This window comes from Leucoraja erinacea, chromosome 1 (genome assembly GCF_028641065.1).
Source record: "Leucoraja erinacea ecotype New England chromosome 1, Leri_hhj_1, whole genome shotgun sequence".
Taxonomy (NCBI): Eukaryota; Metazoa; Chordata; class Chondrichthyes; order Rajiformes; family Rajidae; genus Leucoraja; species Leucoraja erinaceus.
The window spans coordinates 9652988-9725076 of record NC_073377.1 but is presented as its reverse complement, the minus strand read 5'-3'; the positions used below and the strand labels follow the sequence as shown (position 1 = coordinate 9725076).

The 72089-nt window shown below is 45.4% G+C and overlaps 1 protein-coding gene across 1 annotated transcript; it reads left to right on the top strand.

Moving 5' to 3' along the window:
• Positions 1–27065: 27065 nt before the first annotated feature.
• atoh8 (atonal bHLH transcription factor 8) lies at positions 27066–61769 on the top strand. The gene is made up of 3 exons (XM_055650750.1): positions 27066–27992; positions 30614–30805; positions 61002–61769. Exons 1-3 carry the CDS (start codon positions 27348–27350, stop codon positions 61005–61007), a joined length of 843 nt encoding a protein of 280 aa, XP_055506725.1. The 5' UTR covers positions 27066–27347; the 3' UTR covers positions 61008–61769.
• Positions 61770–72089: the final 10320 nt, after the last annotated feature.

Below are 72089 nucleotides of genomic sequence, written 5' to 3'. Positions count from 1 at the left end.
GAGAGTATTCTGAGGGATAGGATATACAGGCATTTGGATGGGCAAGGGTTGATTAGGGACAGTCAGCATGGTTTTGTACCTGGGAGGTCGTGTTTCACAAATCTAATTGATTTTTTTGAAGACGTGACCAAAAAGGTTGATGAGGGCAGAACTGTAGATGTTGTGTACATGGACTTCAGTAAGATGTTCAACAAGGTTCCGCTGGTAGGCTGCTCTGGAAGGTTAGATCGCAAAGGATCCAAGGAGAGATAGCTGAATGGATAGCAAATTGGCTCCATGGAAGGAAGCAGAGGATGATGGTGGAAGGTTGCTTCTCAGACTGGAGACCTGTGACTAGTGGTGTGCCTCAGGGTTCGGTGCTGGGCCCGTTACTGTTTGTCATCTACATCAATGATTTGGATGAGAACATACAGGGCAAGATTAGCAAGTTTGCTGATGATACAAAAGTGAGTGGTTTTGCAGATAGTGAAGATGGTTGTGAAAGATTGCAGCAGGATCTGGATCAATTGGCCAGGTGGGCAGAGGATTGGTTGATGGAATTTAATACAAAGAAATGTGAGGTTTTGCATTTTGGGAAGTCAAACCAGGGCAGGACCTACACAGTAAATGGTAGGCCACTGGATAGTGTTGTAGAGCAGAGGGATCTAGGAGTACAGGTGCATGGTTCCTTGAAGGTCGCGTCGCAGGTAGATAAGGTGGTCAAAAAGGCTTCTGGCACTTTGGCCTTCATCAGTCAGAGTGTTAAGTAGAGAAGTTGGGATGTCATGTTGCAGTTGCATGAGACGTTAGTGAGACCGTATTTAGAATATTGTGTTCAGTTCTGGGCACCATGTTATAGGAAAGATATTGTCAAGCTGGAAAGGGTTCAGAAAAGATTTACGAGGATGTTGCCAGGACTAGAGGGTGTGAGCTGTAGGGAGAGGTTGAGTATGCTGGGTCTCTACCCGATATATTCCATGGAGCGCAGAAGGATGAGGGAAGTTCTTATAGAGGTGTATAAAATCAAGAGAGGAATAGATCGGGTAGATGCACAGTCTCTTGCCCAGAGTAGGGGAATCAACGACCAGAGGACATAGGTTCAAGGTGAAGGGGAAAAGATTTAATAGGAATCCGAGGGGTAATTTTTTCACACAAAGGATGGTGGGTGGATGAACCAGAGGAGGTAGTTGAGGCTGGAACTATCCCATCGTTTATAAAACAGTTAGACAGATACAAGGATAGGACAGGTTTGGAGGGATATGGACCAAGCGCAGGCAAGTGGGACTAGTGTAGCTGGGACATTGTTGGCCGGTGTGGGCTGAAGGGCCTGTTTCCACACTGTATGACCCTATCAGCGTATAAGTCGCCTATTTCAAGAGTAAGAAGAGCAAAAAGTGAACAGGGACTGCAAGTCTTTTCAGAACGGCGTTGTCTGGATTCTGGGCCTTAAAATCCAACTACTCATTTCTTGGATTTAGAGCGTGTACAGTAATTTCTTCAGGAATTGACAAATAGAATAAAAAAATAAAAATAAACCATTTCTCATCTCATTTGAGAAACGACTTTTGGATGAGTCAGAGTACAGAGTGGCATCATGCAATCTAACGAAAAGAGAGAAGTCAAGTGTTTTACTGTCATATGTTCCAAAACAGAACAATGAAATTCATCCGTGCAGCCGCACCACACGTGTGTGAACATGGTCCTCAGTAGATAACATAATAAACAACAAGAAGTTCAATAGAAAGGAGAAAGAAGAATTAGATGAATCAAGAAAAGTTAGGAAAGATGGAAAAAGAGAAAGAATGTGGATTTTTAGAAAAACCATTCAAACTGGGCAACTAAACCATCCTACCAACAACTGGAGAATAGTCCTGAGCTACCATCGACCTCATTGGAGATGCTCGGACTATCTTTAATTGAACTTTACTTGACTTTTTGCACTAAACGTTATATACATTATTCCCTTTACCATGTATTTCTGCACCGTTGACGGCTCGATTGTAATCATGGATTATCTTTCCACTGACTGGTTAGGGCACAACGTACATGTGACAATAAACTAAACTCCAAACTCTCAGAGATGCTGCCATGTAGCTTTGTCGTTTTTGCTCGTTAACACGAGTGTTTGGCTAATTCGATGCACAGAGTCTCTTGCCCAGAGTGGGGGAATCGAGGACCAGAGGACACAGGTTCAAGGTGAAGGGGAAAAGATTTAATCGGAATCTGAGGGGTAACATTTTTACACAAAGGGTGGTGGGTGTATGGAACAAGCTGCCAGAGGAGGTCGTTGTGGCTGGGGCTATCCCAACATTTAAGACAAGTATATGGATAGGACAGGTTTGGATATGGACCAAGCGCAGGCAGGTGGGACTAGTGTAGCTGGGACATGTTAGCCAGTGTGGGCAAGTTGGGCCGAAGGGCCTGTTTCAACACTGTATCACTCTATGAGTGTATGAATTCAAACTTCCCACCCTAATTGCCAGAAGAGACAGGGAAGTGGGTGATAGGTTGGAAGGAATATAATGCTGTATTCAGATGGAAAGAGGCAGGAAAATGAAGCTCCTTGTGTAGCTTCATCGTTAGATCAGAAGAGATCTCAAGGCGATGGAATTTCATCAGATCAGGGAGCTTGATTTAAGACTGGAAAAGAGTTGCTGGGCTGCATAACATTGCTCTGTGATGTAGGATTCCATCCTAATGCAGCAGGATTAACTCAGCCCCACTATATACATGCAGTCTAATTATATTTCCTTTTGAATTTATTATAAATTCATACGCTATAGGAGCAGAATTAGGCCACTCGGCCCATCGAGTCTACTCTGACAGATCGGCTGATCTCTCTTTCCCTCTCAAACCCATTCTCCTGCCTTCTCCCCATAGCCCCTGACACCTGAACTAATCAAGAATCTGTCAATCTCCGTCTTAAAAATATCGACTTGACCTCCACAGCCTTCTGTGACAATGAATTCCACAGATTCACCACCCTCTGACAAAATAAATTCCTCCTCATCTCCTTTGTAAAGGTACATCCTTTTATTCTGAGGCTAAGGCCTCTGGTCCTAGACTCTCCCACTAGTGAAAAATCATTCAAGGCATGCAGCGAATTGGTCAATGTGATCCTATCCCTTTCACCCCACCAGCAAGTTGGGTAAAAATCACTCCCATGATATCGTCTGCTCTTCAAAATCAACCAAATTCATACTTGCACTGCTTTAATTTCTTCTAAGATATTACTCTGCAAATAATGTGGTTACAATAAACAAACTTAAACAGATGCAAAAACAGGAAACTACCAGGGGTTTTACATCTGTACATTATTTCCTGATTGCTTTTAGTCATAAAATAACATTGTCTCACTACTTATAAATAGTGTACAACTGTAAATGAGGCTTGGGATCACTGTTGATGCACTTCAAAGGGTCTCTCACTAGTTGGGGCCTGAGTCCCCATGGTGAAGGATCACTCAAACATACTTCACTAAATAATCTGCACAAAGAAATGTCAATTATTTGCCGAAAGTGATGAGATTTAGACAATAGGCAATAGATAATAGACAATAGGTGCAGGAGTAGGCCATTCGGCCCTTCGAGCCAGCACCGCCATTCAATATGATCATTCAGATTCAGATTCAGATTCAAATTTATTGTCATTGTGCAGTGTACAGTACAGAGACAACGATGATCATGGCTGATCATCCTCAATCAGTACCCCGTTCCTGCCTTCTCCCCATATTCCCTGACTCCGCTATTTTTAAGAGCCTTATCTAGCTCTCTCTTGAAAGCATCCAGAGAACCTGCCTCCACCACCCTCTGAGGCAGAGAATTCCACACTCACCACTCTCTGTGAGAAAAAGTGTTTCCTCGTCTCCGTTCTATATGGCTTACTCCTTATTCTTAAACTGTGGCTCCTGGTTCTGGACTCCCCCAACATCGGGAACATGTTTCCTGCCTCTAGCGTGTCCAAACCCTTAACAATCCTGTGCTTGTGCAATATTTACTTGTTCTTTCATTTCTTAAGCGTTCATCTAGTGAGAAAGAATTTGCCTGTTTTAGATTTCAAATTCAATAAATTGGCCGTGATTGTAATGTTAGTCTATCACCCAATAAATAGAAGTAAAAGTGGAAATGAAAAACCCAAGGTCTTTACTGATCTTCAATGGGACTTCTTCCTTATACTAATTTAAAGCAGCACAGTGGTCCAGCAGGTAGAGCTGCTGTTTCACAGCGCCAGAGACCCGGAATTGTTCCTGGCCTCAGATGCTGGCTGTGTGTAGTTTGTATGTTCTTCCTGTGAATGTGTGGATTTCCTCTGGGTGCTCTGGTTTTCTCCCACATTCCAAAGACGTGCGCGTTTGTAGGTTCAATGCCCTCTGTAAAACTAGTGGTTAGGGAACAGATGTGAAAGTGGGATAACATACAAACAGTGTGGATGGGTGATCGATGGTCAGCATGGACGTTGATGGCCAAAGGATCTGTTTCCATACTGTGTCCTTCAATCAAACAATCAAACTCATTTGATGACTCGTACATCACAGAATCAGGTCGTTTGGCCCAACTTGCTCATGCCGACAAAGACTTGTCCCATCTTTTGCCACTCACACTCTATGATTCCATGACTCTAAATAGCCCACTGAAACCATAGGCGCCAGGTTTTGCCACCAGTTTCAAAGTCCAAGTTGTCCTGTATGCAGGACCTCCAGCTGTGTAATCTATATCCAGTATCTGTCCAGTGGGAGGTCGAGGGGAAGGTGTCTGATAAAGAGTAATCCAACCAAGACCTCAACGGGTGAACAGGCAGAGGACGATGGCTGACCTTAGTGGAGCGTCACGACGGCTGGGAAGGCAGATGAAGGCTGCAGCAGAAAAGGGTCTCTGGTCGTCTTGGGCTCCATGCCACTGGATCCTGACCCAGATCTGTCAAGGACCGTGGGGTGGCTGTCTGTGCACCAGTCTCCCCACGTTAAACATAGTCACGCACCTGGCGTCCTCTATATAGCACCCTTTTTTTGTTTATTTTTCAAAAAATGTATTAAATTATTAAAAAATAATCTTTACACTGCAATAAAACAAACCAGAACCCACCACCATAATACAATACAAACATATATCCTTAATAGACTACTATACAACTATGTTACAATCCTTATTGAGGATGCATTCAACACCCTGCGGAGCCCAGCGGTCCCGGAACTCCCCCCATATAGCACCCTGGAGGGGTGAAGAAAAACACCAAATGCAATCCTCCACTGCCTTGTGGCTATTACCTTATTCAGGAAAGGTGAAGACTGGATCAGGTGGAATACGCGGAGGAGACCACCATTTGGCGGTCCAACGGGTAAGAAGCTGGACCCAGCAAAGCGATGTGAGGCGCAATTAGTGCACAATGTTCACGTAGAACGCTGGTGGCCATCCACAGCATCCTGACCTATCGCCAGCCGTCTCCGACTATGTCTAGTCACTGGATCCAGATAGGCCGGGACGAAAGAGTGAGGTTGGCGATTTGCGCAACTCTCCCTCACTTTAATCCAAGCCAAGCACAAGACATGACTTCAGGACCCATACCGCCCAACTGGGCAAAGCAAGATCACCACAGGAGCGCGTGCAGCCGAGAAGAAACTCAGAGGAAATGCGCCATGCGCCACGCGCAAAGCTCGAGCCACTTCTACTGCAACACCCACTAAACTGTGTCCCATATGCGGGCGAACCTTCCTGGCCCGGATTGGTCTCACCAGTCACCTCCAGACCCACAAACAAAAACACTGAAGTCATGGTCTTCTTCGACTGCGAAGGACGAACAACAACATCGGTCCAAATGACTCCTAAAAGTCATAATTGCATCTGCTCTATAACTTCATCCTGCTGCTCATTCCAAGTACGGACTTTCCTCTGAGTGAGAGTTGCCACTGAGGTCTCTCTTATACATCTCCCCTCTCACCTGAAGCTTATGCCCTTTTCACTTTACCCATGTCCCTCATGATCTTGTAGCCCTCAATAAGGTCACCCCTCAGCCTCCCACCCTCTAAAGGATATATTCTCTGCATATCCAATCTCAACCTATAACTCAAACCAAAGAGCCCATCCTGGTAACATCCGGGTGAATCCTTCCTGCACCCTTTCCAACTTTTTTTTCCCAAGTCTACCTTGTCAGTTATACCTAGTCAGTGGACATGTGAATTCATTCACTGGATGTGGACATCTCTGACAGAGCCACCATTTATTGCCCATTGCCAATATTCATAGACTCATAGAGTCATAAAAACAGAAACAGGCCCTTTGGCCCATTGTGCCGATGCAGACAAAGACTAGTCCCATTTAGTGCCTTCTGCACTAGTACCATCTGCCCACATTTGGCCCATATCCCACTAAACCTTTCCTATCCATGAACCTGTCCAAATGACTTTCTTGCTGGACATATACTCCCACTCCCTTTCTTGCTGGACATATACAGGAAGAGATGTATCAACAGAGCCATCTCCATCATCAAAGACCCCTACCACCCATCGCATCACATATTCTCCATCCTGCCATCTGGGAAGAGGTACAGGAGCATTAGCTGCAAAACCAGCAGGATGCTCCTCAGCTTCTTCCCGCAGGCTATAAGACTGATAAACGGACTTAGCCCCCTGCCAAAGTATCGCGCACCAACCACCAACCTGGACACGCTGCAGCAGCTGTCGATCGGAACGCCTGTTGATGTTTAGTAGAGAGTAGAGTGTTTAATTTAATTTGTTCATGATATATGTATTTTTATTTCTATTTACTTGTTGTTATTTGTACTGCACACTGAATGGACACTGGTTGAGCAACGTTTTTTTGTTTCCTCTGGGTATGTGAGTACTCAGAAAATAACAATAAAGATATACTGATACTGATACTGATACTGAAATGGCCTCCTCTGGTAGCATGTTCCCTATATCCACCTCTGACCTAAAACCGATGTGCCCTGGTTCTTGATATCCCAACTCTAAAATACTGTGAATTCACCCTCATCCCCTCATGATCTTATACACCTCGAAAAGATCACCCCTCAGCAGCCTGTGCTCTGAGGAATAAAATCCTCCAACCTCTCCATATCGCTCAGTCCCACGTCCCAGCAATATCCTCGTAATTCTTCACTGCACTCTTTCCAGAATAATTCCTTTATAAAGGTCCCGACCACGGGGGGAAATGGAGGAGGACTGGCCGAATGTTTGGTGGAAGGCACACATTTTTGTGCTTTCCACCACAGTGATGAATGCTGTGGTGGATGTTTGTGTTAAATTTTTAGTGTGTATTTGGTGTTTATTATTGTACCGCTGCTGGCAAATTCATTTCATTTGCATTTTATGTGCAATGTGACGAATAAAACTGATTGTATTGTGTTGATTTAGGGACTAATAAACTAATACCACCGTTTTTTAGTTTTTAAACAGTCCCATGCGCCCACCAAACCCCCAAATACCAGCAATGCCTGTACATTAACACTATCCTACACTAGGGACACATTTTTTTAAACATTTATACCAAACCAATTAACCTATGACCCTGTACGTCTTTGGAGTGCGGGAGGAAACCAACGTTTTCGGAGAAAAACCACGCAGGTCATGGGGAGAATGTACAAACTCCGTACAGACAGCATCTGTTGCCAGGATCGAACCTGGGTCTCTGGCGCTGTAAGCACCGTAAGGCAGCAACTCTACCGCTGCGCCACCGTGCTGACTACGGGGGAAAATGGAGGAGGGCTGGCCAAATTTTTGTGCCTTCCACCACAGTGATGAATGCTATGGTGGATGTTTGTGTTCAATTCCTATTGTGTTTTTGTGTGTTCTTTATCAGACTCAATGGGGTTTTGAGTCTCTCCCTCTTTGGGTCTCTGGCGCTGTAAGCACCGTAAGGCAGCAACCGCTGCGCCCACCTTCATGACAACTAAATGGCTTCCCAAGAATCAACCTGATCCAAAACGTTGCCTGTCACCAGCACTTTGTGGGGTTTTATTTGGTAAACAGGAAAGGAAACAGGTCGGCCTTTAATAATGTTTCATGCTCATTGAAACAAAGAAACATAGAAAATAGGTGCAGAAGTAGGCCATTCGGCCCTTCGAGCCTGCACCGCCATTCAATATGATCATGGCTGATCATCCAACTCAGTATCCTGTACCTGCCTTCTCTCCATACCCCCTGATCCCTTTAGCCACAAGGACCACATCTAACTCCCTCTTAAATATAGCCAATGAACGGGCCTCAACTACCTTCTGTTTTGTAAAAAAATAAGTGTTGGAGTAACTCAGCAGGTCAGGCAGCTTCTGTGGAGAACATGGATAGATGACAATTTAGGGTGGGGAGCCTTCTTCAGACTGGAAGACCAGGGGAGAAACAGGGAAAAGAGGGAGAGACTCAAAACACCATTGAATCTGAAGAAGGGTTGCAAACTGAAACGCCACCTATCCATGTTCTCCAGGCCAGACCCGCTAAGTTACTCCAGCACTTTGTGTCTTTTTTTGTAAACCAGCATCTGCAGTTCCTTGTTTCCCCTTGACATTGGGCAATCTTGCTTTCTGTGTAGGAAAGAACTGCAGATGCTGGTTTAAATCGAAGTTAGACACAAATTGCTGGAGTAACAGCGGGACAGGCAGCATCTCTGGGGAGAAGGAATGGGTGACGTTTCCGCTCGAGACCCTTCTACAATATTGCTTTCTGTTTGTTTTGTTATTTCACCAGCTGTAAGTGTGGCCTAAACTCTGCTCTTGGGCTCTCGGTAACGAGCTTCCGTAAATCTCAATGCAGTTCAAAATTGCTTTAAAAAGTGTTCACTGTATATTGCCTGGCATACAGCAAGGATATGTCGTTTTACAAGCAGACATGTCAATTCCACCCATGGGTAATATTCATAAATTTTAATTGGTGTTTGTGCAAGACTGCTGAGAGCAAACAGAAAGCTCTCTCTCGAGTCCCGGGAGAGTCATTGAACAGTTTGAATGAGTGGAGCAGAGTACTGTAATAAAGTGATTTTCTAATGTAATTGTGAGGTGAATCAATGTTAATGTGAACATGTAAATCCATGTACTCAAATTACAACATGAACCAAAAGTCATTTAGCAAGGGTAATTTTGCATGAAAAGCAAATTAGCAGTTAATGAACTCTTTATCTCTCTCACTCTCACTCTCTCTATATATATATCTCTCTTTTTCTCACTCTGTCTGTGTGTCTCTCTCTCTCTTTCGTGCCGTCTCCCTTTCTCTTTCCCTCTCCCTCTCCCCCTCTTTTCTTGTCCTTCCCTCTCCCTTTCCCTTTCCCTTTCCTTCTCCCTCTCCCCCTCCCTCTCTCTGTCTCTCTCTGTCTCTCCTTCTGTTTCCATGTAAAATGTAAATAATAGCGACCCGTAAGTCAGTAACAAACTACCATAAACTACAAGGTCAAACCATGTGTAATAACATAGTTTTCTTTATTGCAGAATGATTGTGAATTTCCAATTTCCTATGTCAAGTCATTAACTAGTTTTTTTTGTGTTCCTTGTTGCTGCTTCTCGTGCAGGGCTAATATTGTTTGTTCTGTTGGTCATATCAATCAATCAATCGATCAACCTTTATTGTCATCTTGCAAAGCAACAGTTGTACAGTGCAAAATGAGAAGACGTTTCCCAGGGAATCCCAGAGCATCGCACATAAAACTTAAACATTTCACACATAAATAAAAACAATAAAAGCAACCCAGTCCCTGATAAAAACAATACAAATAGTTAAAAAGTGCAGGTAAAAAACAGCAACATTCAAATACAAGTAAAAACAGCCATAATTTGTCCAGGGCAGCTGATTTAAGTGGCCAGTGCCAGAGTTGGTATTAAATTGTCAATGCAAAAAAGCAGCAGAATCAGGTGGGGTGACTGTTTAGCAGCCTCACAGCCTGTGGCAGGAAGCTGTTTAGCAGTCTGGTAGTCCGGGCTTTGATGCTACGGTATCTCTTGCCTGATGGCAGGAGATCCAGATGTGTGTGGAGGGGGTGCAGTCTGTCCTTAGCTATGCTCAGTGCTTTTTTCAGGCAGCGGCTCTGGAACAGTTCTTGTACTGAGGGTAGGGAGACGCCAATGATCCTCTCTGCACCCCTCACTACCCTCTGCAGAGCCTTCCTGTCTGAGCAGTTACAGTTGGAGTACCACATGTTAATGCAGTACGTGAGTACAGACTCCACCGTGCCCCTATTTACTGTGTATATCAATTGGACTTTATTATCCCTTTGTCAGTTAAAACAATGAAATGGGTAAGACCCAGGTGTGAGGAAGGGTCTTGTATATGGCACATGTAGACCTGCTGTGGATCTGGAGGCTGTTATAGATAGCGAGAAGCAGACCAGCATCCAAACAGTGCATCAGCCAAATGACGAGGGTTCAGGCATGTGAAACTGAAAGGAAATCTCAAAAAAATATTAGTCCCCCAACATGCTTTCCCTAGATAATATTCATAATTACCTTTATTAATGGCAAACCTTGCATAACTTCACAATAAGTACCATAAGGGATTATAGACTAAGGTTTTAGAGGGAAGCCGAACTTGGAAATATATAATGTGTAGGAAGGAACTGCAGATGCTGGTTTACACCAAAGATAGACACAAAATGCTGGAGTAACTCAGGAGGACAGGCAGCGTATCTGGAGGGAAGGAATGGGAAACGTTTCGGGTTGAGAGCCTTCTTCAGACTGAGAGTCAGGAGAGAGGAAAACTAGAGATATGGAAGGATAAGGTGTGAAAACAACAGATCAAAGCAGACGATGATCAAGGAAATGTAGAATGGTTCATCGGTGGCGGTGTGGAAGGTGACAAGGAGGGATACAAACAGTAAAATTAATCAGGAGGACAGTGAAACTAGTCAGGGAATTAGGTTGTGGGAGGGACAGAGAGAGAGGGAAAGCAAGGGTTACTTGAAGTTTGAGATATGGTTGAGATATGGTTATATGGTTATATGTTATATGGTTATATGGTTATATCAAAATTCATAAGACGGGGGTGTAAGCTACCCAAGCAAAATATAAGGTGTTGTTCCTCCAATTTGCAAGTTGGCCTCACACTGACATTGGAGGAGGCCCAGGACAGAAAGATCAGTATGGGAATGGAAGGGGGAGTTAAAGTGTCTGGCAATCAGTAAATATATAATTTGGTTGAACAAAGATGTTTGATGTTTGGTTATCACTTAGGTTTCTTCACCAATGAGAGCGACAGATATATATTTTGGCTGTTGAAAATTGACCTGACTATTTGGAAGTGGCACAGCGGTGGAGTTGCTTCCTCACAGCGCCAGAGATCCAGGTTCGATCCTGACTAAGGGTGCTGTCTGTACTGAGTTTGTACATTATCGCGGTGACTGTGTGGGTTTTCTCACGGAGCTCCGGTTTCCTCCCACTCTTCAAAGATCTACAGGTTAGTAGGTTAATTGGCGTTTGTAAATTGTCCCTAGTGTGTGTAGGATAGTGCTAGTGTACGGGATAACAGGTCGGCGTGGACTCAGTGTGCAGTATGGTCTGCTCTCACGCTGGATCTCGAAACTAAACCATCTAAGAAACTATTAATAATCAATTATAACTATTAATTATAGAACTAATTCAAAGGCGGCCAAGGTGGCGCAGCGGTAGAGTTACTGCCTTGCAGCGCTTGCAACGCCAGAGACCCGGGTTCGATCCCGACTACGGGTGTTGTCTGTAAGGAGTTTGTACATTCTCCCCTTGACCGCGTGGGTTTTCTTCAAGATCTTAGGTTTTCCCCCCACACTCCAAAGACGTACAGATATGTAGGTCAATTGGCTTGGTGTATGTATAAATTGTCCCTAATAGAAACATAGAAACATAGAAATTAGGTGGAGGAGTAGGCCATTCGGCCCTTCGAGCCTGCACCGCCATTCAATATGATCATGGCTGATCATCCAACTCAGTATCCCGTACCTGCCTTCTCTCCATACCCCCTGATCCCCTTAGCCACAAGGGCCACATCTAACTCCCTCTTAAATATAGCCAATGAACTGGCCTCAACTACCCTCTGTGGCAGAGAGTTCCAGAGATTCACCACTCTCTGCGTGAAAAAAGTTCTTCTCATCTCGCTTTTAAAGGATTTCCCCCTTATCCTTAAGCTGTGACCCCTTGTCCTGGACTTCCCCAACATCGGAACAATCTTCCTGCATCTAGCCTGTCCAACCCCTTAAGAATTTTGTAAGTTTCTATAAGATCCCCTCTCAATCTTCTAAATTCTAGAGAGTATAAACCAAGTCTATCCAGTCTTTCTTCATAAGACAGTCCTGACATCCCAGGAATCAGTCTGGTGAACCTTCTCTGCACTCCCTCGATGGCAATAATGTCCTTCCTCAGATTTGGTGACCAAAACTGTACGCAATACTCCAGGTGTGGTCTCACCAAGACCCTGTACAACTGCAGTAGAACCTCTCTGCTCCTATACTCAAATCCTTTTGCAATGAAAGCTAACATACCATTCGCTTTCTTTACTGCCTGCTGCACCTGCATGCCTACCTTCAATGACTGGTGTACCATGACACCCAGGTCTCGCTGCATCTCCCCCTTTCCCAATCGGCCACCATTTAGATAATAGTCTGCTTTCCTGTTTTTTCTCTTGCCACCAAAATGGATAACCTCACATTTATCCACATTATACTGCATGTTAGTGTGCGGGGATTGCTGGTCAGTGTGGACCCGGTGGGTCAAAGGGCCTGTTTCCACGCTGTATCTCTAAAAAATAATGTTTTTTAATAAAAAAGATGCTACATTCATCATGAGCCAATAGCCTCTTCTGTTTTGTCAGATTCTTTCATTGCTTCATGGAGCTGCATACAAATCATGCTAATGCATCCTGACAGGGAGCTGAAGGTGCAGGACTCTGACAGCAGTAACACCTAGGTTCAGGAACAGCTTTTTCCCAATAACCATCAGGCTATAGAACGCAGGTTGAAGAAGGGTCTCTGCATGAAACGTCACCCATTCCTTCTCACCAGAGATGCTGCCTGTCCCACTGAGTTACTCCAGCTTTTTGTGTCTATAGAACGTTATGAACTCCAACTAACTCTGAACTATGAATTGTTCAAGAAGGAACTGCGGATGCTGGAAAATCGAAGGTAGGAGAAACTCGCGGGTGCAGTAGCATCGATGGAGCGAAGGGAATAGGCACCGTCTGAAGAAGGTTTTCGGCTGAAACGTTGCCTATTTCCTTCGCTCCATAGATGCTGCTGCACCCGCTGAGTTTCTCCAGCGTTTTTGTGTACCTTCTGAACTATGAATGCCTGGGTTGCACAAAGTACCTTGGGCTTTGTTTTGTTTTTTTCGCTCTATATTGGGAGTTTTATTCATTGAACTTGCCTTTTTGTTACTTTACATTATTATATAGTACCGTGTTTACAAACCTGTTTAGATGCTGCTGTTAGTAAGAATTACATTGTGCAGTTTCAAGACATACTGTATGACGATAAAACACTCTTGCTTCAATAGATAATAGACATTAGACAATAGGTGCAGGAGTAGGCCATTCGGCCTTTCGAGCCACCACCGTCATTCACTGTGATCATTCCCATTCAGTACCCCGTTCCTGCCTTTTCACCATATCCCCTGACTCTTATCAAGAGACCAGAAGGAGAAGCCGCACAGATTTACTGCAGTTGGTACTTTTGCAAGCAGGATGCTTCAGCTCAGAGAAACAATCGGAACTGGTGAAGTAAGGGCAAAGGACTATGGACAACCTGATCATCTCCACAAAAAGAAGCAATGATGTCTCTTTCTCTGCTAAATGTTCATTCCTTATCTAATGTCCCTGAAGTCTCGAATGATGGAGTTTAATTCAGGTAAATGTGAGGTGTTGCATTTAAGACAAACCAATGCAAGACATACAGTAATGGTAGGACCCTTTAGAACAGATAGCTTCATTATGAAAGTTAAATGAAAGTGGCGACACAGGTAGATGGGTTGGTAAAGAAAGCATTTGACACAAGGTAGACACAAAATGCTGGAATAACTCAGTGGGACAGGCAGCATCTCTGGAGAGAAGGAATGGGTGACGTTTCAGGTCGAGACCCTTCTTCAGACTGATGTCAGGGGAGTGGGCGGGACAGAGATAGAATGTAGTCAGAGATAGTAAGACTGGTGGGAGAACTGAGAAGGGGGAGGGGATGGAGAGAGAGGGGAAGCAAGGGCTACTTGAAGTTAGAGAAGTCAATGTTCATACCGCTGGGGTGTACGCTACCCAAGTGAAATACGAGATGCTATTTTTCCAATTTTAGTTGTGGCTCACTCTGACAAAGGAGGAGGCCTAGGACAGAAAGGTCAGATTGGGAATGGCAGGAGGAGTTAAAGCCCTGGGCAACCGGATCAGGTGGGTTTAGGCAGACTGAGCGGGGGTGTTCAGCGAAACGATCGCCGAGCCAGCGCTTGGTCTCGCCAATATACAGGAACTGACACCTGGAACAGAGGATATAGTACATGAGGTTGGAGGAGGTTCAAGTGAACCTCTGCCTCACCTGAAAAGATTGTCGGGGTCCTTGCATGGAGTTGAGGGGGGAGGTAAAGGGATATGAGAAAGTACCTAGAGAGGAGGTGGTTTGGGTGGGAAGAGACGAGTTGACCAGGGAGTTGCAGAGGGAACGGTCTCTGCGGAAATCAGAAAGGGGTGGAGATGGGAAGATGTGGCCAATAGTGGGATCCCATTGGAGGTGGGGAAAATGTTGGAGGATTATATGCCGTATGCGACAGCTGATAGGGTGGAAGGTGAGGACAAAGGGGACTCTGTCCTAGTTACGAATGGGGGGAGGGGGAGCAAGAGCACAGCTGCGGGATATCGAGGAGACCCTAGCGAGAGCATCAACTATAGGGTGATTTCACGAAAGGTCACTGGATCATAGATCCTCACCCACATGGACGCAAAATTTAACTGGGGTACAAACGTCACTTCCGGTACATGTTATTGATGCTGGAAACGCGCACTTTCACACCTGTTAAAAACCGCGCAAACGGCCCGTTTGTGAGCTGTAAATAACTGTGCCAGTCGGGGTGATCGTGAGGCACAGTTATCTTACTTTAGAGTCCAGAAGATAAAGAAAAACGAAGGTAAAGACAAGAGGGAGCTGAAGGGGCAACAACAGCGGAAGTGGTTAGCAAACATTGGCCGTGGAGATATAAAGATAGAAAATATCAGGAATTAACGCGTTTGCTCACTGCATTTCATCAAAAGTAAAGCATTATGTTTTATCTTTATTCATTTGTTATATAAAAAGTTTTAAAAGTGAAAAATCCATCATTAAAATTGCAAAATCTTCCATGGTTCTCAGGTGGGTTTTAACATGCAAAAAGAAAATGCTTCTGAAGCTACATTTACCATTTAAATAATCGTAAACCATAAATGCATTTTGAAATGAATTTTACTCAGATGCAAGCTAAGGAATGGGATAATTGTCAGCTGTTAATTGGACAAAATCAGGACATTTTATTATTATTATCCAATTAACAGCTGACAATTAGTTTCTAAGTTTATGAAAGAGAAAGAAAGAGATTAATAAAGATATATAATAATTTTTATCTAGGGGTTCCCTGAGACATGAACATTATTTCAAAGGGTTCTGCAAGGGTAAAAAGGTTGAGAAACGCTGGTTTAGAGGGTTTCAGTTTATGGAGAGACTGAATAGGCTAGGGCTTTTATGCCCTGATGACCTCAAATCATGGCATGGAAAAGATGAATAATCAAAGTCTATTCCAACGGGGTGGGAAGACTTGTGGGCTGCTAGATGTAAGCAAACAGGCTGACCCTAGTGAGGCAACGTGGCCAGCCTGGAGGAGTTGGGCTGAAGGGCCTGTTTCCATGACTAGGACTAACAAAGTTTACCTGGATGGTGCCTGGAATGGAGCATATTAGCCATAAAAAGATGTAAGAGAAACATGGATAGACATAAAATGCTGGGGTAGATCAGCAGGACAGACAGCATCTCTGGAGAGGAGGAATGGGTGACGTTTCGGGTCAAGACCAAATTTTATGTAACTGAAACATGACCTCCCAGCTTCTATACTCAATACTCTGATTGGATTTACTCAATATACTCAATACTCTGATTGCTATATTTAAGAGGGAGTTAGATGTGGCCCTTGTGGCTAAGGGGATCAGAGGGTATGGAGAGAAGGCAGGTACGGGATACTGAGTTAGATGATCAGCCATGATCATATTGAATGGCGGTGCAGGCTCGAAGGGCCGAATGGCCTACTCCTGCACCTATTTTCTATGTTTCTATGTTTCTATGATTGATGCGAGATAGGCTAGCACTTGAGGAACTCTCCCCTGACATTAGTCTGAAGAAGGGTCTCGACCCGAAACGTCACCCATTCCTTCTCCCCAGAGATGCTGCTTGTCCTGCTGAGTTCCTCCAGTCCAGCATTTTGTGTCTACGGTTTAAACCAGCATCTGCAGTTCCTTCATACTAATTTAGAGAAACATGTATTGTTTTCTCTGGAGGTTAGAACATAGAACATAAAACATAGAACAGTAAAGCACAAGAACAGGTCCCTCAGCCCACAAAGTACTGTGCCGAACATCTCTTATCTATCTGTGTGTATCCATATCCCTCCATTCCCTGCATGTCTAAATGCCTATCTAAAAGCCTCTTAAATGCCACTATGATATCTGCCTCACCCACCAACCCTGGCAGCGGGGTTCCAGGCACTCACCACCTTCTGTGTGAAAAAAACGTTCCCCACGCATCTCTTTTACATTTTACCCAACCCCCACCCCGATCACATTGCAGCTATGCCCTCACCGTAACGCTAGATTGAGGGGAGACTTGATAGAAATGTATAAAATGACGAGAGGTAGATTGTGCGATACTTATTCCCATTGTAGAAATGTCAAATACCAAAGTGCAAAGGTGAGCTGGGGGGGGAGGGGGATTTAGAGGAGATTTGTGAGACGGGTTTATTTTACTCGGAGAGGGCGTCACAGTGGTGTAGCGATAGAGTTGCGGCCTTACAACGCTTGCAGCGCCGGAGACCTAGGCTTGATTGTGACTGCGGGTGCTGTATGTATGGAGTTTGTATGACTGTGTGGGTTTTTCGCCGAGATCTTCAGTTCCCTCCCAACACTCCAAAGACGTACACGTTTGTCGGTTAATTGGTTCGGTACAAGTGTAAATTGTCCCTAGTGTGTGTAGGGTGGTATTAATGTGCGGGGATCGCTGGTTGGCGCGGACTCGCTGGGACGAAGAGCCTGGATCCCTAAACTAAAACTAAGCTTTTAAAAAAGTGGTAAGTGCCTGGAACGTGCTGCTGGGGGGAGTGGGAGAAGCAAATGCAGTCATGGAGTTATACAATGCTGAAACAGGCCCTTTGGCCTAATCCATCCATGCCAACCAAATTGTCTACTAGAGCAGTCCAGTTTGTCTGCATTTGGCCCATATCAGTCCAAAGCCTTCCTGTCAAATGTTTTGTAAAATGATCTAATTGTACTGCCGCTATATCCCCTCTGGCAGTTCTACATATCCACCACCCTCTGTGTGAAAGATTGTCCCTCAGATCAACTTTCAATCTTTACCCTCTGAACTTACATTTATGCCTTCTTGTTTTCGACTCCCTTATCCTTGAAAAAAAGGCTGTGGCCATATCAATGCCCCTCGAGATTTTATATACCTCTATAAGGTCATCTCTCAGCTTACTCTGCTCCAGGGGGAATAAAACAAATCTCCCAACTTTCCTCATAACTCAAGCCTTCAAGTCCCAATAGCACCCTGAACCTCTACCAGCTTAATGACACCTATATTACTAAAAGTAAGATCTTGACCGCTTTTGACTCACTGCGATGTGATATCCGAGAGAACACCGCCACTTACGGCCGTCATTTTTGGCCACCTCGCTCAGAGCCCCCCTCCGCCGGACTGGACAGGAGGATTTTTCCCATCGATGAAAAATCAGAGCGATATTAATGTTTTTTAAAGATTCGCCATTCTCCCCGCTGCCCCCGCTGGTGGCAGGGGGGAGGGAGTATAAAACCCGGAAGTGTTGTGGCTCACTCAGTCTCTGCCAGACGGAGCAAGCGAGAAGGTCACGGCTCTCTGAACTGCGAAGAACACTGAACGCACGTCTACTCCACAGTGAGTCCCTGGGATGTGGTTTTCAGAAAATGTGTTTGTTGTTTGCAAAGTGTTTAACCAATTAGGTTGGCTTTTTAAAGGGCTTTCAGCAAATGTGCTTTGTTGGCTTGCAAAGTGTTTTTGTCCAATTGGCTTGGCTTTTAAAGGGTATGCTTGCAACAGTTTTGGATAAAGCGTGAATAAACATTTTATTAGATCAGGACTGTGTTTAATTTCAAAATTGGCGCTCATTCTGTGATTTTTGCTTAGTTGCAAGATATCGCCGATGACATCATTTCCGGTTAGCGACATGCTGGCGCTGAGCGCGTCATTTCCGGTTCGTGGCAAGAAGCGTGATGGTGACATCAAGATGCCACCGAGTGCAGGCGCCGTTGAATAATTAAAGAGAGCTGACTGCTCTGGCTATGGTGAGTGTGTTTGTTGGATGTTAATTAAAGCACGTTTTTGCTTCAGCAGCAGCAGCCTCTACAGGAGGCTTTAAACAATCGTTTTTCACACTGTATATTCAACACGTTCTGAAGTTACTTGGCATTTTAGTATTGGGTATTGGGTGTGTGTGTGTTTGTGTGTGTGTGTGTGTGTTGAGCTGCCAGCCCAATAATCCATTCGGCCCACGATGTCTATACTAGCCCTCTGGAAACCAGTATCTTCGGCCCACAACACCCATACTAGCGCAACAAAACCCCCCTCACGGGCCAGCAATATTGGAGAAGTGGAATATTGCATTGGGTGACCAGCCCTCCCGTGTTATGCTGGGACCCAACGGGTCTCACTTAGTCTAGTCTCTCCTACAGCTCGGGCCCAGAAATGCACTCAATATTCATGTTTTGCGTCATTGGCATCTTGTACAGTCTTAACAACAGGTCCCAACTTTTTTACTCATTGCCCTTAATGATGAAGGGAAGCATACCCAACACCTTCTTCACCATCCGATCTACCTGTCTCACCACTTTCAGCAAGCTATGTGCTTGTGTTGAAGAGAATAGGAATAGCTGATGTTTCGGGTCGAGATCCTTCATCAGACTGCGAAAGACATTACTGCGAAATCTCCTCAAGGTGTGCTTTCCCAGCATTTTGTGTCTCTTCGATGTAAACCAGCATCTGCAGTTCCTTCTTAACCTTTTTGTCTGTTCCATTGTGAAATCTCCTCAAGGTATGATTCCCGGTCTGATGAAGGGTCTCGACCCGAAATGCTACATAGTCCTTGTCTTCAAAGATGCTGCCTGACCCACCAAGTTACTCCAGGTTTTTGTGTCTATCTTCGCTGCAAACCAGCATCTGCAGTTCCTTCTTACACATAAATTAAAAAGTGTACTTGTTAGTAGGAGAATGGTGGAAGAGGGGTGTTTTTCAAATTGGAGGCCTGCAATCATCAATGTGTAGCAGGGTTACACAGAAAAGCTGGAGAAACTCAGCGGGTGCAGCAGCATCTATGGAGCGAAGGAAATAGGCAACGTTTCGGGCCGAAACCCTTCTTCAGAAACTGTCTCCGGAGAGAAGAGGAGAACTTCTTCAAGGTAGGCATATCTTGAAGAGATAACGCAGTAGAGTGTACACAGTGTTTAAGAGGGAACTGCAGATGCTGGAGAATCGAAGGTTACACAGAAAAGCTGGAGAAACTCAGCGGGTGCAGCAGCATCTATGGAGCGAAGGAAATAGGCAACGTTTCGGGCCGAAACCCTTCTTCAGAAACTGTCTCCGGAGAGAAGAGGAGAACTTCTTCAAGGTAGGCATATCTTGAAGAGATAACGCAGTAGAGTGTACACAGTGTTTAAGAGGGAACTGCAGATGCTGGAGAATCGAAGGTTACACAGAAAAGCTGGAGAAACTCAGCTGTGTAACCTTCGATTCTCCAGCATCTGCAGTTCCCTCTTAAACAATGTGTAGCAGGGGCTGACTTGGACAAGTGTGAAGTGTTGTATTTGAGTAAGGTTTCAACCAGGATAAGATTTATACAGTAGATGGTTGGACCCAAGAGACTCTTGTAGAGCCATGCTCCTAAAGGGCACAAACATTTGTATTGTATTGTATTGTATTCAAATTTATTGTCATTGTCTCAATTAGAGACAACAAAATGAATTTCCCTTTACAGTCAGTATCATAAAAATAAATAAATAATAAATAATAAAACATATTAAAAATAAAATAGAATTTTAAAAAAAGCACAAACACAGAAAGTCCACGACACAACATAACACAATGGCATCAAGGTGAGGAAGGCACCATAGTCCAGCCAGCCTCCCCTCCGATCTTCCCAGATATTCACCAGTGGTCGGGGCCTTCCGAGCACCCGCAGTCGCCACCCCAGGCGGCCCGATGCTCAGGCCCTCTCGCCGGGCTGATGGAACGCCGACGCCGAACCCCGACGGTGAAAATCCTCCTCAGCGGCCCGGACCTCCCGATCAGCCGCCTCCCTCCGGAGTCCGCAGCTCCCGAGTCCGCAGGCCGAGCTGGGCAGAGTCGCAGGACCCCACGATGTTTGTCAGCGCCGCCCGAGTTGGGAGCTCCGCGAACCACAGCTCCAGGATGTCGGTACCGCAGGCCCAGCACTCCGGGCTCCAGACGGCGATCCCCGGTAAGGCATTGCCAACCCCGCGATGTATCAGCGCAGTCCCGCCGCTGTTGGAGCTCTGGTCGGTCCAGGCAGGAAAGGCCGCGCCAATCCAGTAGGTAGGCCGCTGGGGGAGGGGGCAAGGACGTGACTCGAATAATAGTCGCATCCTCTCCAGGAAGCGACTGAAGGACGGTATCCCCCGCACCGTGCCCTCTTCCCCACATTAAAACATTAAAAAAAACATAAAAAACACACTTCAACATAACAAAAAAAAAAAAACAAAAAAAAAAGATACCAGGCTGAAGGTGGAGGCAGCTGGCACCAGCGCCACCGGAAGTACAACATCATACATAGGCGGGATCAAACGTAGACTGGGCGATCGTTTCATTAAACAGCTTTGCTCAGTCCGCCTGAACCTAGGCGATTGCTAAACACTTTAGTTCTCCTTCCCATTCCCAAACTGACCTTTCTGTCCTAAGTTTCCTCCATTGTCGGAGTGAGGCTAAACGCAAATTTGAGGAACAGCATCTCATACTTTGCTTGGGCAGCTCACCGCTCAGTGGTATGAATATTAACCATATAACCATATAACAATTACAGCACGGAAACAGGCCATCTCGGCCCTACAAGTCCGTGCCGAACAAATTTTTTTTTCCCCTTAGTCCCACCTGCCTGCACTCATACCATAACCCTCCATTCCCTTCTCATCCATATGCCTATCCAATTTATTTTTAAATGATACCAATGAACCTGCCTCCACCACTTCCACTGGAAGCTCATTCCACACCGCCACCACTCTCTGAGTAAAGAAGTTCCCCCTCATATTACCCCTAAACTTCTGTCCCTTAATTCTGAAGTCATGTCCTCTTGTTTGAATCCTCCCTATTCTCAAAGGGAAAAGCTTGTCCACACTATTGATTTCTCTCACTTCAGGTAGCCCCGGCATTCCCTCGCACTATCCTTCCCCCACCCAAGTCGCACTGGCTTCTTATTTTCACCCAACAAACAGCTTACTGTTTCCTTTATCATCGTTACTTTTTTGCATATCTTTCAATAATTGTTCTTTATCTCCCTACATCATCGTTTATATCTCAATAGACAGTAGACAATTGGTGCAGGAGTAGGCCATTAGGCCCTTCGAGCCAGCACCGCCATTCACTGTGATCATGGCAGATCATCCACAATCAGTACCCCATTCCTGCCTTCTCCCCATATCCCTTGACTCTGCTATCTTTAAGAGCTCTATCTAACTCGTTCTTGAAAGCATCCAGAGAACCGGCCTCCACCGCCCTCTGAGGCGCACTCTCTGGGTGAAAATGTTTTTGCTCATCTCCGTTTGAAATGGCCTACCCCTTATTCTTAAACTGTGGCCCCTGGTTCTGCACTCCCCCAACATCGGGAACATGTTTCCTGCCTCTAGCGTGTCCAATCCCTTAATAATCATATGTTTTAATAAGATCTCCTCTCATCCTTCTAAATTCCAGTGTATACAAGCCCAGCCACTCCATTCTTTCAACATATGACAATCTAGCCATCTCGGGAATTAACCTCGTGAACCTACGCTGCATTCCCTCAATAGTAAGAATGTTCCTCCTCAAATTTGGAGACCAAAACTGTACCCCATACTCCAGGTGTGGTCTCACTAGGGCCCTGTACAACTGCAGAAGGACCTCTTTGCTCCTATACTCAACTACTCTTGTTATGAAGGCCAACATGCCATTAGCTTTCTTCACTGCCTGCTGTACTTGCATGCCTACTTTCAGTGACTGATGTACAAGGATACCCAGATCTTGTTGTATTTCCCCTTTTCCTAACTTGACACCATTCAGATAATAATCTGCCTTCCAGTTCTTGCCAGCAAAGTGGATAACCTTACATTTATCCACAGTAAACTGCACCTACCATGCATCTGCCCACTCACCCAACCTGTCCAATCACCCTGCATCCTCATAGCATCTTCCTCACAGTTCAAATTGCCACCCAGCTTTGTGTCATCTGTAAATTTGCTAATGTTACTTTTAATCCCTTCATCATTCTAAATCATTAATGTATATTGTAAATATCTGCGGTCCCAGCACCGAGTCTTGCGGTGCCCCACTAGTCTCTCATTTCCCTTTTCCCTGACTACTGTCACTGTATGTCATGTTGTTACTTGTGGGTGGAGCACCAAGGCAAATTCCTTGTATGTGAATACTTGACCAATAAACTTACTTACTTACTCCGGATGAGTTTCTCAGCCAAAACGTCATCTCCTGAGTTGCTGCCTGTCCCACTGAGTTATTCCAGTTTTTTGTGTCTATCTTCAATTTTTTATTTATTTGGCTAGTACAAACTGATCGAATGAGATCTAACCTTCTGGACCAGACTACCATGCAGGGCTGTCTAAGGCCTTGCTAAAATCCATGTAGGCAAAATCTATCAGTCTTTCATGAATCTTCTTGGTCGCCTCTACAAAAAAAGCTCATTCCTGAGCAATGATTTGCCGCGCACAAAGCCATGCTGACTATCCTCATCAGTTTTTGCCTTTCCAAATGCAACTCGAACCAGTCCCTCAGACTTCCTTCCCTGCAGTGACTTTCCCGTCACTGATGTTAGGCTTACCGGGCAGTAAATCCCTGCCTATTCCTTGCAGCTCTTCTTATACAAAGGCACACCATTGAGGCCATTGGGTGTCTTACCATACAAGGAGGGCTCGGCGGGCCGTGGCCTGTGGGGAGAAGCTTGGAAGCCACCGAGCTCGGCCCCAAAGACCAGAGAGCTGAGCAGTAGGGATCTGCTGGCGACAACAGACACGTGGGGTGGGCATACAAGAGAGGGACAGACCGGGTTATTGCCTCCAGCGCCTTCAAGGTCGGCTGCAGGAGGCGGCCCCCGGGACACAGAGGCGGTCAGGCGAGGAGAGGGACGTCGGTTCGCGGGCTGAGCCGGTCGAGGGTCTCGGACGAGACCCTGCATCAGCCTGGGGCTTCTTCCCTGGTTCGGGAGCCACGTCAGTACATCGAGGAAGTATCCCGGACTTTGGAATTTTTGTAAATGCCGCCAAAATATGACCAAAGATAAGATAGATACAAAATACTGGAGTAACTCAGCTGGACAAGCGGCATCTCTGGAGAGAAGGAATAGGTGACGTTTCGGGTCAAGACCCTTCTTCAGACTGTGATAACTTGTGCATGCATGATTTATGTAAAAGGAATTGCACTGGTCTGTGCACAGGTGACAATAAAGCATTGTTGAACAGTTGAACATGGCTAAGTGACAGAAAAGGCTCTGCTAGTCTCCCAACTATTTCATCCCTGACTTCCCACAATATCCTAGGATAAACCTGGTCAGGACCCATAGATTTATTCACCTGTATGAGCTTTACAACATTACTTTTGTAATGTAGATATGTTTCAAGACATCAAAAGGATTTGAGTATAAGAGCAGGGAGGTTCTACTGCAGTTGTACAGGGTCTTGGTGAGACCACACCTGGAGTATTGCGTATAGTTTTGGTCTCCTAATCTGAGGAAGGACATCCAGGGAGTACAGAGAAGGTTCACCAGACTGATTCCTGGGATGGCAGGACTTTCATATGAAAAAAGACTGGATAGACTCAGCTTGTACTCGCTAGAAGTTAGAAGATTGAGGGGGGATCTTATAGAAACTTACAAAATTCTTAAGGGGTTAGACAGGCTAGATGCAGGAAGATTTTTCCCGACGTTGGGGAAGTCCAGAACAAGGGGTCACAGTTTAAGGATAAGAGGGAAGTCTTTTAGGACTGAGATGAGAAAATCATTTTTTACACAGAGAGTGGTGGATCTGTGGAATTCTCTGCCACAGAAGGTAGTTGAGGCCAGTTCATTAGCTATATTTAAGAGGGAGTTAGATGTGACCCTTGTGGCTAAAGGGATCGGCGTGTACGGAGAGAAGACAGGTATGGGATACTGAGTTGGATGATCAGCCATGATCATATTGAACGGCAGTGCAGGCTCGAAGGGCTGAATGGCCTCTACTCCTGCACCTATTTTCAATGTTTCTATGTTTCTATCACTGCTCTCTTCCTTGAACTCTTTAGCTTTCATGTCAAGTGATAGTCAAAGAGTCATACAGGCCCTTTGGCCCAACCAGCCACCATGTCCCATCTACACTCATCCTACTCGCCCATATACCTCTAAACGTGTCCTATCCATGTATCTGTCTGATTGCTTCTTGAGCATTACGATAGTCCCTGCCTCAACTACCCCCTCTGGCAGCTCGTTCCATTCACCAACCACCCTTGTCATGAAAAGGTTACCCCTCTGATTCCTATAAAATCTTTCCCCTACAAGTATAAGGTGCAACAATACTTTAAAAAAGAAATGGTGTCAGGTTCTGGTAAGGGGGGATGAAAAATATGAAGTTGGTATATCCCTTTTTGCGCAGTATTTATAATAGAGCTTTTGTTTCTTTTTTTTTCTATTTCTTAACTTTCTTCTCTAAATCTTTGTTTAATGGGTTTTTCTTTTTGATCACTCTTTTACACTAACACGACTATCTCTCTTTCTTTACTTTCTTTATTTCTATCTTTCCTTAAAGCTTAAAAAATGAAGGGGTACAATAAATGTAATAAGATATGTGTGGCTTGTACTACTGTAATTTACTGTACTTCTAATAAATAAAAAATATGAAAAAAAAAAAAAAATCTTTCCCCCCTTACCTTAAATCTATAACCTCTGGTTCTCGATTCCCCCACTCTGGGCAAAATGATGAGTTTAATGTCATAATCACAAGTCTGATGAGGTAAGGTACGATGGCAAACATACCTGGCACATGTTCTCTGTGGTAAATATGGGCAGGAAAGGTTCATTTAAGACCTCCAAGAATACTGGGGTAACTCAGCAGCATCTCTGGGGAGAAAGAATGGGTGACATTTTGGGTTGAGACCCTTCTTCAGACTGGTCTCGAACTCAAAACGTCACCCATTCCTTCTCTCCAGAGATGCTGCCTGACCCGCTGAGTTCACCCAGCATTTTTGTGTCTATCTTCGGTGTAAACCAGCATCTGCAGTTCCTTCCTACTCATTTAAGACCTCAGCCATCTCCAGTGCCTCCATACATGGATGACCATGTTGACCCTTAAGAAGCCTTTAAGAGATCGTTCTTCTGAAGTCGCTAGTAGTCCAAAGGGTCCCGAGGAGAAACGATACCCGTACATTCCCTCCACAGATGCAGCTTGGCCCGCTGAGTTCCTCCAGCACATCGTGTTGTGCTCAGGATTCCAGCATCTGCAGTTTCTTGTGTGTTTGTGTGTTTGTGTGTATATATCCCTGCCTTTTTGTGTATGTGTGTGTGTATATGTGTGTATGTATGTGTGTGGGTGTGTGTGTATGTGTGTGTATGTATTTGTTTCTGTGTGTGTATGTATATGTATTTATGAATTTGTATTTGGGTGTATGTGAGTATATATATATGTGTGTATATATGTGTATGTGTTTATATATATGTGTATATGTATGTATGTATATGTGTGTGTATATGTATATGTATGTGTGTGTGTGTGTGTGTGTGTAAGTGTGTGTGTGTGTGTGTGTATATATGTGTGTGTGTGTGTGTGTGTGTTTGTGTGTGTGTGTGTGTGTGTGTGTGTGTGTGTGTGTGTTTGTATGTGGGTGTGTGTGTGTGTTTGTATGTGGGTGTGTGTGTGTGTTTGTATGTGTAGTGTGTGTTGTGTGTGTTTGTATGTGTGTAAGTGTGTTTGTTTGTGTGTAAGTGTGTTTATATGTGTGTAGGTCTGTTGTATGTGTGTGTGTGTTTGTGTGTTTGTATGTGTGTGCGTGTGTTTGTATGTGTGTGTATGTTTGTATGTGTGTGTGTGTGTTTGTATGTGTGGTGTGTGTGTGTGTGTGTGTGTGTGTGTGTGTGTGTGTGTGTGTGTGTGTGTGTGTGTGTGTGTGTGTGTGTGTGTATGTGTGTGTGTATGTGTGTGTAAGTGTGTGTTTGTGTGTGTGTTTGTGTGTGTGTGTGTGTGTGTGTGTGTGTGGTGTAAGTGTGTGTGTGTGTGTGTGTAAGTGTGTTTGTATGTGTGTGTGTGTGTGTGTGTTTGTTTGTATGTGTGTGTAAGTGTGTTGTGTGTGTGTGTTTGTGTGCGTAAGTGTGTATATGTGTGTAAGTGTGTAAGTGTGTGTGTGTGTGTGTGCTTGTCTCCTCCATCCGTCCCTTTAAAACACCTCTGTTCAGCCGACTCTTTGACGCTCCCAGTCTCGACTGAACGGTCTGCTTGTCCTGCTTGTCCTGCTTGTCCTGCTTGTTAAATCACTGGACCGGCGGGAGGGGGGACGGGGACGGGGGCGAAATCATCCACCCCGCGGACACTGCCGGCTGAGATCGCTGTTTGGGGTACGGGCCGGGTTCCAACCCATGCAGGGCTGGGGCGGGGGGGGGGTCAGCTTCAGGCAGCCGTTCACACTCACCCCTCCCCAAACAGGCATCGCGATGACTGATCTCACTAACCCGGGCTTCTGTGTAAATTGAGGCTAAACAAACACAGATGGATCTCCGAACGCATTCACACACAGACACACACACAAAAAAATGCTGCCAATGCGAGGCAAGGGACTTGAGTTGACATTCTAACATCACAGGAGACATCGCTTCAGCAGAACTGTTGCTATAGGCGCGGAGGAGGAGTGTTTCAACACACACACACACACACACACAGAGTACCAGCGCTGAAACGGAAGATTGAAATAAAACTAAACTCCGCTACTTTCATCAGAATGAGGACTTCGGAAAACCTGGAGGTGGCTGACTGGAAGAAACTGTGTGTCCGAGGGATCGGGACAATCAAGAGGCTGAAAAGGAAAAGCCGGGACGTCCTGAGAGACGGCGAGATGGAGAAAATCTACCGCGTTGAGCCGGACCCTTTGATCGCCCGCTTAGCCCAGAGCAACGGCGCTGTCCGGGACGCCAGCTCTTGCAGGGACTTGCGGGCTGATGATGCTGTGGATTTGCGCAGGATGGTGCCGATAGTCTGCATGCCGGACGGTGGAGGTGGAGGTGGAGGGGAAGGGGGGAGGGGAGGTGAGGATGAGGGTCCCGGGCCCGAGTCTCCAGCCACGGGTCGCGGCAAGCCGGCTCGGCGACCTCCCCCGTCCCAAGCGCTCTCCTTTGAGCCGCTGGCGTTGGCGGAGCCGCCGACTCTGTTGCCCCGTATCGTTCTGTGTCAGCGCTCTCCCGAGACCTCCTACACCCCCATCCCGCACGACTGCTACAGCCCGACTCCCGGGACACGGCCCGGGGACACTTCGAATGCACCCACCGAGATAAAAGCCATCCAGCAGACCAGGAGGTTGCTTGCTAACGCCCGGGAGAGAAGCAGAGTCCACACCATCAGCGCTGCCTTCGAAGCCCTAAGGAAACAGGTACAGTGGAGTGACACACCTCACGCTCCCTTCCCCTCACCTAATCATTCTACAAGCAATGCTGGAGTAATTCAGCGGGACAGGCAGCATCTCTGGAGAGAAGGACTGGGCGATGTCTCCAGGTCGAGACCCTTATTCGATCCATTCCTTCTCTCCAGGGATGTTGCCTGTCCCGCTGAGTTACTCCAGCATTTTGTGTCAACCATTCTAAATGTCCTTATCGCCGCCTGCTTTGATCTATCGTTTTCGCACCTTACCCTTCCATATCTGTAGTCTATCTCCCTCTCCCCTGACTCTCAGTCTGAAGAATGGTCTCGACCCGAAACGTTGCCCATTCCTTCTCTCAAGAGATGCTGTCTAACCCCCTGGGTTACCCCAGCATATTGTGTCCATCTTCGGTATAAGCCGGCATCTGCAGTTCCTTCCTGCACATTTCAGACGCTCCGATAAAACTCAAAGGAAACAAATTTGCCAAATGATTCTCGTTCAAAACTACATGCAGTTTAGTACTATTGAAATAGCGTGGAAAGGAACTGCAAATGCTGGTTTATACCGAAGATCGACACAAAGTGCCGGAGTAACTCAGCGGGTCAGATAGCATCTCTGGAGAAAACGTATGGGTGACATTTTGCGTCAGGGTCCTTCTTTAGATTCAAGAAGGGTCCCGACCCGAAATGTCACCAATCCATTTTCTCCAGAGATGCTGCCTGACCAGCTGTTACTCCAGCACTTTGTGTTTCTCTCAAGCTCCTGAAACTTGGGTTACATTGAGTGTTTTTAGTATTAATGATTCTGCTTTAATATCCAAAGTACATGGAACAATCTAAGTAAATGGGAGAACCATGCCCAAGGTACTTTCAAGCAATTATATCGCCCGCTATCTATTCAGAAGTCGACGTGGAAAACAAAGTGCTGGAGTAACTCGGCAGGTCAGGCAGCAACTGTGGAGAACATGGATAGGTGACGAAGGAAGAAGGGTCTCGACCCGAAACGTCTCCAGAGATGCTGCCTGTCCCGCTGAGTTACTCCCGCATTTTGCGTCTATCTATGGATAGGTGACGATTCGCATCGAGACCGTTCCACAGAGTGACTAACTCGGGTATGTGATGGGACTCATTAAATGCGCTCCAGAGATACAGAGAGACACGGGCACATGCACATGCAAACATGACCTTCTGACTGTGAAGGCTTCTGCTCCTCGGCGTAAATACCGTTGGCTCTTTAATGCGAAGCCAATCATTCAATGCTTAGACTGAGAACGTTGCTCGCAGCGTGCGTATTTAGCCCGCAGTGCTGCGAAAAAAGACGACTGTTCGCTCAGCTTTGGGTATATATTTAACGCGATTGGGAGAAAACTGCGACTTAAAAAAAAAAGAACACACTTCACACCAAATGTGACACATTTGCCTCAGTTACATAATAGTTGATGCTGGCGAAGTGTGCTGTGTTTACTGAAAGCACTCCGCGGGTGGGAAGGAGGGGACACACACATTTTACCACAAACCAAGATCATAATGAGGTGTAAAATTGTCCATTGAGGGATTGGACTGGAGCCCGAGCTGTATTGGATGGTGCCCTGCTTGTTTCGCTCTTTGGTTGATCAAAACAATTAACTTGTGCGTTCGGCCGAACCTTATCAGAAATTGTTAACGTCCTTCCATCCAACGGACTTTGGTGTGTGTGTGGTGTGGTTCCATGGTCTACAATAAGGTCTCGACCCGAAACGTCTCCTATTCCTTTCCCCCCAGAGATGTTCCCCGGCCCGCTGTGTTACTCCAGCGTTGTATGTCTATCTTCGGTGTAAACCAGCATCTGCTGTTCCTTCCTACACATTTGGTGTGATTCCGATTGTCGGGTCCGTTTTTCATAGTCAAACCGTGGAAACTCAACCAGCGTTTACCTGGATCACATTATCGCAATTCCCACAACCCCTTCTGTAAATATAACTTAACGTGTAAATGCCAGTGTTAACATTTAGCTGAACCACACACACACACGCACAGACACACATACACATACTCATGTACACACACACACACATACACGTACTCGTGTACACATACACACATGTACACAAACACATACACATGTACAAACACACACATGCATACACACATACACATACACATGCATACACAAAGCATACACAAACATGCATACACAAAACATACACAAACATGCATACACACACTCATATACACACATACACATACAAACATATACACACATGCACACACACGCACACACATAGAAACACACACACGTCGCACGCACACATAGAAACACATACACACAGACACGTGCACAAGCACACAAATACACACATCGCACACACACGGAAACACACACACTCCATACACATCGCACACACACATACATACAAACACTCCACACACACACACACACGCGCGCGCGTGCACATGCACATACACGCACACTTAGAGAGTGGAGTATCAATTGGATGTATGTCCGCATTTATGCATAATCATGTGTAAGTCTCTGTGTGCCCCCTGGTATATCATATGCAATAGTGCATGATTGAAGTGTGCATGTATGGCGTGCCAGACTTTTATTCATCTTGTGGTTTCCCCTTCAATGACTCCGGGCGCCTCTCTCCGCAGGTTCCTTGCTATTCCTACGGACAGAAGCTGTCGAAGTTGGCGATCCTGAGGATAGCGTGTAATTACATCCTGTCCCTGGCCACGCTGGCTGACCTCGACTACAGCTCTGATCACAGCAACATGAGCTTCGCCGAGTGCGTGGAGCAATGCACCAAGACATTGCAGGCAGAGGGGAGATCAAAGAAGAGGAAGGTGAGAGCAGCGCCGGCGCCAGGAGCTCAAGGGCTCCTCTGCAACTTTCATAAGGTCATAAGTTCTCGGAGTAGGATTAGGCCATTCGGCCCATCCGGTCTACTCCGCCATTCAATCATGGCTGATCTATATTTCCCTCTCAAACCCATTCTCCTGCCTTCTCCCCATAACTCCCAATGCCCGTACTAATCAAGAATCTATCAATCTCCACCTTAAAAACACCCATTGACTTGGCCTCCACAGCCGTCTGTGGCAATGAAGTTCACAGATTCGCTACCTCCTGACAAAATAAATTCCTCCTCATCTCCTTTCTGAAGGTAGGCCCTTTTATTCTGAAGCTATGGTCTCTGGGCCTAGACTCTCCCATAGTGGAAAATTCCTCTACACATCCACTCTATTCAGGCCTGGCAGACGGTGAACTCTTGAGAAGTGGTGACATTTGTGACAAGATACGTGACGACACTTGTGTACTTCCTAGGTGAGGTCTGCTGTATGATTTTACTGGGTCGTATGCAAAACAAAGCATTGCACTGTACTTAGGTACATGTGACAATAAAGTATCATTAAATCATCATTGAGTTTAGTTTAGTTTAGTTTAGTTTAGAGATACAGCACGGAAACAGGCCCTTTGGCCTACCGAGTCCGCACCGACCAGCGATCCCCGCACGCTAACTGTCCTACAAACACCAGGGACAAGTTTACGTTGATATATTTATACCGAGCCAATTAGCCTACAGACCTGTACGTCTTTGGAGTGTGGGAGGAATCCGAAGATCGCGGAGAAAACCTATGCAGGTCACGGGGAGAACGTACAAACTCCATACAGACAGCACCCATAGTCAGGATCGAACCCGGGTCTCTGGCGCTGTAAGGCAGTAGCTCTACCGCTATACTACCGATCATATAATCACCTCAGTACGCATGACAATAATAAACTGCAGATGCTAATGTATGCCAATGTAGACTGGCACAAAGTGCTATAATAACTCAACGGGTCAGGCAGCATCCCTGGAGAAAAAGAATAGGTGTTGTTTCAGACAATCAGTCTGAAGAAGGGTCTTGACCTGAAACATCGCCTATCCATGTTAACCAGAGATGCTGAAGATAGATACAAAAAGCTGGAGTAACCTAGCGGGACGGGCTGCATCTCTGGAGAGAATGGATGGGTGACCCTTCTTCAGACAACAGAGATGCTGCTTGACCTGCTGAATTACTCCAGCACTTTGTGTCTATCTTCACAATAATAAAGTTAACGGTTAGGGTATTGAATTCTCCATATAACCCCTGAGCTATAGGGAGAGGTTGGGCAGGCTAGGACTTTATTCCTCGGATCGCAGGAGGATGAGGGGTGATCTTAAGAGAAGTGTACAAAATCAGGAGAAGGTAATCGCTCAGAGTAAGAGAATCAAAACAGAAGGCAGGTTTAATATGAGGGGGTAAAGATTGAATAGGAACGTAAGGGGTAACTTTTTTACACAAAGGGTGGTGGGTGTATGGAGGGTGGTGGGTGTATGGAACGTGCTGCCGGAGGAGGTGGTTGAGGCAGGTACTATCGCAACTTAAAAAAAAAAACATTAAGATGGGTACATGGATAGGATAGGCTTAGAAGGATATGGGCCAAATGCAGGCAGGTGTGACTTGTGCAGGGGCATGTTGGTCGGCGTGGGCAAATTGGGCTGAAGGGTCTGTTTCCACGCTGTATGACTCTATCTCTCACCCCCCCCCCCTCCCCCCTCCCTCCCCCCCCTCTCCCCCCTCCCTCGACCGGAAACATCACCTGTCCATGTTCTCCAGGGATGCTGCCTGACTTACTGAGTGACTCCAGCAGTTTGTGCCCTTTTATAAACTTAAACCTGTAGGGTTCCTCTCGCATGAGCAGGGTTGGGTGGAAGAGGTGCTGAGGGTTCACCTTGCACGGCAATTAAAGGGTTAAACACCCCCCTCTACCCCCCAGATAACACCTCCACCCCCACGGACTATTGTGGATAGGAAAGGTTTAGAGGGATGTGAGTCAGACGCGGACTGGCGGGACTAGTGCTGATGAGGCATCTTGGTCTGCCCGGGCAAGTTGGGCCGAAGGGCCTGTTTCTGTGCTGTATGACTCCACGATGTCCCCCATTCCCTCGCCTCTGACATCTGCCTCTCGTCGACCCTTGGCTCGGTTCAATATGTTTATCAGCCTACATTTTATATCTAGACATTACTCGCGGTGGCCTTTACTGAGCTCTGGTAAGCTCAAACATTGCAGAACAGTGCGGTCATTTGTTTTTAGTTGAACCGAGAAGGACTTGATGGGGGTGGGGTGCCGGAGGTATGTGTGTGTGTGTGTGTTTGTGTGGAGGGGGGGGGGGGGGTGAAGGGATGAGGGAGGGGAAGAGCTCTCCGTCGAGAGAAAGTTACATCTGGCTTCCAAAAATATTTACTCATTAAATTCTTTGTGTTGATCAACTTTTACTCTGTCGACATTTAATGGCCCTCTTTCTTGAAAGTTAGAAACATGACAGCTAAACATTGGTAATATTATCGAATCGATGCTCAGCCTGCCTTTAATACAGGTTTTTGTTTTAAAAAAATAACTTGTGAAGCAATTAAATGAAAGTGATCCAAGGTTTCGTTCCTATTTTATGACAATGGGAGTTTTTTAAACTCCATCTGAACCTCCCTCTACATTCTTGAACGTTCCAGCTGCAATATTGTCTAATAAATCACGCGCTGATCTTGCCACCGTGTTGTTTGTGGAGTGGATGAATGGAGGGGATGGTTTTTCGGGAGTGTTTGGTGTTTTGTGCAGTCTCAGACTCCAGATGCTCGGCTGCTGGTGTGGGAAGCGAAGCTGGCGCCACTCAGGGCAGAGGGCAGAGGAAAGGCACGCGATTTGGGGAAGAAACATTCAGTCACACGAAACTTTTGGCACATTCCCCAGCACTCGGTGGACATCTGTTCCAGAAAAACTTTTTTAATAGCTGGTTTGTGAGCAGCTCCTGAGGATACATTGACTGCAGCTGTTTCGTGTGAAGAGAGACAGACAGACAGAGAGAGAGAGAGTCGAAAACGTGTATGAACAAGGGCGTTGTGTTAAGGAATAATATTAGTACCATTTTGAAGACAGGAAAGCTACTATCTTTTTCTTTCTTTTTTTAATGTAAACTCTTTTGTTTAAAAAAAATTATTAGTTTCAATTTGACTTGAAATTTCCCCCGTTCCAAAGCAAAATTCCAATTTGTTCAAGAATACCACGAGTACAAGGTCGCCATTCACTTCTCCCAGCTTTTCTGTCTCTGTTACATCTGTTCCGATGACGCCACCTTCCTTACCAGTGCTTCTGTTATGTCTTCACTCTTTCTTCAGCTGTGGTTTTCCCCTTGCCTTCTGCCCTTCTCTTCATGCAATCCCTCAGAGCCAAGCGGAGCACAAAGTGCTGGAAGAACCCGAGGCGGTCAGTCTGCATCTGTGGAAGGAATGGGGAAGCAACGTTTCGGGTCATTGGGAGCAGAATTAGGCCATTCGGCCCCAAGTCTACTCCGCCATTCAATCTTGGCTGATCCATCTCTCGCTCTCGCTCCTAACCCTATTCTCCTGCCTTCTCCCCATAACCCCACGCCACCCGTATTAATCAAGAATATATCTATCTCGGCCTTAAAAATATCAATTGACTTGGCCTCTACTGCTCTCTGTGACAAATAATTCCACAGATTCACCATCCTCTGATTAAAGAAGGGTCGGGACCCTTCTGCAGACGGATCTTTCTTCAGACTCAAGAAGGGTAGAGAAGAGTGCCGACTGCAACCGTCACCAGTCCATTCCCTCCCCAGATGCTGCCTGACCCCTCGAGTTCCTCCAACGCTTTTGCTGCGATTGAGATTGAGAGATACATTTTTATTTTTCAAAGAAGACTTTTATTTGCCCCCTCCCTCAACCCCCCCCCCCCCCGCCCCCTCTCTCTCCTTTATGTTCAGCCCCCATCCGTACCCCTCATTATGTTGGTGTATGTTGGGGTGATCACTGGCCGGTGGGCCGAAGGGCCTGTTTCTGCGCCGCGTCACTAAAGCTTAAAGCCGATGAGTCTCGACCCGAATGGTCTCGACCCATTACTTCTCTCCCGAGATGCTGCCTGTCCCGCTGAGTTACCCCAGCTTTTTGTGTCCGCCTTCAGCCTAAAGGACAGGATGTCGGTCTTCCGTGGTGATTTAAAGTGAAAGGGGTTCTCTGTATTGCAAACACTGTTGGAATTCATTCGCACACCAGGTGTAGCACATGTTTGCAGTGTTTCACGTGCCTGCCGATAAGACAGCTGTGGAGAGAGAGGTCTCGACACATGGTCTCAAGTCAAGCCTGTGGGTGGCTTGACAGCGTGGGTCAGATTGGTCACGCTCGCCGAAACAGTAACGCTAACTCGCAAATGTCGCAAGGCACTTACTGGGATGATTAAATCAAGCATGAAGCTCAGCCATATAAACAGATCAAACAGATTATACATAAATAACTGCGAGACTAACAATGGTCACAGAATAACAGGCACAGCAAACTCTGGAGTCCACAAACGCACAGTCAAATGAAGAGTCCAAATATGTCCAACATACTAGACTCCTCAACAATGCTCAGCGCCTGACTGACATAGAATTGAACTGGGACATAGAACAGCACAATGCAGGAACAGGCCCTTGAGCTTGCAGTCTCTGTGCCGACCATGGTGCCAACATCAACTAATCCCATCTGCCTGCAGATGGACTGCATTCCTCGTCCCCTGCTTGTTCATGTGTCTATCTAAATGCCTCTTGACCATTAAGGGCTGCCAACTCTCACGTTTTGAGCGTGAGAGTCACGCATTTCAGCCAATTCTCATGCTCTCACGCTGATGACAGAATTCTCATGCTGTCTTCAGTCCCCGCACAGTTTGCCTCTTTGCACCACATGACAGCGATCTGTGCGGTCTGGGGAAGCGTGTCGGCTGACGGCTGTGAGTGACGTTGCATCTCTTCTCTTCCCTTCTCTCTTGGTCGGATGTGCAACCACTGACAACATGAAGCAGCCGGAGATGGAACTAAATGGGTGAATCGGTTGTAAACAGCATTAAAGTACTTATGAGGTAGAGTCAGGAAAGGGAACATGTTATTTCTTTTTAGTTTGCTTTAATTTGTTAGTTGATTGTTAGTTGAGTGCCATAATTTCTGGAAATGGTCTTAAATTAGCTTAACTGTTATAAAGCAGTAATAAGTGATTTTTGACCAAACAATTGGAACTTGCATAAAATGTTTGCATTATTAGCAGGGCTGCCAACTCTCACACATTGAGCATGAGAGTCACGTATTTCACAAAATTATCACGCTGTCATGCTGATCACAAATTTCTCACGCTCAAAAATCTGCAGGTGCTGGAAGTTCAAAATAAAGCAAAAATTGTTTGAGGCGAGTAAAAACCATGAGGGGAATATATAAGGTGAATGCATAGTCTTTGTCCCGGGATATGTGATTCAAGCACTAGGGGGCATTGGTTTAAAGCAGGGGTGTCAAACTACCGGCCCGTGGAATGATTTTGGGGGGAAAAAAGTAGTTTAGTTTCTCTCACGCAGATGGTGTGATTCCGCATTCCCGGGAGGGGGAGGGGAAGAGATGGTGGGGAGGGAGGAGGGAAACGCTCCCCGGGCATCAGCAAGACTCCGCTCACTCCGGATGTTGTCGCCGCTTCATGCTGACACACACTCTCACACACACACTGGCACACACAAGGTTTAAAGGGACATGGGCCAAATGCGGATAAATGGGACTAGTTTAGATGGAGCATCTTTATCTGCCTGAACAAGTTGGGATGAAGGGCCTGTTTCCATGCTGTAAGACTATGACATATTGTAGAAACGGTGCAATTGCTCTGGAGAATTTCGTTGTCTCTGTACTGTACACTGACAATGACAATTAAAATTGAATCTGAATCTGAGAAGATCCAGGGGCGATTTAGAAACATATTGGCAGGGCTCAAATTTTTTTTATTTAATTTGAAGAAAGATTTGATAACTGGGATTGTATTCTCTGCAGCAACGGAGGTGAAGAAAAAACTTAGTTGAGGTGAATAATATCATGAGAATAGGACCTGTTTCGCTTAACAAAGAGAATAGGAAGGAACTGCAGATGCTGGTTTAAACTGAAGATAGACACTAAAAACTAGAAAAACTCAGCAGGACAGGCAGCATCTCTGTAGAGAAAGAATGGGTGATGTTTCGGGTCGAGACCTTCAGACTGAAGTGGTTAAAATCTGCCATAAAACACAATGACTGGTGGTGTGTGTTATCCAATTTATGCCCCTGTCCCACTGTGCGAGTTTACCCAAGAGCTCTCCCGAGTTTAAAAAAAAATCAAACTCTTGGTAAGCACGTAGAATGAACGTAGCTGGTATGTCGGAGCTCGGGACATCTCTTAGCAGATCGTAACGCTAACTCGGGAAACATGGTAACTCGTGAAGATTTTTGAACATGATGAAAAATGTCCACGAGTAAAATATACTCGGAATGTAAAAATGTGATATTTTTTAACTCATAGTTATACCGTAGTAGCTCGTGAGTTTACCGTAGTAGCTCGTGAGTTTACCATAGTGGGACCTGGTGTCCTATATCACTATTGTATGTTCATGATGTAAATAAGAATACTCAGTATATTCATTACCTTTGAATTGTAGTTTTATGTAATCCTCCCATAATTTCTGAGTTCCATTTCACAATATCTATCAGACATACAGAATGTTGCAAGGTAATATTTTTCCCAAACTCAGTTGTATCTTTCTATCTCAATAAATATCACAAAATATGCCATTATTTCAGCCACATTATGACAAAATATAGAATGTTGATTATTTGTAATCAGTCACCCCATCCCAGAAACAACAGTACCTAAAGAAGAACATTTGTTTTACTAATTTACTAACATGTACCATACAGAGTCCGTTGATCCATATCCAACATAATGTTGTGATAATTGAATTTGGTGTGGAATGATAATCCATCTCAGTACTCATTTAGGCAAGTCCCAAGATATAGATACTTTTCCAACACTCCCAATCCCCCTTGCCCGATCTTCATTGAACCTACCCTTACACTACGATCCAATATTGTCTGTTCTGGGCAACATTATGGGAAACTGCTTCTGCACTCACCCCAAAGCTCCATGTTGTTCCTGTAAGGAACTGCACACAATATTCCAAATAAAGTTTTATATACCTAACTTACTGAATTTTATACTCAGTGCACAAACCAATGAAGGACAGCATGTTGTATGCCTTTGTTACTGCCCTATCTACTTGTGCTGCAACTTTCAGGGAGCCATAGACATGTATCCAACAATCCCTCTCTATATCAATATCCCTACAGATTTTTTCCTACCTCCAGTTCCTCCCCTCTACTTTCAGTCTGAAGAAGGGTTCTTCATCTCATCCCTTTTTCACCCAATCACTTTCTCCAGAGATGCCACCTGAGAGTTTTTACACAGGGAGTGGTGAATCTGTGGAATTCTCTGCCACAGAATGTAGTTGAGGCCAGTTCATTGGCTATATTTAAGAGGGAGTTAGATGTGGCCCTTGTGGTAAAGGGATCAGGGGGTATGGAGAGGTAGGGATGGGATACCGAGTTGGATGATCAGCCATGATCATATCGAATGGCGGTGCAGGCTCGAAGGGCCGAATGGCCTACTCCTGCACCTATTTTCTATTTTCTATGTTTCTATGACCCCCAGAGTTACACATTATCTTTTGGATATCTGTGGAATTCGTTGCCACAGAAGGATATGGAGGCCAAGTCAATGGATATGTATGAGGCAGAGATAAATGGATTCCTGATTATTACAGGTATCAGGGGTTATGGGGAGAAGGCAGGAGAATGGGGTTGAGAGGGAAAGATAGATCAGCCAAGAGAAGACTTGATGGGCCGAATAGCCTAATTCTGCTCTAATCACTTATGAACATGAACTTATCTGTTCCCGTAGCTTCTGCTGGCGATTGGGACAAATATAGTTTAACCTCATCATAGTGGTCGAGCCATTCTTCTTCATGAGTTTTATCCACATGGCCTCACTGAATGTGCCCGCCAAGATGTCCTTGCTAAGGCCGTTTGTGATCATGGACTCAGTGTGTCCTTGGGCCACCTACTCACTTGTTGCCCATTAAATTGCCAGAAAAGGTGAGGGCTTGGTCATGCAGAAAGAAGTTACTTTTAAACAACTTGCCAGAAAGTAATTACTGCAAAAAAAACAATTCTGGCTCTGGAAATGTAATTTTAAAAGTGGGAAGTCTTATTGATTTGAAACTTAGTATTGGAGATAGAAACTGAGTATTGGAGATTTTAGGTTTAAGTTTAGGTTTATTATTGTCATGTGTACTGAGGTATAGTGGAAAACTTGGTTTTGCATGCTGTCGATACAGATCAGATAATACTATACAATCAAGTCATTCATCATTAGTTTATTGTCATGTGTACCAAGGTACAGTGAGTGGAAAGCTTTTGTTACGTGCTAACCAGTCAGCGGAAAGACAACACATGATTACATTCGAGCCATCCACAGTGTACAGATACAGAATAAAGGGAATATCGTGAATAACAGAATATAGTTCTCGGCATTGTAGTCCACCGCTTAAATAAGAAATAGTTTTTATTTTCTTTATTATCTGCCAGCTACATCTCTCTTCATCTCATCTGCCTTTCTGTACATGATAATCCAATGTAATTTCTAGTTCCTACTGTCTATTCTTGACTGAAGGGGAATCTTTCAGCTGATTCCTTGAAGTGCATCTATTTCATTGGCCCTGGTCATGAAATCTTGTCAGATGGAACAATTAATCAAAAGTCTAAAGTCATGGAGGGAACTCCCCGGGCTCAAGCCCTGCTCATTTGAAGACACTGCTACCATTGAAGGAGTTAGAACATAGAACATTGAACAGTACAGCACAGCAGGAACAGGCCCTTCGACCCACGACGTTTGTTTAGTTTAGTTTAGAAATACAGCGCAGAAATAGGCCCTTGGCCCACTGAGTCTTCACCGACCAGCGATCCCCACACATTAACACTATCTGCACACACACTCGGGAAAATGTACACATTACACCAAGCCAATTAACCTACATTTGGAATATAACCATATAACCATATAACAATTACAGCACGGAAACAGGCCATCTCGACCCTTCTAGTCCGTGCCGAACACATAATCTCCCCTAGTCCCATATACCTGCGCTCAGACCATAACCCTCCATTCCCTTCCCATCCATATAACTATCCAATTTATTTTTAAATGATAAAAACGAACCTGCCTCCACCACCTTCACTGGAAGCTCATTCCACACAGCTACCACTCTCTGAGTAAAGAAGTTCCCCCTCATGTTACCCCTAAACTTCAGTCCCTTAATTCTCATGTCATGTCCCCTTGTTTGAATCTTCCCTACTCTCAGTGGGAAAAGCTTTTCCACGTCAACTCTGTCTATCCCTCTCATCATTTTAAAAACCTCTATCAAGCCCCCCCTATGTGGGAGGAAATCAAAGATCTCGCAGATCACGGGGAGAAGGTACAAACTCTGGACAGAGAGCACCCGTAGTCGGGATGGAACCCGGGTCTCCGGCACTGCAAGCACTGTAAGGCAGCAACTTACCACTGTGCCACCTTGTTGAACATGATGCTGAGTTAAATTGATCACATCTGCCTGTACATGATCCATATCCTTCTATTCCTTGCACACCCACGAACCTATCTAAAAGCCTCTTAAACACCGCCAGTGTATCTGCGTCCACCATTAGCCTGGGCAATGTGTTCCAGACCCCACCACTCTGTGTACAAAAGACTTGCTCCACAAATCCCCATTAAAACATTCCCCCTCGCACCTTGTAGCTTTGCCCTCTGGTGGACATTTCCACCCCGGGACTGTCCAATTATGCCTCTCATAATTATATATATGCTTCCAAGTCTCTAATCCAGGCAGCATTCTGGTCAAAGTTGGGTGGAAATCTGGGGATGTACAAGAGGTCAGAATCTGTACAGGTTAGATAGAGCATGGAGCAGAGAAAATCACCCCCATCAGATAGCATTCCCAATTAACAATCCCCTAGATTTTTTCTTCAATGAATAAAGTGTTTAAACTATCCAACTCCTAACCCCAAACATGTTTTGCACCTTTATGGTCTCTTACGCTTTAGTCCAGCTGAGTTCAATGTTAACACCCAGAGGCATGCATGGCTGGGCTGCAAGTTATGCTGGCACATATGGAGGCTTACACACTGAAATCATTTTGTAACTACACTCAAGTCAAGGTTTTGTAGCGTCAATTCATCTTAAATTGATGTGGTCGGATTAGCAAGCAGTAGTTGTGGGACTAGCATGCAATTACTGCACCTGGAGAGTTCATATTCAAATTGGTGGCGCAGCGGTAGAGCTACTGCCTTACAGCGCCAGAGACACGGGTTCGATCCTGACTGCGGGTGCTGTCTGTACAGAGTTTGTACGTTCTCTCCGTGACCTGCGTGGGTCTTCTCCGAGATCTTCGGTTTCCTCCCACACTCCAAAGATGTATAGATTTGTAGGTTAATTGATCATAGATGATCAGCCATGATCATATTGAATGGCGGTGCAGGCTCGAAGGGCCGAATGGCCTACTCCTGCACCTATTTTCTATGTTTCTATGTAATTGCCTTGATATAAATGTAAATTGTCCCTAGTCTGTGTGGGATAGTGTTAACATGAGGGGATCACTGGTCGGCGCAGAATCGATGGGCCGAAGGTCCTGTTTCCACACTGTACCTCTAAATTAATGAAATGAATCTGTATTGGGAGTGAAGTATTATTATTGCTAATGAGAGGAATGTATAACCATTGTACCAGCTGATCTGATCCACTCATTACCTTCTGAAAAGGAAATTAGTTGTTCTTACTTGATTGGACCGGTTACTCCTGACTGACTGACATGACTTCTCAGTTCAGGGTCAACACCTTATAGGAATAGGAGACAGGTAATAAATCAAGAGTCAAGATTCATAAGTGTTTGATTATCATTGCACAATAAGCTGTGTAAGGTGTTGGTGAAGCCACATTTGGAGGATTGTGTTCAATTTTGGTCACCCTGCTATAGAAAGGATGTTTGTAGGAAGGAACTACAGGGGACCTCATTGAAACATATAAGATTGTTAAGGGTTTGGACACGCTAGAGGCAGGAAACATGTTCCCGATGTTGGGGGAGTCCAGAACAAGGGGCCACATTGAATGGCGGTGCGGGGTCGAAGGGCCTAAAGGCCTACTCCTGCACCTATTTTATAATAATATAATAATAATAATAATAATAATAGCTTTATTTGTATAGCACTTTTCATACAATTGAATGCAACCTAAAGTGCTTTCCACATAGACACAGGTCTAAATAAAAATACAATTTAAAACATTAAGAATATAGGCAATTCATAGCATAAATAGCACAGATTTATATAAAAATATAAAATATAAAATTGTGAGTGCAGAAGGACAAAGGAAGTAAAATAGTAAGATTAAACGAGAACTTACCAGTTCGAAGTTTGATCTGTATTTTATGAGGAGTTACGATGAGGGATTACGTGAAGAACCCGTCCAGCACGCACGCGCGACATACTTCAAAGCCGCTGTGTGGAATCACAGAAGACACAATAATTGAAATAAACATAGTAAAGAAAAGGAGAACTTAAATACCAGTTGATTGAGGGTGGGAGCGGAGGGCACGTAATCCCTCATCGTAACTCCTCATAAAATACACATCAAACTTCGAACTGGTAAGTTCTCGTTTAATCTTACTATTTTACTTCGGAGTCACGTGAGTGACTACGTGAAGATTTTAAAGCTCTGTGATTTCAAACCGTGTAACAATTCATACTTCACTCGCTGCCGAAGTCATTCGAGGGAGGAAGTATGTTATCGTAATAAACCATGATCTGTTTGTAAAACAATAATGGTGTTATTTAAACAATAACAAAGCAAAATGCTCCCCCGGGCTTAATTTATATATTTGCAGATTCTAATACTTTTTCTGCAAACGATACAGGTTCTGCCAGCGGCTTGTTATGAAAAATTTTGGAACGTTTTTCTCCCTAGACCACCTCGCTGTAGCCAAGTTGTGGTCCATAGGCACGTCCATCCTCTTTGCCACCGATGTGGATGCTGCCCTGGTGGAATAGATTTGTACACGTTAGTATTCACTCCAGCAGCTCCCAGTACCTGCTTGAGCCATCTTGAGATAGTTTTGCTCGTCACCCGACCATGAGGTTTCTTGCGGCTGACCCATAAGGCTTTAACTCTCCCTCGGGATTTCTTGTTGTGTCGATGTAATTCAATAAGTGGGTCATGTCACATAACCGTGGTTCAGGTGGGTATGCCCGAATTCCATGACTGGACCTGATGTTCCTGGTCTGCTCTGTTTGACCAGCCCCTGAATGGTAAATAAGACATGGTCTGGTGTTATAACCATATTGTCCAATCGTAGTAGATGGAAGGACTGGACTTTCTGTGCTGAGACAAGGCCATCAGCATGACCGTCTTCAGGGTGGGCTGTTCCAGGGTGAGGGACCTGGCTGGTGACCATCCCTTAAGGAATGTCAGGACCACACTGACATCCCAGATTTGGGTGTACCTAGGTCTGGGGGATTAGAGTTGAATATGCCTCTCATGAGTTTGATCACCAGTGGTTGGGACCCTATGGCCTGTTGTAGGCTGACAGAGCACTTCTGCCTGTGTTAATGGCACAGTAGCTGAGTCCTTCATTGTGGTGAAGGCCCGCAGGAACTCCAGTATTGTAGTAGTTGAATATGTAGTTCCTTTATTCGAACAGTATCTTTCCCACTTCTTGATGTTCGACAAATATTGTTTCCTAGTGGACATGCGGTGGGATGCTGTCATCGTGTTGATAATGCTGTCTGACAATCCCAGGCCCAGCAGTGGCCTGTTCAAAATCTGCAAACCCAGTAGTTTGATTTTATCGTGGCATGGGTGGCTTATGCCTGAGTTAATGTCTGGTCTACTGGGAAAGTCATTGGGGTTTCGATGACCATGTTGAGGACCACTGGGAACCATGGCTGTGTAGGCCAGTCAGGTACTATCAAAATACCTGAAGCAGAGTCCATTTGTATTTTGCGTAGTACCCGACTAATGAGGCCGTAGTACCTGATTGATGAGGTAGAAAGAGGGGAGAAACAGAGAGATTAGATCCCCCCACCCCCAGTTCAGCAAGAATGTATCCATTGCCGCTGCCTGCAAGGTCTGGTTCCCATGCGACATACGTCGGTACGTGGTGATTCAATCGGAATACAGAGAAATCGATATCTGGTGTTCCATATTGCTTTGTAATTTCAGCAAATACTTTGGTTTAATATGTCTGCCACAGTATTTAGCTCACCGGGTAGGTAAGTTGCTGATAGTCAAATATGTTTGACGATATACCATTACTAAATTGTTAATCAAATTTGTCACATGATATCGATTTTATTCCGCCCATGTGGTTTAGTGGGCGGCGCGGCTCTGGCCAGCAGCGGCCTCTGCAGTCTGTCCGCGTTTTATTATTTTCTGTCTGTGTTTTAATGTAGTTTTTGTTATTTTTTGTTGGGGTGTGTGTGTGTGGGGGGGGGGGGTGGGGGTGGGGTGGGAAAACTTTTTAAAATCTCTCCCTGCACTGGAGACCCGACCTTTTCTCGTCGGGTTTTTCCGTTGTCGTTGGGGCCGCAACGAGGAGCGGCCTCCAACAGGAAGAAGCCGGGGACTCTGGTGCTACAACTCACCGTCGCCGTCGCGGGGCTGGCCGAGTCCGGAACGGTTGGAGCGGTGGAGGAGCGCTGCTGCTGCTGCTGCTGCTGCTGCTGCTGCTGCTGCTGCGGCCCGACCGGAGAGTCGGAGGCCCCAACAACAGGTCTGCGGACGACGGCACCGGGAGCCCGCGGATCCCTGGAGGGAGACCGCTTTTCAGGGCTATCGCAACGGCGACTTCCCCCGCCCGAGTTGCGGGGTTGAAGAGCTCCTGGAGCGGGGCCTAACATCACCGCCCCGCGCGGCTGGGAATGGCTGCGGGACTCTGAGAGCGCACGCCGGGGGCTCTAATACCAAGACCCGGTGTGCGACCTTGCATCACCCGGCGTGGCTTAAATGGCCGCGGGACAATTGCCATCGCCAGCCGGGGGCTTTGACTTTGACTCTGACATGGGGGGGGGGGGGGGGGGGGAGAGTGCAGTGGAGAGATAAGTTTATTTGGCCTTCCATCACAGCGATGTGATGGATGTTTATGTAAATTATGTTGTGTCTTGGGTCTATGTGTTTGTAATGTATGGCTGCAGAAACGGCATTTCGTTTGGACCTCAAGGGGTCTAAATGACAATTAATGTATCTTATCTTATCTTATCTTAGTATATGCCACTATCGTGATATTGTCAATTTATATACGAACATGCCGAATGATTCAGATTCAGATTCAATTTTAATTGTCATTGTCAGTGTACAGTACAGAGACAACGAAATGCATTAAGAATGGTGCACTATTGAACAATATGCCTTTAACCCATAGAACGCACCCAACATTTCCAACTGGGTTTTATGTCCAGTGTCTGTAGTGATGATGACTCCAGATTAGTCCATTTACCATCTGTTCTGGATATGGGTTATTTTGTTTAAACACTAGCACCTTAGCACTAATGGAAAGGTCCAAGTTAAGTAGCTATTAATGCTGCTACTAATTTCCCAATTACTCTTGCCACTGTCGAATGGTTGGTTGATTGTTAACCATTAATTTGTTAGGTTTGTGCCAATTGGATTGAGTTATTGAATACCAGATAGTCCATAGTTGTGGATGGTGTCAACGTAGATTTATCTGGATAGTGTGACAGAGCCCAGGCTAAATAGGTTTACAGTAGCTAATGCTGCTGATTTAGCTATTTTCATGGTTTTTGTCTGTCGTTAAATATCATCGCGATATGCCATGACAATATGTTTCCTTAATAGTGTCAGGGCTGGTTTGAATATCTTGGAAAACAGTTTTGGCTCATATTTAGCCCATTAGTCAATAATTGATACTGCCGTAGTTACTCCATCCAGGTAAATTTTAGGTATCTCCGAAGATCTTTGTAATTGGGTACTGAATAGTATGCATCTTTTAAGTTGATACCTACCATAAAGTATCCTAAGGAAATCCACGTTTGGCAGTTATAAAGTTTTCCATTAAAGTGTGTATACCTGGTGAAAATATTCAAGTGGTTAAGTCAATCATGGTGCGATATTCACCATCTTTTGGGTTTTTTGTAAATTTAATACGGTTCCAAAGGTTCATATTTAGAATTCTTTATTACCCTTTTATATGTCTTCTCCAGTTCAGCTTGTCCCTCGTGTTTTCTTTTTAGTGGGAGGAAAAAACCCCTTTGGGGTGCATGCTGAACCGGTGGCAAGTTTTCTTAATTCAATTTTGTCCTTGAATACTTTTGGTATAACTACCAAGTGTGATAGTTCTTCATGCTTCCAAAACCAGGTGCGGTTCCTCCCCCCCCCACTGTTAGCACAAACCCTTCACCTTTATGTGATGGTAGGAACCATACTCACCTACCTCCACTGTTGTTTAGTGGTGTGTTCATTTCTTCGGTTTCTGGTTCCTTGTCTGTCGGGATGGTGTTGTTGGGGGGTGGCGCATTTTCCATAGGGCCCGCTCTGGCCCCCGGCCTGAAAAGGCTTACGGGTGCTGGCATGCGGGCCCCGAGCTTTCACCAGTACTATAAAGTAGACGCCTACTGGTGGATGCGTGGAGGTACTGCTGTCTGGTTTTGTGTGGTTTGCTCATTCCAGGTCCTGCCCTCATGATGCCGAATATCTTGGACACTTCGTCCAGTTTTTAGGCTTCGTTTGGTAACTTTGCCAGATAGCAGGATCTGTGGTTGTTAGGTCGGCGTTCTCACAGTCCTGTGAATTATTTAGGTTGAGAGCAGGTTTTATGACTTCCTTCAAGAGGTTGCGGATTGCATACTGTGTTGAACAGTAGGGTCAGGTGTTTTGCCATACTACCCTGCCCCTCTGGAATGTGCATGCGAAATGATAGCCGACGTCAGGGGTATCAATATTGCAAATTAAGATTTGGGGTTTTTAAATGCCCGGGTCAATGTGCCCCCAATAATGGTAGGCACTTTGAGTAAATGCAATTTTGGGGAGGCGTGATGAAGTCCAACGTCTCATGACTACCTGTCTTGGATAGGTTTTTAGAAAAAAACAGGTAGTAAGCTGGCCGCCAGATTAGAAACATAGAAACATAGAAATTAGGTGCAGGAGTAGGCCATTCGGCCCTTCGAGCCTGCACCGCCATTCAATATGATCATGGCTGATCATCCAACTCAGTATCCCGTACCTGCCTTCACTCCATACCCCCTGATCCCCTTAGCCACAAGGGCCACATCTAACTCTCTCTTAAATATAGCCAATGAACTGGCCTCAACTACCCTCTGTGGCAGAGAGTTCCAGAGATTCACCACCCTCTGTGTGAAAAGCTGTAGGCTGTAGGATTAGGCTGTAACGGCCATCTCGCTCGTGGTGTAGCCATGTAGTGGTATCTCACACCCAGCAGCTCTTCCTGCTCCTGTACCTCAAGCATACTCCCGATGTTGTTCAGCCAGTGACCCCTCTTCTTGACCAGCCCAGCCCTGGTCGCCATCAATCTCCTCTGATGAGGGAGATGGCCAGTGCTATTAGTGCACTGGAGCGGGAGAGTTTATGCTCCCTTGGCGAGCTTGCCCCAGCTCCTGAGGCAAGTCTCGCTGGAATTTTTGCTCCATGACCTTTGTCTAAGGCTTAGAGAACAGGCGCTTACTCGCTCTCGGGCGGTCGTTTGAAGTGCCGTCTCTCTGAATGAGCCGGCCTGTCCATCTTCCTAGTGTCTGTCTCCAGCCCGATGATTGGTCACCAACTTTGCTCAAGCGGCTGCCTCTGCCGTTCTCGGGCGGCGAGTCTCCTTGTCGGAGTTGTAGGGAATACCGGCCGGTTTGATGTTGATTTCCCACCAGTCCGCTGCTGTTGGTCAGGCAGCTCTAGTGGACTGGGCTCGGCTCGGTACCCGTGTCTGTGGACCGCAGCGTGTGCGGTCCAGGTGCCGCCTCTCGCCCCCTCCACTGACGGAAAGCTCCTTCCCTGGAGTCGAACGGGGGCCGCTTCCCTCTGTGCTGCTTTGCTGTCTCCAGTTTCCCCTGGAGCAACAAAGAGGAACAAAGTTGTGAGTTTGGACCTGTGGGTAAGTACTTACCTAACGGTCCGTTCCTTCAGCTTGTAGCGGGAGCGCTTGTACTCCCGTTCGTCGCTGTTGCACTGCGTGAACGCTCATGTCGCGCATGCGTGCTGGATGGGTTCTTCACGTAGTCACTCACGTGACTCCGAAGTAAAATCAGTTAAAAGCTTAATTAAAAAGATGCGTCTTTAGCGGTGCTAGCTCGAAGGGCCGAATGGCCTCCTCCTGCATCTATTGTCTATTGTCTAGCTGCCATTTAAAAATGTCAACTGAGTAGGCGTCTCTCATAGCCCTGGGTAGAGTTGTCCACCAATTTTCTATTCGCTGCGGCTAACAGGTCGGCATCAGAAGACCTGAGTGCTCAGTACGGGCTCAGGGAAGGAGGGACTCTGTAAAATATGATCCTAAGCCATTTAGGGCTTTATAGACAAGAAGGAGGACATTATAGTCAATCCTGTATCTCACAGGGAGCCAACGAAGGGAATATTCTATGTTTCTATGCAAAAGGCTGATGGTTAATGGGGCAAAGCTGTTCTTGAACCTGGAGCTAACGGTTTTCAGGTTCCTCTACCTTCTTCCCGAAGGTAACAAAGAGAATAGAGTATGGTCAGGGTGGTGTTGGCATAATGAGCATAGTAAATGCAGGTATTGCTGTGAACATCACATGGGAGAAATAAATAAATAATAACAAACATAGAATTGTGCAAGACAGAATAAAGTCACTCATGAGGTCATGCCATAAGAGATAGGAGTAGAATTAGGTCATTCGGCCCATCAAGTCTACTCCGCCATTCAATCACGGCTGATCTATCCTAACCCCATTCTCCTGTATTCTCCCCATTACCTCTGACACCTGTACTCATCAAGAATCTCTCTATCTCTGCCTTAAAAATATCCACTGACTTGGCCTCCACAGCCTTCTGTGGCAAGGAATTCCACAGATTCACCACCCTCTGACTAAAGAGATTTCTCCTCATCTCGTCCCATAATTCTGAGACTATGACTTCTAGTCCTAGACTCTCCCACTAGTAGAAATATCCTCTCCATATCCACTCTGTCCAAGCTCAACTCATCACTCCCACCTTGGCTTGTCCAGAAAATTTATCCCAGTGCCCAACTGTCCTAGAAAGGTGAATTGATCAATCGCTGTAACTTAGCAAATGTCTGAAAAGTAACAAACTTAAAAACAAACTGAAGAAGGCTCTCGACCCGAAACATCAACAATTAATTTGCTCCATTGATGCTGCTCACCCACTTCTTCAGCATTTTTGTCTACCAACATAGAAACATAGACCTAGAAACATAGAAAATAGGTGCAGGAGGAGGCCATTCGGCCCTTCGAGCCAACACCGCCATTCATTGTGATCATGGCTGATCCTCCCCTTTCAATAACCCATGCCTGCCTTCTCCCCATACCCCTTGACTCCACTAGCCCCTAGAGCTCTATCTAACTATCTCTTAAATCCATCCAGTGATTTGTCCTCTGTGGCAGCGAATTCCACAAATTTACAACTCTCTGGGTGAAAATGTTTTTTCTCACCTCAGTCTTAAATGACCTCCCCCCTGACAAACTTAAGACTATCCCTCCACGTTTTAGACATTTCCTTGAAATCACAGCACAGTCAGATAGATGAATGGATGGGATTACGGGGGTCAGTCTGAAACTCAAGGTCACCCATTCCCATTCTGAAGGGGAAAGGCTGGTTCTATTCGTATAATCCACTTTCATCTAATGAGAGATAAATGCAAGCTGTGACTTTTATGCAAGACGGGCGCACAAAGCACTCTCTAACTACGAGCTGCTGTTAAGCAGCCAGAATAAATATAGTCAGTCCAACCAGACCGAAATTCTCCTCGCCATCGAATAGGAAAAACGTTTGGCTCATTTCTTGGCAAAACTGTGGTGGGAGCAAGTCAGTTATGAGAACTCTTCAATAACAGTGTCACAATGGCAGTGTGTGTGCTGATATGTGGTTTACACATTATTACCGCAGCATTCATTCGATTCTCTGTCATGTGTTAAAAATACACACGATGTCTGGTGGCAAAATACCATCGTAACTCCAACTCCCTCTTTCCCATCCGGCTGGAGGTAAATTTCATCCTTGTTCTCCAAGCTTCCTGCCAGAGTTTAGTTTAGTTTAGTTTAGTTTAGTTTAGTTTAGTTTAGTTTAGTTTAGTTTAGTTTATTGTCACGTGTACCGAGGTACAGTGAAATGCTTTTTGTTCATGTCAGTGAGAAGACTATACATGATTACAATCACGCCGGTCACAGTGTACAGATACATGATAAAGGGAATAGTGACACTGATTGTCTTCAATGGTTTCTTTATTGTCACATGTACCAGGCACAGTGAAATACATCCTGATTAATTTGACTGACTGTCTGCCCCCCTGTCATTTTCCCCATAGCTAACAATGAAGGCAGGAACGGGGTACTGATTGGGGATGATCAGCCATGATCACATTGAATGGCAGTGCTGCTTGAAGGGCCGACTGGCCTACTCCTGCACCTATTATCTATTGTCTACAGTCTAAGATTGAGGGGGGATTTTATAGAAACTTACAAAATTCTTAAGGGGTTGGACAGGCTAGATGCAGGAAGATTGTTCCCGATGTTGGGGAAGTCCAGGACAAGGGGTCACAGTTTAAGGATAAAGGGGAAATCCTTTAGGACCGAGATGAGATAAAACATTTTTCACACAGAGAGTGGTGAATCTCTGGAACTCCCTGCCACAGAAGGTAGTCAAGGCCAGTTCATTGGCTATATTTAAGAGGGAGTTAGATGTGGCCCTTGTGGCTAAAAGGATCAGGGGGTATGGAGAGAAGGCAGGTGAGAGATACTGTGTTGGATGATCAGCCATGATCATATTGAATGGCGGTGCAGGCTCGAAGGGCCGAATGGCCTACTCCTGCACCTATTTTCTATGTTTAATGAACCATTCTACATTTCCTTTTCACACCTTACTCTTCCATATCTCTAGACTCCCTCCCCTCCCCCTTCAGGCCCTCAGCCTGATGAAGGGTCTCGACCCGAAACGTCACCCATTTCTTCTCTCCAGAGATGCTGCCTGTCCCACTGAGTTATTCCAGCTCTTTGAGTCTATCTTCAGTGTAAACCAACATCTGCAGTTCCATTTTACACAATTAAACACATTCTTTTTGCATCCAACTCAGCAAGACTCCGTACATAAGCACAGTCATCCTGGTCAGTACAGTACGCTCAGAACAGCCCACTGAGTCCATATGCAAGAGGTACCATTTTGGCACCGTTTTACAGTCCCAGCCTGTTGAAGCCATCGCATCCAATCCAGTTGTCCAGGGAACTGATGTTTCCCTCCATGCCTCTCCAGGCAAAATCCTTCACCACAGCAGGTAAACCTACCAGAGAATACTCACCAGGTACAGAAGACAAAGGTACTCATCGAAAGGTGGAGGATAGGAAATTTTTTCAGTTTCTTCCGACAAGGTGTGGATTGTGTCGATACTTGCCTGGGCAGGAAAAAATGGCTTAGAGGCAGATCAGAAAATTAGCCCGAAAGGACATCATGACCATTTAAGAATCCTCTAGAATTTTCCTTTCATTAACTGGAAGGAAAATTCTATTACCAATCTTACGAAGATTTTCCTCTCTGGACCTTGTCCAGGCAATTGCTTATTGCCCTGGCGTCAATGTAAATGGAAATCTGCTTAATTGGCTCAGGCACAAGTGATGTCTTGCCTTGCAATCTGTATCACTGCACTTCATGTATCATGACATTTTCCAAACACTTTCATAAAAATTGTGTCACATTAATGCTTTAAGGCCTTGAATGCTTAACAGCCCAGCGTTATCAGCACAAGGAATAAGTCTTAAGTAACATCCTGTCAACATGGGTGACGGACTCAATGGGGTTTAAAAGTGCAGCGGCTGCCGTTATTCAACTGAACTGTTATAGCTTGATCTTGTAGTGTGAGGAATGGCAGGTTATGATGAGAGATTGCAGCAGTAGAATAAACTACAACCCCCCCCCCCCCCCCCCCCCCCCCCGCCCAGTATACTGGGTGGCGCAGCAGCAGAGTTGCTGCCTTACAGAGCCTGAGTGAGACCCGGGTTCGATCATGACTACGGGTGCTGTCTGTACGGAGTTTGCACGTTCTGCCCGTGATTGCGTGAATTTCCCCTGGGTGCTCCGGTTTTCTCCCACACCCCCAATTAATTGCCGCCCGTAATATTGTAAATATCCCTAGTGTGTAGGATGGTGTTAGTGTTAGTGATCGCTAGGCATGGACCTGGTGGGCCGAAGGGCCTGTTTCCACGCTGTATCTCTAAAGTCGAACGTAAAGTCCTCACTGGCCGTTAAAACCCAGCCATACCATCGACGTCCACCCACCCAACAAGTTTTATTTAATTTCAAAACGTTCTTATCTGATGGCATTAGGAAGGAATTTTGGCCAGTAGTAAATGATCCTCCAGCTGTTTAATCCTTAATGAAAAATATAAATAATTACTTGCAGTTGCTGGAAATCTGAAATATAAACAGGAAATGCTGGAAATATTTAGCAGCCAGGCAGCATCTGCAGAGAGAGAAACAGATGCTGTCTCACCTGTTGGGTATTCCCAGCACTTTCAGTTTTTATAATTCTTTAACATTTCAAAGTGAATTCTGAGAATTATAATTACAATTAAATGGTTGGAAATAATTATATTAACATGTATTAGATGGTAATTGCCCCGGTTTAAATGAGAGGGGCAAAGTTTAAAGAAGACATGCGGGTAATTTGTTTTACACCAGGGTGGCGAGTGCCTGGAACGTGCTGCCAGAGGAAGTAGTTGAGGCAGATACAGAGGCATTTAAGTGACTTTTGGAGAGGTACATGGTTGTGTAGGGATATGGATTATGTGCAGGCAGATAAGAATTGATCTTAACATCATCTTCGGCACAGACATTGTGGGCTGAAGGACCTGCTCCTGCACTGTGCTGTTCTACGTTTTTTAAAAGAAAGAATTTTGTGCTTGGAACAAATTATTTGATCATTCTTACTTACTTAGACTTAGTTCCTCCAACACTGTTGAGTGCATTGGGCACCAAGCTTTCGCCATTCTGTTCGGTTATGCGCAAAGTCTTCCACCCTCGATAGGCTTGCGTCCCGGGCTTACAAATCTTCCTGGAATGTGCGCCTCCACGTGAGTTTTGGTCGGCCTCTTTTCCTTCTTCCATCAGGTTGCCATGTCATTGCTATTTTAGGTGCACGTTCTGGTCACATTCTGATTACACGTCCTGCAAATTTCATCCTGCGTACCGCTATGTCCTTCCTGAGAGGCTTTAGACAATATACAATAGACACTAGGTGCAGGAGTAGGCCATTTGGCCCTTCCAGCCAGCACCGCCATTCAATGTGATCACGGCTGATCATCCCCAATCAGTACCCCGTTCCTGCCTTCTCCCCATATCCCCTGACTGCGCTATTTTTAAGAGCCCTATCCAGCTCTCTCTTGAAAGCATCAAGCTTTGTTGCAGTTTCACGGTGGATCTCCTCGTTTGTGATGTGGTCTCCGTAGCTAGTCTTCACGATCTTCCTCAAGCACCGTTGTTGGAATGCATCCAATTTATTTTTCATCTTCACATTGATTTTCCATGTCTCACTGGCATCGAGGGCTGTAGGGAGGACTACGGACTGGAAGACCGGACTTTTAGCATCTTGGATATCCCGCCACCAGACCATATTGGCTGCATTTGTCTGAAGACTGATGCAGCTTTACCAATTCGGGAGTCGATGTCGACTTCTACATGAATGTTGATCATTCATGAGGCAAAAATTACTTGGTAATCGATTGGTGATTTGTATGGATTTTAATTGCAGACACTCCACATATTTGCATCTAGAGGACACCACATTATCTAAAGGAGCCTTCACACAAAGCGTGGTGGGTGTATGCAACGAGCTATGACTATCACTATCCCAACGTTTATGAAATAGTTAGACATGTACATGAATTGGACAGGTTTGGAGGGATATGGGCCAAACGCGGGCAGGTGGGATTAGTGCAGCTGGAACATGTTGGGCTTGTTTCCATGCTGTATCACTCTATAACTCTATGAGGATAAAAAGGAACTTACAAGAAAAAAAACACAAAATTCCGGAGTAACTCAGCGGGGTCAGGCAACATCTCGGGAGGACGTTGATAGGCGACATTTCGGGTTGAGACTCTTTTTCAGATACCGGAAATATCTTTCTTTAAGTTTTGTTGATGGTTTGGTGAGAGGCAAACAGATTTCAGTTAGTAACACAGCTGGGGTTATTGCATTTGACTCGTATGTGGGACGGTAAGGCAGGGAGAAATCAGAACATGCAGGGCTCACAATCTTATCATTTGTGTAAGTCAGATGAGGACATGATCAAACTTGGCCTTGGTACTGCCCACGTTTGCCACTGGGGGACACATTGAATGACTGCCAATACTCAAGAGACAACGTCCTTAGATGGACAGGGGGAACATAGCAAAGCAAAATATTCCTATTTTTTGACCCAAGTTTAACATATTATATTTCTTGGAATAGAAATGTGTTGACAAAATATTGTGCTTCGTGATTGCTTCACAGAAGCTTTGGCATTCTAGTATAATAACATTCCATTGTTTGCAGTGGATTGGAAGAAAATCCCTGCATATTGCATTTTTTTCTAAAGCTGATATTTTTTGTTACCAGTATTAGTTTCTTTGAGTGAATAGCATTCTCATTACTGTGCCTGGGCCTTATGCATTAAATTCAATGTCTTTAGCATTAAATGCATTGTTAAGCCTGAGGTGTTTAGTTTGAAGAAGGGCCTCAACCCGAAACGTCACCCATTCCTTCGCTCCAGAGATGCTGCCTGTCTCGCTGAGTTACTGCAGATTTTTGTGTCTATCTTCTGTATAGTTTAGTTCCGTTCAGTTTAGTTTATTGTCACATGTACTGAGGTGCAGTGAAAAGCTTTTGTTGCGTGCTAACCTGCCAGCAGAAAGACAATACAAGATTACAATCGATCCATTTACAGTGTATAGATACATGATAAGGGAATAACGTTTAGTACTAGGTAAAGGCAGCAATGTCCAATCAACGATAGTGTGAGGGTCATCAAAGAGATAGATAGTAGTTCAGCACTGCTCTCTGGTTGTGGTAGGATGATTCAGTTGCCGGATAACAGCTGGGAAGAAACTGTCCCGGATTCTTGTGGTGTATGTTTTCACACTTCTATACCTGTTGCCTGATGGGAGAGGGGAGAAGCGGGAGTGACCAGGGTGCGACTCATCCTTGATTATGCTGCTGGCCTTGCCGAGACAGTGTGAGGTATAAATGGAGTCAATAGAAAGGAGGTTGGGATGTGTCCACAATTTGCTGAAACTTCTTGCGGTCTTGGATGGAGCTGTTCCCAAACCAAGCTGTGATGCATCCTGATAAAATGCTTTCTATGGTGCATCTGTAGAAGTTGGTGCAGGGGACTTGCCAAACTTCCTAAGCCTGGAAGTAGAGGCGTTGCTGTGCTTTCTTGGTCGTTACTTCAATCTGTGTGGTCCAGGAGAAGTTGTTGGTGATATTCACCCTTAGGAATTTGATGTTTTCACCCATCTCTACTTTGGCGCCGTCTATGCAAACTGGGGTACGTGTCACGTCACTTCCTGATCACTCACTATCTCCTCCTGAGAGAAAGTCGATCGTGTCCGGTTCTATCTCCTCCGTCTAATGCATGACTTTGAGAGTAAGGGGAGACTTGATAGTCTCGACAATGATGAGAGGGATGACAGAGTTCTCAAAAAGCTTTTCCCACTGAGAGTAGGGAAGATTCAAACAAAGGGACATGACATGAGGATTAAGGGACTGAAGTTTAGGGGTAACATGAGGGGGAACTTCTTTACTCAGAGAGTGGTAGCTGTGTGGAATGAGCTTCCAGTGAAGGTGGTGGAGGCAGGTTCGTTTTTATCATTTAAAAATAAATTGGATAGTTATATGGATGGGAAGGGAATGGAGGGTTGGTCTGAGCGCAGGTATTGGGACATGGGAGATGCCCACGGACTCGAAGGGTGTACAAGGATGGCCTAAATTGTTATACGGGGCTGAATTTGAATATTGAATTAGATTTGTACATGGCTGCCCAGTCGTGGGTGTACAAGGAGTAAAGACGGGGCTGAGAACGCATCCTTACGGAGCACCAGTGTTGAAGATTATCTCTTATCCAGGTGTTCTAGGGATGAGTGTAGGGCTCAGGCAATGGCATTGTCCGTGGACCTCTTGTAGCAGTAGGCGAACTGCAGTGGGTCAAGGCCGCTGGGTAGATGGGATTTAATGCGTTCCATAACTAGCCTCTCGAAACACTTTCACAATGGATGAGTGATTAGCGATGGATCATGATTAGTTTAGTTTAGAGTTACAGCGTGGAAACAGGCCCTTCGGCCCACTGAACCTGTGGGCACCCATACACTAGTTTCATCCTACAGACTAGGGGCAATTATTTTGCATTAGCCAATTAACCTATAACCCGCACGTCTTTGGAATGTGGGGGGCAACCAGAAACCTAAGCGGTCACAGGGAAAACGTGCAAACTCAACATAGACAGCACCCAAGGTCAGGTTAAAACCAGGGTCTCTGGCACTGGGAGGCAATGGCTTTAGCAGCTGCGCCACTGTGCCACCGGATTATGTTGGCCGCTTTTCCAAGGCAGCGTGAGGACCAACAGTGGGATATGAATCACATGAGGTGGCAAGGCAGTGCCTTTACCACCTCAGGCAACTGAGGAAATTCAGTGTCTCTCTGAGGATCCTTCAATCCTTCTACTCTGGTGCTGTAGAAAGCATCCAGTCCGGAAACATCTCAATCTGGTTTGGAAACTGCTCTGCCCAGGACAGGAAGGCTCTGCAGGGAATAGTGCGTTCGGCCGAACGCACCATAGGAACTACACTCACCCCCCTGCAGGACCTGTACACCAGGAAGTGCAGATCCAGAACCAGCAACATTATGGGGGACCCCTACCACCCCAGCAACGGACTGTTCCAACTGCTACGGTCAGGCAAACGCCTCCGCTGTCATGCTGCGAAAATAGAGAGGATGAGACGGAGTTTCTTCCCACAGGCCATCAGGACTGTAAACACCTATCTCACCAGGGACTCATTTACTGTTGTGTCTTTTTTTTTAATGTAAATACTGGTTCTGTTCTGTTCTGTTGTTCTGTTGTTTTGCACAATCCCGCAGGCATTGTCACTTAAAAATTTCACTGTACATCTTGTATGTGTATGTGACAAATAAAGTTGACTTGACTTGACTTGACATGCAGCAGATGAGTTTAGACATTACGAGCTGAAGGGCCTGCTCTTGTGCTGTACTGTACTATGCTCTATGTTCTTGAACCAAGACAGTTTTGTGCCCAATTTGTGCCAGATGCTAACATAGCCTGCTCTCCGTTACTCTTCGATAATCTTAACTTGAGGTGACTCGGCCGAGATAAACTATACTGCACTGTGAAATTCCCAAACTGTGAGGCCAGGTAATTTGTTGGCATCACGCTTCAGCACATCGCAAGTCACAAGATTAGCACGTGAAACAGAGAGACAAAGAGCCAAAGGAACAGTAAAAATAGTGAAAGGATTTCACTATTTTTGTATGGTTTGCATTTTACCACTGCGCTCCGTTCCATTCAAAAGTTCATGTAACTAAGAGTGCAGTGTCTATTGTTATATACTCCAGCATATCCCATTGAAATAACTAAGGACTCAGCTTCACTGGTATTTTCTTTTTTATTTTGTGTTTGTATCAAAAATAATTTATTTAAATACGATCACAATACAAAACAAAACCATGGTGACACACCCACCACCAGAGTACAAAATCACCAAATTATCTACACACTACATTTTTAAACAACTATGATACAATCCTTACAAATGTACTAAATAACTCCTATACAACTATGTTCCTCTATAACACCACCCGGGCATGGACGTAACCCCGGAAAAGGGGCAAGCATATGGCTCGGGCAAAGCCCTCTTCCGCCTGGCGCCGTGACTCGCGGATAGCCAGCTCGGCCAGGTCAGGCCAACTTCAATGGTATTGGCGTGAAGAACATCTTTTGGCTTCTTTGGTACCATTCGGAAAATATGAATAGTCATGGAATCGTGCAGCATGGAGACAAGCCCTAGGGCCCAGCTCCTCCATGCCAAACTAAGATGTCCCTTGGTTGTCACCTGAGTCAGGTTCACCTGAGTCATAAGAACGGAGTGAGAGGGCTTCTTCTTAACATATCCTAAGAACAGGTGACACAGTCGTACAGCGGTAGAGTTGTGGGTTTGTAGGTTAATTGTCCCTCTGTAAATTGTGCTGTATAGGGAGTGGATGAGAAAGGTGGGATAGCATTGAACTAGTGTGAACGGGTGATCGATAGTCAGGGTGAACGCGATGTGTTTCTATGCTGTATCTCCAAGCAAACTAAATAAACTAATAAAAGACTTGTCCCACCCCAGTCATTCCTTTTTCTCCCTGCTCCTGGCCAACAGAAATAACAGAAGCTTGAAAGCGTGCACCACCAGACTAAGGAACAGCTTCTTCTCCTCTGCTGTTAGGCTTATGAAGGTCCTTTCATAAGCTAGGGTACTGTCTGATACACCTCTACACCCTGCACCCCTTCTTTCCACCTGCTCTACCTATTGTACTTGAGTTTGGCTTGATTGTGTAGTATGATCTCAAATGATTGGATCGCATGCATAACAAAGCTATTCGGTAAATGCAATAATAATACCCTGTAACTCTAAATCTAAACTAAGGTTGAAAACACCTCTTGAAAGAGAAAGTTTCTAGACGCTCATCTACTTCAAAGGCAGGGCAACATAAAGGGGAGGTCGTAAGAAATGTTGCTTCTATAGCAACACCACATGTGAATATTGTTTTGAGCTCTAATGTTGGTTAGAACATAGAACAGTACAGCATTAGAACAGGCAATTTGGCCCACAAAGTTTCTGCCGAACATATTAAATGCCATATTAAACTGATCTCATCAGCATGTACCTGATCCATATCACTCTATTCCTTGCACTTCCATGTGCTTATCTAAAAGCCTCTTAAACACCACTATTATATCTGCTTCCACCACCACCCCATTCCAGACCCCCTGTGTATAAAACTTGCCTTGCTCATCTCCATTAAACTTTCCCCCTCTCACCTTATAGCCATGCTCTCTAGAGTTGGACATTTCCATCCCGGGACAAAGGTTCTGACCATCTACCTTATCTATAGAGACATGGAAACATAGAAAATAGCTGCAGGAGGAGGCCATTCGGCCCTTCGAGCCAGCACCGCCATGCATTGTGATTATGGCTGATCGTCCCCTATCAATAACCCGTGCCTGCCTTCTCCCCATATCCCTTGACTCCACCAGTCCCTAGAGCTATATCTAACTCTATCTTAAATCCCTCCAGTGACTTGGCCTCCACTGCCCTCTGTGGCAGGAAATTCCATAAATTCACAACTCTCTGGGTGAAAAACGTTTTTTCTCACCTCAGTCTTAAATGACATCCCCTTTATTCTAAGACTGTGGCCCCTGGTTCTGGACTCGCCCAACATTGGGAACATTTTTCCTGCATCTAGCTTGTCCAGTCCTTTTATAATTTTATATGTGTCTATAAGATTTCCCCCTCATCCTTCTAAACTCCTTAACACCATAAACTATGCCTCGCATCATTTTATATTCTTCTATGAGGTTTTCCCTCAACCTCCGACATTCCAGAGACTGAGTTTTGCTGAGTTTGTATCTTTGAATTGTGCATGTGTTGGAAGGAACTGCAGATGCTGGTTTAAACTGAAGATAGACACAAAAAGCTGGTGTGATTCAGCTGGTCAGGCAGCATCTCTGGAGAAAACAAATAGGAAGAGGTTTTGGGTCGAGACCTTTCTTCAGACTAAGAGTCAGGGGACAGGGAAACTAGGGATATGGATGGTGATATAGAGAGATATAGAACAAATGAATGAAAGATATGCAACGTGTAAGATAAGTAACGATGATGAAGGAAAGGCTGTGTGCTAAGTGAAAACGAGTTTCAGACAATGAGACTCAACAAGTTGACTTTGAAGCTGGTATGCCTGGGTGGGGGATGGAATGAGAGGGGATGCAAGGTCCACTTGAAGTTAGAGAAATCAATATTCATACCATTGGGTTGTCCATTCTGGTTCTTTATTTGGGGAAACCAGAAAACAGGTAAGTGCTTGGAGCTCAGCAGGATGAGGGGTGATCTTATAGAGGTGTACTGAATCTGAATCTGAGGTGTACAAAATTCTGAGAGGATTAGATTGGGTAGATGCACAGAGTCTCTTGCCCAGAGCAGGGGAATCAAGAACCAGAGGACAGAGGTTCAAGGTGAAGGGGAAAAGATTTAATAGGAATCTGAGGGGTAAAATTTTCACACAAAGGGTGGTGAGTGTATGGACCAAGCTGCCAGATGAGGTAGTTGAGGCTGGGACTATCCCAATGTTTAAGAAACAGTTAGACAGGTGCATGGATAGGACAGGTTTGGAGGGATATGGACCAAGGGCAGGCAAGTGGGACTAGTGTAGCTGGTGTGGGCGTTGGGCCGAAGGGCCTGTTTCCACACTGTATCACTCTAAGACTATGACTATGTTCTATGAATTACTCAAATAACCTGTTGTGGGGCTCCATTCCCACAGGATCCATTTAGATGGAAGGTAATATTGAGTGTTAAAGTTGAAACTGGTGTGTTAAAAACCTGAATTAATTGCTGCCCCTGAATTAACCATTTTCTGCTTAAGTGAGGCGCAGTGCAACTGTGAATCTTTCGTGGGGTTTTACAACAGCTATCGGCTCATTTGACTTCGTCTTCAAGTCTGCGGCTAATACGAACCACATTTGGCTGGCAACAGCTGCTGGCAAATTCAGTGCTCCATGGGTTAATTAATCCCATCCTATTCCACATGCTTCCAGAGAGTAATTCCTGTCGTAAATCACGGTTTTGTCGTTTCAGGAATGATCCGGCGAAGGAGCGACATTTCACAGGAACATCACACAGTGCGCTGGTGGGTCGCCAACGCTGGCAGCGAGGGAGAAAGTCAGGAGCAGATATGGAATCGCAGGAGACATCGTGCACAAGAGATATTAACCCCAAAAGAAGCGAAAACTGCCCGTTTAAGATAAAAGTCTCAGTAGCAGGGCCAGCAAATTTTTCTGGACATCATCTTTTCAGCACTTTCTTTACTTTAGTTTAGAGACACAACGCGGAAACAGGCCCTTCAGCCCATCGACCCGGCGCCAACCAACTTTAACATTAACACTATCCTGCACACACTAGGGACAATTTACGTTTATATCGCCAATTAACCTGCAAACCTGTACGCACGTCTTTGGAGTGTGGGAGGAAACCGAGGATCTCGGAGAAAACCCATGCAGATCATGGGGAGAAGGCACAAACTCCGTACAGACAGCACCCGTAGTCAGGATCGAACCCGGGTCTCCGGCTAAGGCAGCGACTGTGCCACCGTGCCGGCCCTTGTGTTCTTCTTGTGTTCGAGGCTGAAATCTGTTTGCTTTGTCCTTTGCTCTTCGAGCACCAGTAACAGGATAAAGAGATTATGTAGATAACTTGCTTTTTTTTTTTAAAAGGAGAATTAAAAGTGGACTCTGAGTGATGTAGCCTAGCCATAAATACTTATTGGCCCGATGGGTACAATGTAATGCATTGTGTAATGTCGGCTGTAACAGGAATTTATAAAGCTGTAGAGGAGGATTGTAACAATCATCTGTGTCTCGGGATTAATTGCATGTTTCTGATACTGTAAATCCGAAAAACCTGCTGGAAAATGGGTCCGTTAAATTTGCCCAGTGAAGCTACTGCCAATGGCAGTGCCAGACAGTATCAAATGCCAATGCTTTTGGGTGAAAGCTGGTTAAATTAATGGGTGACCCCCACATGTGATCTTCTGTGTATTATTCAGCATGTGCCCTGGACGGATTTCCTGTTGCTAGTTAATTGCAGCAGGGCCTCCTTCTGTCTCCGTAGAAAGTGGTCGGACAATCAGGAAGCATACCGTTGTTATGTGCACTTTATGATCTGTGTAATCACGCTGCCCTCTATTAATGCGGGGCCATATTAATCACTAGTATTCATGTACAAATGTTTATAAAGTTATATGAGACTTTGGATGTCACCTCGATCTCAGTTATTGGTTTGGCGAAGGAGACTGGAGATAAATAAGAATAGGTGTTGAATTATTATTATTATCGAGTGAGGCTATATCGGTGGAGCTGAGGAACAAGAAAGGGATGATCACCTTTTTGGGGGTGTACTACAGACCCCCGAATAGTCAACGGGAATTAGAAGAACAAATGTGCCGGGAGATTGCAGACAGCTGCAGGTCGAATAAGAAACATAGAAACATAGAAATTAGGTGCAGGAGTAGGCCATTCGGCCCTTCGAGCCTGCACCGCCATTCAATATGATCATGGCTGATCATCCAACTCAGTATCCCGTACCTGCCTTCTCTCCATACCCCCTGATCCCCTTAGCCACAAGGGCCACATCTAACTCCCTCTTAAATATAGCATAAGGTTGTTATAGTAGAGGGATTTTAACTTTCCCAATATAGACAGGGAAAATCATAGCGTGAAGGGTTTAGGTCTGGTGCAATTCATCAAAAGAGTCCAGGAGAGTTTTCTTAAGCAGTATGTGAAGCCCCCCACACATGAGAGGGCAACGCTGGGTCTAGTATTGGGAATTTGGGAAGGGCAAGTTAATGAAGTGTTTGTGGAGGAGCCTTTTGGAACCAGTGATCACAGTTCAATTTGGTTTAAGATAGTTATGGATAGGGATGGAGAGGGTCCACGTGTTAAAATGCTCAACTGGTGTAAGAGTAACTTTGAGGGTGTGAGAGAAGGTCTCATTCAAGGTTATTAGGAGGGAAAGGAAAATCGACCAAGTGGGATGTTTTTCAAAGTGTACTGAAGAAAGCGCAGAATGTGTACGTCCCCGTTAGAGTGAAGGGCAAAGCAGGCAAACGTAAGGAAGCTTGGCTGACGAGGGAAATTGAGAAGTTAGTCAAAAACATAAAGGATGCATGGGACAGGTATAGGCAGCTGGGATCAAGTGCATCCCTAGAGGAGTTTCGGGAACTAAGGAGTAAACTGAAAAAGGAGACCAGAGGGGCAAAAAGGGGACAGGAGATAGCTCTGGTGGGTAGCGTTAAGGTCAATCTCAAAAGATTTTATAAATACATAAGGGGGAAAAGGGTAACTAGAGAGAGAGTGGGACCTCTCAGGAATCAAAGCGATCACCTCTGTGTGGAGCCACAGGAGATGGGCAAGGTCCTAAATGAGTATTTCTCCTCTGTATTTACCGAGGAGAAAGACAGTCGGACAGAGGAAATTGGAGCAGTCACTGGAAGTGTCATGAAAGCAGTCAGGGTTAAAGTACTGAAGGCACTGTCGTGTTTGAGGTAGACAAATCTCCAGTGGAACATAATATTCTAAATGTGGTCCCATGCGGTCTTCTGGGGTCTCATAGAGAGGAAATTGCGGGAGCCCTGGTTGAAATTTACGAGTCGTCTTTAAATACAGGAGGGGTGCCGGAAGACTGGAGGGTGGCAAATGTTGTGCCTCTTTTCAAGAAGGGCTCCAGGGAAAAGCTGGGAACTATAGGCCAGTGAGCTTAAAATCTGTAGTTGGAAAGTTACTGGAGAGTATTTTGAGGGATAGGATATACAAGTATTTGGATGGGCAAGGGTTGATTAGGGACAGTCAGCATGGTTTTGTACGTGGGAGGCGTGTCTCACAAATTTGATTGATTTTTTTGAAGACGTGACCAAAAAGGTTGATGAGGGCAGAGCTGTAGATGTTGTGTACATGGATTTCAGTAAGGCGTTCGACAAGGTTCCACATGGTAGGCTGCTCTGGAAGGTTAGAACGCATGGGATCCAAGGAGAGATAGCTGAATGGATAACAAATTGGCTCCATGGAAGGAAGCAGAGGGTGATGGTGGAAGTTGCTTCTCAGACTGGAGGCCTGTGACTAGTGGTGTGCCTCAGGGTTCGGTGCTGGGCCTATTACTGTTTGTCATCTACATCAATGATTTGGATGAGAACATACAGGGCAAGATTAACAAGTTTGCTGATGATACAAAAGTTAGTGGTATTGCAGATAGTGAAGATGGTTGTGAACGATTGCAGCAGGATCTGGATCGATTGGGCAGGTGGACTGAGGAAAGATTGATGCAATTTAATACAAAGAAGTGTGAGGTGTTGCATTTTGGGACATCGAACAAGGGCAGGACCTACACAGTAAATGGTAGGCCTCTGGATAGTGTTGTAGAGCAGAGGGATCTAAGAGTACAGGTGCATAGTTCCTTGAAGGTCGAGTCGCAGGTAGATAAGGTGGTCAAAAGGCTTTTGGCATTTTGGCCTTCATCGGTCGGAGTATTGAGTGTAGAAGTTGGGAGGTCATGTTACAGTTGTATAAGACCACATGAGACCACATTTAGAACATTATGTTCAGTTCTGGGCACCATGTTATAGGATAGATATTGTCACGCTTGAAAGATTTACCAGGACTAGCTGGTGTGAGCTATAGGGAGAGGTTGTGTACGCTGGATCCCTATTCCATGGAGCGCAGGAGGATGAGGGGAGTTCTTATAGAGGTATAGAAAATCATGAGAGGAATAGATTGGGTAGATGCACAGAGTAAGGGAATCGAGGACCAGAGGACATAGGTTCAAGGTGAAGGGGAAAAGATTTAATAGGAATCCAAGGGGTAACATTTTCACACAAAGGATGGTGGGTGTATGGAACAAGCTGCCAGAGGAGGTAGTTGAGTCTGGGACTATCCCATCGTTTAAGAAACAGTTAGATAGGTACATGGTTAGGACGGGTTTGGAGGGATATGGACCAAGCGCAGGCAAGTGGGTCTAATGTAACTAGGACATTGTTGGCCATTGTGGACGAGTTGGGCCGAAGGGCCTGTTTACACACTGTATCACTCTATAACTATGACTCCATGACTCTATATGGGAATATTTGCCTCTCTCCTGCCCTCCCACACAACCTACCATCTCCTTCGTCCCTCTGTTCATCCTATTCTCCATGTCTCCAGTTTATTTTGGTGATATACCGAGCCAATACAGAATGGGCAGTCTTCAGCATAGGCCTTACCTTTATACTCCTAAGCCCAAACTTCACCATGTTCCAAGATCATCATGATAGAACATAAAACATAGAACGGTACAGCACAGGAACAGGCCCTTCGGCCTGCATATCTGTGCCGAGCATGATGACAAGACTCTTATCTTCCTGCACATAATCTTTAGGAGTATAAAGGTAAGGCCTATGCTGAAGGCTGCCACTGTGTATTAGGACGGGGGAAGTCAGGGGGATGGAGTAACCCAACTGGGGATGGGGTCTGATCCAGGCTGTGCAGAGGACAAGTGGGCAGGAAGGGGGTGGGGAATGTACCGTAGAGGGAGAATGGGGGCTCAGAGGGGAGTGGGGTGCATAATCCATATCCTTCTATTTCTTGCATATCCATCTGCTTATCCCTAAAGGGCCTGTCCCACCAGCATGCGACTGCATACGGCGAGCGTGACCAAACGTGGTGGCTTGAGGCATACGGCCTCGCGGGGCCGGTCCCACTTTCAACCGCGGAGCCATTTGGAGCTGGTCCCAACATTAGACTCACCAAACAGCTGGGCAGGAGGCGGGCCGACTGAATTTGGATGTCGCACGGTGTCGGGAGGTTATGTCATCACGCAACGGCACGCTGGGCGGTGACATCATCGCGCAACGCCACGCGCTAGGCGTATGCTGTCAAGACGCTGCGTACGGCGTCCAGACGCAGCGTAGGCATCGAGACGCTGCATACGCCAGTCGAGGCGGTGCGTAGGGCCTCAATGCGGCTGCAGGCCGACAGGCCGTTGCCTCGCTGAATTTTTGAACTGTCAGTTTTTCGGAGCCCCGCGCGATGTCCTGACCAACCCCGCACAACTCCATACGGCTCAAGCGACCACATTAGTTAGGTCGCGCTCGCTGCATGCAGTCGCATGCTCGTAGGACAGGCCCTTAAGTCTCCTAAATGTCACTGATGTTTTTCTCTCCACTGCCAGCCTTTGCAGCGCGTTCCATGTACTCACCACCCTCTGTGTAAAAAAACTTGTCCCGCACATCTCCTTTAAACTTTACCCATCTCCCCTTAAAGCTATTGCCTCTAGTATTTGATATCTCCACCCTGGAGTGTAGGTTCTGACTGTCTACCCTATCTACTATGCCTCTCATAAATTTATATTCTTCTATCGTATCTCCCCTCAACCAGCATTCCAGGGAAAACATTCCAAGCCTGTCCAACCTCTCCATGTAGCTAACACCCCCTAATTCAGGCTCATTCAGGTAAACCTCCTCTGCACCCATTTCAAGTTTCCACGTCCTTCCTTTATTGGGGCCGACCGCCTAAACTGCACAAAATACTCCAAACCTGGCCCAACCAACGTTCCATAAAGCTGCATCGTTGACTTTCTGACTCTTATACTCAATACCCTGACCTATGAAGGCAAGCAGACCATATGCTTTCTATACCACGGTACCTACCTGTGTTACCACTCTCAGTGAGTTATGGACGTGGACTCCAAGATCCCTCTGTACATTGATGGTGCAAAGGGACATGCCATTAATTGTATATTTTCCCCTCACATTCAACCTCCCAAAGTGCTTGGCTGAACATCCTTCTGCCAATTCTGCCCCTTTTTCTGAAGCTGACCTATATCCTGCTGTGTACTTTGACATCCTTCCTTTGACCACAGCAATCTTGGTGCCATCCGCAAACCTGCTACGCAGCCCATCTACGTTTGCCTCTCAGTTGTTTACACGTGTGGCGTACAACAGAGGTCCCAGCACAGTTTCCCTTCTCGAGCTTCACCGTTCACTGACCTCCAGCAACCGGCGAGAGCGAGGCGGGGCATCAGAGAGTGAGGAGGGCCATCCAAAGAGCGTGCAGGGTCATCAGAGAACCAGGAGGGTCATCGGAGAATGGGGAGCGTTGACGGAGAACGAAGACTGTTGGAGAGCGAAGAGGGCCATTGGAGAGTTACCCAGCAAGATTGGGTGGGTGGTGGAGGGGATCGGACGGCGAGGACAAAGGGGAGACCCAGCGGGGGGGTTATGTGGGACTGCTGCCACGTGCAGGCAATAGATAGGAATGTTTGGTGAACTTCTGTAACCTGGTCGGTGCCAAAACATGGCGACACTCATGTATGCCTGGGTGAAGTCCGCTGCATGATTTTACCGGGATGTATGCAAAATAAAGTATTTCACTGCACCCGGGGACACGTGACAATAAAGTATAATTGAAAGATGGAATATTCTCCTTCCACCACAATCCTCTGTCTTCTATCAGTAAGACAGCTCTAAATCCATACGACCGCCACTGCTAATCTCATACATCTTAATGAGTAAAATCGAGGTAAACAACATCCACCACACTACCCTCACCGAGCACCTTCATCACCGCCTCAAAAAAACGCTACAAGACATGACCTGCTACCTACAAAGCCATGGTGGCTGTCCCTAAATAACTCATTCTTTTCCAAATGGGAGTAAACCCTATCCAGAAGAATCCTCTCCAAAGCTTCCCCACCACTGACATGAAGTTGGCTGCCCTATACTTCCCTGGATTCTCCCTGCTTCCCTTCTTAAATAAAAGAACAGCGTTAGCTACTCACCAGTCCTCTCGACCCTCGCCTGTGATTAGAGAAGATGCAAAGATCTTTGTTAAGGCTCCTGCAGTTCCCTCTCCGGCCTCCCTCAATATCCTGGGATAAATCCCATCAGATTCTGGGGATTTAAACACTTCCATGCTCGTCAAGTGCCCAACAGTTTTTCCTTCTTCATCTCAAGCTGCCTGTGAATATCCTCCACACTGACCTTAGTGTCATCCATGTAACAGGTATTCACTCCTTGGTGAAAACAGATGCTAAGTATTCATTTAGTGCCTTGCCTACATCCCCAGACTGTGGACGCTGGTCACGGCAGGAGGTCGTCTGTATTATTGATTAAAATGTTAATATTTTAATTTGATAACTTTCTTTGTAAAATGCCAATGTAGGCATTCGCTGATTGTGTTACTACTTTGTATTTTTGTTTGTTCTGAATAAAATCATTTTGTATGGAAAAAAAAAAATGCTAACTTCCTGACTTCTGCCTAATAAAGTTGTGATTTGCCTTAATCCAGTTTAGTACATTCCCGTAAAGTCCAGCCTTGTCCCTTTTCAAAACAATTTTTAAACTTGTGGATAGGTGTGGGAAGGAACTGCAAATGCTGGTTTATACCGAAGATAGACACAGAATTCTGGGGCAAATCAACGGGTCTGGCAGCATCGCTAGAGAGAAGGAATTGGTGACATTTTGAGTCAGAATCATTCTTCAGACACCAGAAGTTCATAAAACATAAAGAGTTGTGATCACTATCTGCAAAATGCTCTACCACGGAAACACTGGTCACCTGGACAAGCTAATTTCTGCTGGTTTAGACCAAAGATAGATACAAAATGCTGGAGTATCTTAGTGGGACAGGCAGCAGTTTTGGGTCGAGACCCTTCCTCAGACTGGTTGGGGATAAGGGAAACGAGAGATATGGACAGTGACATGGAGAGATAGAGAACAACGAATGAAAGATATGCAAAAAAGTAACGATATTCAAGGATGGTAAAAGACCTCATTCATTGTTTTTTGTCTCTCCACATCAACGTCTATATCTCTCGTTTCCCTTATCCCGAACCAGTCTGAGGAAGGATCTGAACCCGAAATATCAACCAGCCTCAGTATGTTCCTTTCTCGGGTTTGACTATCCACATACTGTTTCAAGAATTCCTCTTGGATGTGCCTCACTAATTCTGCAAGTCCCAGTCAATATTAGAGAAGTTCAAGTCATCCACAGTTGCTTTGACTCCTTTTGGTAACTTTCTATGTATCTCCTGCTTGTTTTTGGGGAGGGGAGGAGCGGTAGTATAATCCCATTAAAGTGCTTCTTATTTCTAAGCTCTACCCATATCACCTCAGCAGACACACCCTCCAGTATATCCTCTCTGACTGTGGCTATGTTAAATTCAATCTATATTCCTTTAGCTACATTCCCAGTTGATCTAGACCCTACTGTAACCTTAGAAACCCTTCTTCACTGTCCACTGCACCACCAATTTGGGTATCATCTGCAAACCTAGTAGTTATACAACCTCATTTTCTTTTAAACAATTAATATAAATGTAAACGAAGAACGTGGATGGACCTATCAATGCTCTTGGTCATCTCCTAATTGTGTTAATTTGTGTTTAGTGTTGTTTATTATTGTATTATTGTATGTATGACTGCAGGCATGAAATTTAGTTCAGACCATAAGGTCTGAATGACACTAAAGGCATTCAATTCAATTCAATTCAAAAAAACTCAAATCAAATTTGTGACACATGTTCTCCAATGAACAAAGCTATGCTGACCATCCCTAATCAGCCCTTCCCTTCCCTTCCCAGATGCAAGTAAATCCTGTTCCTCAGAATCCTTCCCAGCAACTTTGTCACCACTGATGGCCTGTAGTTCCTTGGCTTGTCCTTGCAGCCCTTCTTAAACTGAGGCAGTGGCACTAGCAATTCTGCAGTCTTCCTGTACCTCACCAGTGAATAACAAGGATACAAAACTCTCTAACAAGGACCCAACAATCTCCTCCTTTGCCTTGCACAATGTCTTACTATACACCTGGTCAAGCTGGAGATGATTCACCACATGCATGTACTTCAAAACCATTCTTTTGTATTGTCAAGGATTCAGGATATCACTATTTTCTTTCCAGAACTCATTGGTTTCCATGTTCTTCATTGCAGTAAAATATAAACAAGAAGTCATAGAGTCATAGAGTGATACAGTGTGGAAACAAGCCTTTCAGCCCAACTTGCCCATACTGGTCAACATGTCCCAGCTACACTAATCCCACCTTGGTCCATATCCCTCCAACCCTTCCCTATCAATGTACCTGTCGTACAGTTTCTTAAACGTTAGGAATGTCCCAGTCAAAACTACCTCATCTGGCAGTTTGTTTCATACACCAACCACTCTTTGTGTGAAAAAGGTTATCCGTCAGATTCCTATTAAATCTTTGCCCCTTCAACTTGAACCTATGTCTTTTTGTCCTCGATTCCCCTATTCTGGGCAATGGACTCTGTGCATCTGCCCGATCTATTAATCTCATGATCTTATGGGACCCTTTCAGAATGGCAGGCAGTGACTAGTGGGGTACCGCAAGGCTCGGTGCTGGGACCGCAGCTATTTATAATATACATCAATGATTTAGATGAAGCGATTCAAAGTAACATTAGCAAATTTGCAGATGACACAAAGCTGGGTGGCAGTGTGAACTGTGAGGAGGATGCTATGAGAATGCAGGATGACTTGGACAGGTTGGGTGAGTGGGCAGATGCATGGCAGCTGCAGTTTAATGTGGATAAATGTGATGTTATCCACTTTGGTGGCAAAAGCAGGAAGGCAGATTATTATCTAAATGGTGTCAAGTTGGGAAAAGGGGAAGTACAACGGGATTTGGGGGTCCTTGTTTGTCGTCAATTAAAGTAAGCATGCAGGTACAGCACGCAGTGAAGAAAGCAAATGGCATTTTGGATTTTATAACAAGCTGTAGTAGTACAGCGCCCCAGTGAGACCACACCTGGAGTATTGTGTGCAGTTTTGGTCCCCTAATTTGAGGAAGGGCATTCGTGCTATTGAAGGAGTGCAGCGTTGGTTCATGAGGTTAATTCCCGGGATGGCGGGACTGTCATATGTCATAGATTGGAGCGGCTGTGTTTGAATACTCTGGAATTTAGAAGGAAGAGAGGGGTATTATTGTAACATATAAGATTATTAAGGGTTTGGACACCTTAGAGGAAGGAAACATGTTCCCGATGTTGGGGGCGTCCAGAGTCAGGGGCCACAGTTTAAGAATAAGGGGTAAGCCATTTAGAACGGAGATGAGGAAACACTTTTTCACAGAGAGTTGTGAGTCTGCGGAATTCTCTGCCTCAGAAAGGCAGTGGAGGCCGGTTCTCTGTATACTTTCAAGAGAGAGCTAGATAGGGCTCTTAAAGAGGAACGGGGTACTGATTGTGGATGATCATTGAATGGCGGTGCTGGCTCGAAGGGCCAAATGGCCTACCTCTGCACCTATTGCCTATTGTCTATGATACACCTCAATAAGATCACCCCTCACCCTCCTGCGCTCCAAGGAATAGAGACCCAGCCTAGTCAACCTCTCCCTGTAGCTCACACCCTCTAGTCCTGGCAACATCCTCGTAAATCTTCTCTCAACGTTTTCAAGGTTGACAATATCTTTCCTATAACAAGGTGCCCAGAACTGAACACAATATTCTAAATGCGGTCTCACCAACGTCTTATACAACTGCAACATGACCTCCCAACTTCTAAACTCAATACTCTGACTGATGAAGGCCAAAATGCCAAAAGCCTTTTTGACCACCTTATCTACCTGTGACTCGACCTTCAAGGAACCATGCACCTGTACTCCTAGATCCCTCTGCTCTACAACACTCCCCACAGGCCTATCATTTACTGTGTAGGTCCTGCCCTTGTTTGACATCCCAAAATGCAACACCTCACACTTCTCTGTATTAAATTCCATCAACCATTCCTCAGCCCACCTGGCCAATCGATCAAGATCCTGCTGCAATCTTTCACAACCATCTTCACTATCTTCAAAACCACCCACTTTTGTATCATCAGCAAACGTGCTAATCTTGCCCTGTATGTTCTCATCCAAATCATTGATGTAGATGACAAACAGAAACGGGCCCAGCACCGAACCCTGAGGCACACCACTAGTCACAGGCCTCTAGTCCGAGAAGCAACCTTCCACCATCACCCTCTGCTGCCTTCCATAAAGCCAAGTATTCATTTAAGATAGACACAAAATGTTGGAGTAACTTAGCGGGACAGGCAGCATCTCTGGAGAGAAGGAATGGGTGACATTTCAGGTCGAGACCCTTCTTCTGACTGAGACTCATTTAAGACGTCACCTCTCATTGTTT

Coding starts and splice junctions, on each gene's coding strand:
- atoh8 (XM_055650750.1), top strand. CDS start 27,348: ATGAGGACTTCGGAAAACCTGGAGGTGGCTGACTGGAAGAAACTGTGT. Junction 27,993..30,613: donor TCGAAGCCCTAAGGAAACAG/GTACAGTGGAGT, acceptor CTCTCTCCGCAG/GTTCCTTGCTATTCCTACGG.